Below are 72,089 nucleotides of genomic sequence, written 5' to 3'. Positions count from 1 at the left end.
TGCTTTCCCTCCCTTTCATACCTTCTGCGTATTTGTGGTGAACACGGTCGCTCGCTCCCATTCCTGGACACTTCCACCTCCGTTTTATCCCTTGCTCTTATAATCCGGGGATGCTGCTGGGCTTTTTTTTGTCTTTGGTTAATTAACAATTAGCTAGCACATTGTTTTCTTTGTGCGAGTCTTGTCTCGGCTTTCTCTTCTAACATTTTGTTTAATTATTTGAACCCTCATTACTACTTCATACCTCTCTCTCTCTCTCTCTGCCTCGACTTTGTTTTCAGTTGTGTAGTGAACTAGTGAGTCTCTTCTGTCCTCAGATGGATAATTAGAATTACACCGAGGCTCTGTACAGTGGTGGAAGTATTTAATAGGTAATTAACGGCCCGATGTGCTTATATCTATCTTTTGCCAAACTATGTAATTTCCTCTTTGTTGTATTACTTTTTGTAAAGTTCTTCTGTTTCTTGTTTCTTCTTTATTTAATTCCTCTCTAATTGTTCCAATTATCCTTTCTTGACTTTTCTTCTCCAATTGTATCAATAAATATCTTCACAGCAGACGATTAAAACAGACAATCCTAAATGCACATTCAAAAAACAAGCTTTCTTTTAGGTTTCTCAACTCTTTCTAACATCTTACCAGTTAAGCTGTCTGATCTTTTCACAAAGATTAAAGATTTATGAAGCATTGGTACAAATTAAATTCTGCTTTTCTGTTGATTATCTCTGGTTTTTAACCTATAAATTCCTTTTCCAATTCAGTCGCTTCAGTTTCTTTTGCTTCATGGATAGTGAAGACGCAGGGCATGTTTGTGCACCACAACAGCCTTGTGGTTTAGTTAAAACAGGACTTTTACTAAAGGAAGGCAGTAAAATCTCCCCTGACTGTGTGTTAAACCAGTGAACTCACTTTCTGATACTAACTGCATGGAACAAGGTGTTTCATTTGTCTTATTTTGAGAACATTTTATGTTCATTTTCTTGTTATTTCTCACTTCAGTCACACTATGGCCTGTTGCTTTGTGCGCTTTGAGTTTGTTACGGCAAAGGGAATGTAAAGTGATTTCTAAACACTGTGGAGGCATGTGATGTGTAAAAAATGTTTGCCAGTACAGCAGAAAGCAATATGTTTCTTTGCAGACGTCATTATTTGGATGAGCAGTTTTGTCTTAACACCAACTCTCATAAAAAAAAAAAAAATTCTCATAAAAAAATGGTAACACTTTATTTGACGGGGTGTGGACAAGACTGACATGACTGTCATAAACATGATATAATACCTGTTATAAACATGAAGGAGACTTTCTGGATGTTTATGATTGCTGTCATGACGTCTCATTCAGTAAATAATGACCTTACTGAATGAGACGTCGTGACGGCAAACTTTACACTTTAAAAGTGCAAAGTGTGCAAGTGTAAAGTATTCACACATCAAACCCAAAATGTAAGGAATACAATTTTGTTGTTGCACTGAGAAAATATCTGTTCACCCCTCGTCCCAATCTGGTTTGACCACAACTACCAATCAAATGAGAAGACTCAAATTTAATTTTAATACTTTCAAAAGAAAAAAAAAATTAATTCCATAGCATCAACATGTTCAGTTTTTAAAGTTTTATTCAAATTATTTAAATTAAGACAGGGGTAAAGGACAGAAGAAGTTCATTTCATGATGAGTAAATGATCTAGTCTCATTTTTCTTTCTGTCTCTGCTTCCCCTTGTAACCATGTTACACTACAGCCCAGGAAATCTCATTAGGAACATTTCAACAGGGCTGACAAACGACTCTTCACACAATCCCCTGCCCCATTTCCTCTGTGCGATGGCGCTCCTGTATGAGTGGATGGAAGAAGGAGCCGAGTTAGAAGCACATACTTTTCTTCTTAACTTACACATCCATGCATATGGAATTGAACGGGAACACCTAAAACCCGCATGATGGAGATAAAGTGGGAACAGAGATTGGCTGTAGTTGTGATTCTGGAATAATTATAAGAATGAAAACAAACACAAATCCACTTTTAAACAGCAGACTCATCTGTTTATTACTGGAAGCTGTGCAGTAATGAGGGTATGGCTAAAAATCAATTTTCCTAATATGAACTATTCTTTTTACATTATTGATTTTTTTTTTTTTTTGGTTTACAACTGCCGCATACGCTAGCAGTTCCAGCTACACACACAGAGTGCATCTTTCTATCTTTACAAGGACTTTGAATTGACTTCTTCATGTTTTCATTCATTCTATCGCTTAACCCTGATCCTTACCCTAACCACTGCAAACAAATACCTAACCCTGAACTCAATAAGCACCCTGGTACTAAACCTAACCCCTGACCCCAACACAGCATTTCTCCTGCTGCTAATGTAAGTCATTGATCGACAGAGAGAACTCTCTTTTCAATACAGGGGGATCAATGAAACTCTCCATACATAAACCATACTTCCAGCACTGGATGAACAATTCATGCAGTAACCTTGAGACAAAGCAGTGAGCTGGTGGTTTGGCTTTAACGAGACTGAAAAACACACATTTCAAGACCAGGGACCTCAAGACTTCCATGGCTTTCCTAACACATGGCTTAAAGACTATGAGACAAATTCAAATGTATGAAGTTGTGTAGACAGGGATACAAACACATAAACTTTGTGCATTGCAGTTAACGGTGAATTAATATTGGTATTTTTTCACCATGAAAGTATTATTTGGGAATAAAGCACAAATGAAGGGAATATGAGATTTATCTCTGGACACATCCCATTTAAGTCATGCAATATGCCCCACATGTTTAATTCTCCTTGTTGGTCGATCAACAATCATATCTCTATGTATGAAGATGTAGATAAATATTCACATAAGTAGTTTTATTTTATCAACAAGGTCAGATTTGGGTGTCTCTGGAGGGAGAAGTTAGTCTTGTGACCAGTGGGTTGCTGGTTTGAACCCCCTCCCTGTCTATGGCGTTTCCTTGGGTAAGGCATGTCACCTGCCCGACCTGCTGGTGGAGGTCAGAGGGCGCCACCAGCAGTAGTTTACCACCATCAGTGTATGAATGTAGGGTGACGGGCTTTGGAATCCTCTGGATTAGATAAAGTACTGGTGAACCAGTCGTAGCATAACAGAGAGAAAGGGGGAAGTGTGTGAGCAGTGTGTACATGAGCATGAGTGACAGCGCTAAGACTCTCCTCCTGGCTCTGATTGGTTGTTTCTGACTGAGTGGCGTATTTCTGCAGTTAGCACTGAGAGCACCAGGACAAGGCAGAGAAACTCGATTTTTTAAAAAGAATTTTCACAGATCATCCGTCTTATTCTGTCACCACTTAGTACTTTTAACAAATGTGAGCTTTGTAACGCGTTCTGAGGCTGCAGTTTATCCTGCAACCTCAGGATAACAGGAGGAACAGGAAGTCACTCACTTTATGACGTTTGCTAAATCATCTCATCTGGCTGATTCAACTGTTATCCTAATGTTAGGTTAAGGATGATATCTTTGGAATGCCTCTGATTGGTTAACTGAAGTGCACAATTTACATTTCTACATCTGTAGAGATGCATTAGTACAAATTCACATCATACAGAACTTTATCCACACAATAAATCAAATTTGGATGAAAAAATGAATGTTATTAATTGTATATAATTGGACTCCCACTCTGTCTGCATAATAAGAACTTAATTGGTGGGTTACTTCAGCTAATCTGACAGAGGTCAAAGAGTCTCCTCTTGGGCCACCGTTACAACCAAACACCAATTAGTCCTCCTGTCAGTGGCAGCTACAGGGAGGCCGATATCTGGAGATTATAAACAATGCATGAAGAATCTTTTAAACAGATTTACATCTGTACCGATGTCCATTTTCCAGTTTCTTTACCATGCGAGAATCTCATGTAATCTTTTTAAAGTGAACTATATCACTAAATGACATAAATAATAAAAAAGCATGGAGTTTGCTTGAATTACAATATTGATATGTTAATAAATACATAAGTCAAGAAACAAAACATAAACACAAAATTATAATATTATTACATTTTGCGGTCATTATTAAAAATGAATATTTTGCTTTTATGTGAAAAGTGGTGAAATGGCACATTAAACTATCTTAAGCCAGTCTTTGTGTTCATTCAATCAATGTGCTTCTAATAATGACTGTGATTTAGATCATACATTTTAAACTTTGATCAATAAATGCAAAACATTTGGTCATTTTTTTCATTGCAAAGTGTCGTTGAGGTTTCCTGAAATGAACAGTTCACATTCAAGACAAAACGCTCAGAACACGTTACTCTTTAGGACTGATTTATTTTTCTCTGGTGGATAAAAAATGCTTCTGTACAATTATAAATAAAGGATAAAATTGTTTTGCTGGACGAACTGGAACTGCCATGGTGACGGAGGATAAAACCATTTCCACTGTTGGAAATGTTTGAAGTATTGTTCACATTTCTTTTATTAGGCTTGAACAGGGTTCAATTTTATCAAACCCTATACTTTATGCTTCAGAGTAGGTTTGTGTGAAAGATAAGGTCACTGCTGGCACAAGCTTAGTTTTCCTCTTCAAAGCCTGAGAGTTTACTGCTGTGGAAAAAAAAACTATAATTAATTAAATTTAACACTTCAAAGGTTGTACCTGATCTTGAAATGTAATCTAGAGAAAATCTACACTTAATGGCCCAGAAAGAGATCAGAAAAATGTATTGTAGCCTCTAATGAACGGTTTTATTACACTTTAATGCATCCAGAGTCTGTTAATGTCTTTGGCAGCAGCTGGACAATGTGACCACAATCTGACCACAAGGCCTCAGGTGTTGATTCCAACTATAGTATCTTCCTAAATGTTTTCACTTTCATACATAATCTTGCACAGGAAATATAAAAACTAAAATTACCACATGTAAATGTAAAAAAAAAAAAAAAGCCCTGCATTGTGACAGAGGATGGCTTTAACCAGACAGATTCTTGCCAACTTCACAAGAGGATTCTGGAGCCACTTGACTTTCTGAGCACCGGCACATTTACAAGATGAGATGAGGGCAGAGCCGGGCAGAATAACAGACAGGAGAGGAAATTGTTGGTAAAGTGGAGTCAAAAGGAGACGGTGAAAGCTTTGAGAGGCCATTAAAATAAGAGCTGGATAAAAGAAATGGGAGAACTGTAAAAATGACATTTGGGATGTTATAAACAACAAAACAAGTCCTTAAATGTTACTCAGATTGTAGTTAAAATTTATAATACTGAAACAATATATTGTTGTTTTTTTTTTTTGCATTTTCTACTGAAAGTGTAAGTTTTACCAACTTGTAAAATAACAATTAAACGATCTCTAAAACGGCTTTTTGTTCATTTACTACTGGGAAACGTTTAAACCAGTAGAACTGTTGGCTATTCAGTAAATTAGAATATCCTTGAAGAGACACATTAACAAAATTGTTGATATTCCTCTGGTAGTAAACAAAAGTCCCACATATGGTCAATGAAATAACTCAAAACTGACAAAAGTAATAAGAAACAGAAAAATTACTCAAAATTATGTGGGAACACAGTAAAAACTGCTGGGTTAAAAATAACCCAATACGTAACCCAGCGCTGGGTCAAATATGGACCGACCCAACGCTGGGTTGTTTTAACCCAACTGGGTTGGGTTGAGGGTTTGACCCAGCACATTGGGTCATGGCAACTAACCAAACGTTGGGTTAAATTGACTTGTTTAAATTGGTTAAACTGACCCAAAATTGGGTTGAAATTCATAACCCAACACAAGGGTTATTATACCACTATAGTTGGGTTAAAAAAAATTATTTTAAATTTCACTATATAAAAACAGGATTAAAAGACATATGAATTTAAAGCTTCTTTTATTTCCACATGATACATATATAGAGCCAGCAATTTCATTTACAAAAGTTACAAAACATAAGTAGTTAAATCACTTCAATTCATTTGGCTACAACTCCAGAAGTATCTGTTACTCCATATTAGAAAACATTTAATGAAAAAAAGTCTGTTTTAAAGCAAACTACAAGTAAACCTTTCAGCCATTAAACAAGGAGCATTTTTAACGACACTTTAGCATTTTGCCTGTCTCCCTGCATGAGGACATACAGGTTGTCACATTTTGTAGATGCACCACCAGGTTTGTCCCAACCTGATGGAGAGAGAAGACAGAAAATAACAGGCCATTAGTGATGAACTTATATAAACAGCAAACAATTTGAGCATGATTCAGAGATGAATGTTGACTTACAGGCTGGATATCAATGAAACCTTCTGAACTTCCAGGTTGATGGATCTGAAACTCTACTCCCAAATGTGTAAGTAGGGAGGAGCACTGGCAGCAGCTGCAGGGCTACATCATCTTGTCTGCATGGGAAACATAAGCTTGTGTTAAAATGTTAAATGTTAACAGTTTATAAACATCTCTTGAGCTTCAATACCTTAAGGGAGAAAATTCATGTTGTTGAGAAGACGGCCGCTCCTTTCTCTTCTTGGCCATACAAAAGATCTTCGTTGAGAACAAGAGAGAGAAGCACAAAAACAGGCCTTTAGTGAATTTAAAGGTAAAGGGATACATTCTCAAAAACTAATTTCTGACTGATTCTAGTTTAACACAAAACCTCACTATTGAATGTGATGCACTTAAACGATCTGAGCATTATTCAGAGATGAAGGTTGACTTACAGGCTGGATATCAATGAAAACATCTGAATTTCCAGGTTGATGGATCTGAAACTTCTCCCAAATTAGTAAGGTGGAGCAGGAAGGGGTACTGGCAGCAGCTGCAGGACTACATCATCTTCTGTATCAAACATAAGTTAGTGTTAAAATGTTACAGTAACTAAAAAGCATGACATTTTAGAGAACATTTCTTCTGAGCTTCAATACCTTGAGGGAGCAGACTCATGTTCTTGGTCATGCAGAAGGTCTTCGTTGAGAACGAGGAGTTTGGGTTTCGCTTAATTCTCCTGAAGATCCTGGATGTAAAATTACAAAATCTATCAGAAAAGACAAAATCACAAATCAAACTTTAATGACTGAATTAAATCTTATAGCTGTCTCAACTGCAAATAACTTGTAATTAGCCAGCAATTTCAAATGTTCAGAGTAATTTTATGTTCCTAAAAATAAATATAGCACTTAATAAAATAAAATGACACATATAATTTAATTTAGAAGTAAAACTTAACACAAACTTAGTGCTGAATAACTTTCAGCACCAACTTTAAATAAATGTATTTGTAATTAATACCGTAGTAACAATAATAATAAAATGAGCAAACATTAACATTAGATATTGTCTTAGTTTTGCTTTTAATTCGTTGCCTAAAACCAGCGGGAGTTTGAAAGCAATGTGCCGGGAGACGGTCGTTCTCTCTCGGCTTAACAAGCCGCTCCGCCCGGTCAACTGACAGAGGGCGAGACGAGCCGGCGGCTGGAGGGGAGCGATAAGTGCGAACACGTCCGAGCATGTTTGTAATTAAGCTATATGTTAATAAACCGAGCGCATAATTCAGGTTTACACAACTAATTTATTGCCTAATAACTTTGCAAAAGTTATTTTATTTTCAAAAAGCATAATATACCCACATTATTAAAGCTCTGCTCGCTCTCCTCCGCCATTACTGCTGGTGTTCGAACACGTAGCCTCAGCCCGCTGAGGATGCGCGCGCATATTGCAAAAATCAGGGGACAAACCGTCAACTACCTTTCTTTTAAAACTAAATCGATTTTTAAAAATTTGACTATGTTAAGTTACGAACAAATATGATTGAGGTTATATTAAAAACTGAATTTAATTTACTTGACAAATTGTGCCCTTCCCCTTCATCTATTTTTTCCCCAACATCCGTATTGTAGCAACACCGAAGCTCTTTGTCAGAGGAACCTACCGTAATAAACATTTTAAATAACCATAAAAATAAATATCAAACATGTTTGAAATAAATTCAATTTATGTATAAAATTCTATAAACGTTGAAACTTTATCTTCTTTTTACTTACCATGTCTTATTTCAAAGTAGAGGAGAAGTCCGTTATGCAATGTTCACAGTCATGTTGAAAATGGAGGCTTGTGAAGAGGGGCGTGGCTTCTTCCAAGTTTCATCTTTAACCCAACCGTTTGGGTAAATCTACCCACCCAACTCCTGGCCCAACAGAAGTGTGCAAGATGTAGACTTCTGATAAATTTCTGACCCAACTCATGAGTTATGAATTTTGACCCAATATTTGGTCAAACTAACCCAACCTATGACCCAACAGCTTCAACCCAGAAATTGGGTTATGAAAATAACCCAGCATTTTTTACTGTGAACTATTATGCAAATTTCTCTTTTTGTTTTTGTTCTTCCTTTTGGGTCCCTAATATTTTTAGAAACATTTGAAGAGCTAAATAAACATCCAGCTGTTTTCTGGAAATAAGTTCATGTTTGGTTGGTATTTAGAAAGCAAGCTGTTTCTGTTATGGACGATAACCGATATAATTCATAATATAATAATATTATTATGATTATTTTACTATCCTTGAAAAGAACGACCACACCACTGACCTTCACCACTGACTCTCTGCAACCAGATGGAAATAAATATCGGTTGTCAATATTGGCCCAGTGTCATTCAGTAAACCAACATCGATATGTTAAAAGATGATTATTATCATCCGATACCGATATTAGTGCCGACTATATTGTCCCTAGAGATAGTGTTTTCACTAACAAGACATTTCCTGGAGTGTGTCGCTAAACACAAGGTCTTATTTTCAGAAATGAAAGAACAAACTTGACTTTAAAAACTGTACAACTGTGGTAATCATTACAAGACGGATTGACTTGTCGCCGTGAGCACTTTTTATGTTTTTTGTGATTATTTGAACTATTAGCCGTGAAGCAAGAAACAATGATAAAGATGAAGTATTTGTGAATGGTTTTTGTTGCTTTTAAGAATCGACTTAACTCCATTTAAAACAGCCCAGCCCTTAAATAACAACGTAACAGTTTGTTTTCCAGTTAGCAAAAAAATCAGAGGATGCTCTCCAAACTGGTTCCTCCTGATCGGTATGGCTCTCTCTCTCTCTCTCTCTGTATTCGTGTGGCATCTCGTTTCTTCTTGGATTCTTGGAATAAGAACAAACTTTGCATATTAATTAGATGATAAACAGGGAGAAAATACTGCCAGCTCAGCAATTAGCGTGTGGGTCAGAGTCTTGTGTAATCCCTGCTCCGTGGCAGTGGGCAGATCTGTTTAAGGGATTCTGTGCATGCAGCCTTTGTGAAGAAGTGCCAGCTGTGTGAAAAATTGATTGCGCCGCCATGTCAATAGCTGCACCAATAAATTATTATGCAGCATTTTCGTGGTGTGTCTGTTAGGACATTAAGGCCTTGTTATGCATGTCAAGCAGTGTGTGCTCTCTGTTTTAGAAAAGGATCGCATATTGTTGCGCTAAAGTAAGCACAAGAGCAGTGATTAATCTGCATAGTTTCAAATACAGTAGAATAATATCACTTTAGTTGCATAATTTGGCAGGTCCTGTAACTTATACAGTAACAACATGGTGATAATTTTAACAATATGTAAAAAATATGGTTTTTGTCATATATACATTTTGTAGCTCTAACTAAATTGTGATTCATACTCTGGAAAAAAATTAAAGACTGCTGCAAAAATGATCAGTTTCTCTGATTTTACTCTTTATAGGTTTATGTTTGAGTAAAGTCAACATTGTTCTTTTATTCTATAAACTACTGACGTCATGTCTCTGAAATTCCAAGCAAAAATGATGTATTTATTTGCAGAAAATGAGAAACGGTCAAAATGACAAAAGTTGCAGAGCTTTCAGATCTCAAATAACGCAAAGAAAACAAGTTCATATTCATTTAGAAACAACAATACTAATGTTTTAACTCAGAAAGAGTTCAGAAGATAATATTTGGTGGAATAACAAGGAGGTTTTCAATGGGGCTCAGTGCAGTGGTTTCTTTTTTTTTTGCAGAGCTGTATATGTTTTATCTTCTCTTCATTTCGCTTTTCTTGACTGATGCACTTATACTCCAGAGCGACTTACAGTCCAGGAAATAAGGTAACTATAAAGCATAAAAAAATTGATTTAGGAGAATAACTTAGTGCTATACAAATATATTTTTTGGAGCAGAATTTATTTTGAGTGAAAATTGACTCATTTGATTGGAATATGTAAAAATAACAGCAGATTAATTGCAAGCTGAGCACTTCAGTAGGTTTAGATTAAAAATAAGAAATAAAATGCCATTTTCAATATTATAGAGAATTTCAGTTTTTTTTATTTTTTATATTATTTATGGAGCACATAAGCGAGAAAGCAGCTTTTTCTCCCAGAGATGGATTTTGAAATGGCAGCCTCTGCATTTGCCTATTTTCACAGTGGAGGCAATTTTCCGAGCGCAGTCTTAGGGAAGCCTGGTCACTGTGGATGAATGGCCACATTAAATTTCTCAGTGTCTGACTTTATGGCTGCTGACACAGCACTGTAACCACACAGGTGTGTACATCTCGTAAAAGAAAAAAGAGAGAGACACACTTCACTTTTAACAGAGCCGAGCCAATAACACGTCTGTTTTTCACTGCGTAATGTTTGGCCTTTGGTGGAAGAAGTAATCAGCTTGTAATTGGACCCCACACACAATCATTCACAATCTGCAGCACGTTTACAGCCAATATTAAAATCCTAACAGAGCAATAACTGAAAGTTACAGTAAAAACAGGTTTTTACGAATAAAATCTTGATTATATCAGGCAGTAGAAATGGAGGGCTGTCTGACTTTTAACAGGAAATCACTTCCTGCTCAAGCTAGCTAAAACACATCATTATTGTTGTTGTTGTTATTTTTGTTATTTTGGAAAAATTTTATTTAGCAGTGAAACAGTGAAACACTTCAAGGTAATGGACAATAAAAAAGGAGACTGTAGCTTGCAATACAAAAAATAAAAAATAATAAAAAGGGAATGAATTCACTCAGGTTCTCTTTTTGAAGAACTGAATATAAGGTCATTTGGTCATTTGGCTTTTTTGTTTTTGATCAAGGAATACAAAGTTCAAAGTGCCAATAGAAGGATACGTTCCATTTTTATTTTTTACAGGTTGACTGTCAATAGGAGTTAAAAACAATTACATTGTGTTCTCAGTCCTTCCTCCAGCTCTTGCAGCTAGTCGGTTTTCTAAACGTGGCTTTCAGACCAATTTGTGCCGCCCAAACAGAAAATCCAGACACGGCAAAAAAAAAAAAAAAAAAACTACGGTCATTACAGATTGTTGACTGGAAAGTGTTTAGCCCCTTCAGGAGAAGGAGGCCAACAGCTTTGAGAAAAGCTGCAGACCTAAAGGTGTTAAAGTTTTTTTCATGTTGAAATACGGTGTTACAGTCTCTCTTTTAGGACGTTGGACACACAAAGAAGCGAACCGGCTGAAGTTTACCGGCTGTTACGATGTGTCAGCGCGCTCTGAAAGGAGTTCTTTATTTCTCCCTGTAAAGTTTGGGAATGTCCTTGCTGAGGGAATATTATACTGCACTGTAATAAGTTTAGCCACATATTGAAATGTCACATCTTCCTCAATGGCAGATGGCATTTTGCCAAGAGCCTGGATAAAAACTGAGGGAAGGAGTTTTTTTATTTTTTGTCAGGTTTTCTTTTAGTTGAGATGTCAGTTCATAACATCTCTCTCAAAGACATGCTAACATGTTGCGTAGCTCTTACATTGTTCAGTTTGTTGTACTGTTGATACTTGAACACAAAGATTAATGGATAAACTTGGATGTTGTCGTTAATCTTTTCTAACAGTGGCTAACAGCTATTTAGAGCCACCACTTTTCTCAAATTTCTGTACAAAATCATTTGCAAAGCATTGCAAAAAAAAAAAAAAAAAAATCATACTTTAGGTTAATAAATACAAATGCATAGGGCTAGAATTGAAAATGAGCATACCTTGTCATTACATTTAGAATTTAATAGACTGCCGTTATTAAAATGGTACCAGAAAAACTTCTTCTTGAAACAGATATTTGTATTATTACATAGAAAATAAGATAACTTGTGTAAAACTTTTATGTGAAACAAATAAAATGTCTCAAATTTCCATGGCGACATATTTCCTGAGCACAGCAAAGTAAAAGTAGAGTTCATGTCAACATGTGGGAAGTAATGCCAACATTTAGGAGCCACTCAACCAACGTTTCAGGTTGAATCTGAGAACTAAAGATTAGGGCGATGGTACGGATGCCTTCCAAACACAAAACGTTGGAGCTCAAACAACAAAAACAAATGAACAAAATACATGAAATCATTTAAAAAACTGGTCTGCAACCACAGAAATGGTTTGATAGCTCTAATACCAATAAGGAAATGATTGAGGTGGTAATAAATATTTGCTGTTTATATATATATATATATATATATATATATATATATATATATATATATATTTTTTTTAGAAAATGTAAATAGAAATTTTCATTTCTTAATCTTATATGATCTTTATCTCAAAATACTATGACTTTATCCTTATGCGACTTTATTGTTGTAATGTTATGATTTTATTCTCATATGATTTTATTCTGGTAATTTTTTCCTCAAAATTTTCTGACTTTATTCTCTTTTTTTTTTTAGCTTGGCCCTAATACTCTGTTCTTGTCTTCCTTCTTATCAAAAAGATAAAACTCAGTTTCTGTAAAGACTTGGTTTTTGCCTTATTAGGTTGATGTCATGTTGTGTTATGGCATTAACTGCTTTTAAATAATTTGCTGATTTGAATTTATTGAACCTATAACTCAAATATTCCCATGACGGGCAACATTTGCTTTACTTGCATTGCCATAAACACAAATCTCAACTGGGGACGGCAATATGGGCAATTTGTCCCGTTTTATCCCAATCCAGACTCGAGGGATGAACAAGGATCCCTCTGCTTATGGCTTGTAATTACCGCCTGCTACCATGGAGCTTAAACCACACATATGGAACAGATGGACAGAAAGAAAAAAAAACCTTAGAGCTCATTTGGTAGCTCTGTAAAGTTGACATTTTTGTGTAGGAATGGCAAAAAGCAACATGAGTCAATTTCTGATACAATCAAAAAACTACTTTTACTTAATTTATTATAAAATATGGAATAAAAGGGGAAAAAATTAGCACTGTACTTGGACGAAATTATATTTTTCTTACCTGAAGCAAACAAACGAAGTTCATGACTCACTGTTTACCTCACATCATGATGGCGGATGTGTGTTCACTTTTCCTGGTGCCCCAATTTTCATATTTAATTGTGCAGAGTGCAATTTTTATTCCTGCCCCGTTCATTTTTTACATTTTCAGTTGATTTTGTTTCAATATTACAAATGGCACTAAAATGTTTTCAATTCATGACACGTGTAGTGAAGAACTACGCGGTATCCACTAAAATCCAACACCACTCCGTTTTTGATGACATTTTGTGAAGAAGCGCTGAGTGTCTTCTTCAGACGTTCCCATGTCATTTCCTTCTGTAGTTATTGGTGTAGCGCCACCACAGGCGAGGAGAGGAACTGACTTTTAAAAGGTTTTGTTTGTTAGTGTGACAGAGAACAGCACCACCTGAAAATGTTGCAATTTTTGTCTCCAATTGAACCGAATCTATCAGACTCAGGTGTGGGAACACGTTTTGTGAACTCTATCATAAATAATTTTTAAGCTGTTCAGTTGTCTTCATTCTTTTTAAAACTCCTCTCAAACAGGAAATAGACAGTGACATTTAACTCTCACTTTCATTAAAGCCATGCGGATGGAGAACGGTTGGTGGAAGTTTAATAGACAGAGAGGCAGCGAGACAAACGATGCGAGAAGAGACGGAATCAGAGGCGAAAAGCGAAATGTTTTGCGGACGGGCACGGCAAAGTAAGGAAGACAGGAAAAGGGATGAAACTGTTAAAACATTGTTACCGCTGCTGCTGTGATTCAAACCAGTTGTCAAGTCGCCGGCCCTCACAGTGACAGGGCGCAGTGGGGGGGAAACGGTGGGAGAGCGAGAGACGGAGCCCAAAGAGGGGATGGAGGAGGATATTGAGAAAACTTAAAGGTCAAAACACAATACATTCCCATCAAGGAGGAGGGCGATGTCAAGTGCTCGCATCCACCAGCCAATCTAGCATGCTGAACGGAGCGGGCCACCAGCATCGCTTTCAAGGGCAGGAGCAAAACAAAACTCTTTAAAGTGCACGGCAGATTGTAGACGTCTGAGAGCCGCTGTGGACGAAACGAAGAGGAAGCAACAATGAAAGATCCAACTGCAGCCAAGTCAGCTGTGCGAAAAGGTATGAAAGATATATGTGTGTGTGTGTGTGTGCGTGTGTGTGTGTGTGTGTGTTTTTACTATCACAGAAGAAGGTGACAGTGGGTTTCTCAGTTTCATTTTCTTAATACAACACTTGTTAACCCAACACACATTATGACACACAAAAGTAAATATATGTTCGATGAAAATACAGAGTCATGCAAATATAACACTTTATTTCATTTATCATAAGAGGACATATTTTTTTTCCACTTTTATACTCTGAATACTCTTAATAAATACAGGTAGCCATTGCACAGTCCCAGACCGTTTACAGAAAAATCTCACTTCCACCCACGGCCTGGCCCGCCCCACCCCAACCCACTCTGCAGCTCAAACCTCCCTTGCCCCCCACCTCCCACCTCCACCCGTCACCAAGGAAACATGTAGAGATAACAGGTTCAGTAGAAAAAAAAACAATCCTACAGTTTGTACAAAATTCACAGATTTATCTTGTTTTCCTTCTGTGTATAGTTTATACACTCCATCATAAGGAGGCAACCAGACAGCTGTAAAAACACACACCGGGGAAAAAAATCAGGTTTAGAAATGAAAACAAAAATTTCATTGTTTTAACTCCAACTTGATAAATCTGGACATTTCTTATTTTAGATGAGCCCGTTAATCATTTTACGGCACACAGAAAATATGTAGCGACATTTCCATAGTCTGCATGAACGCCACCATGCAGTGCCAAAGTCAGCCTCTGATCTGTCACTGTTCGTCTCATAATAGTACAAAATGTCACAGCACAATGTTGAAAGGCTACATTAGCCTTGGCATTAACTACACTTTAAATTACACTTTAAAATAACAATTTACTGTGAATTTTGTTTCAAAGGTAAGGTAAGGTAATTTTATTTATATAGCACATTTTCAGCAACAAGGCAATTCAACATGCTTTCAAATCCAATGGAAAAGCATTAGGACCACCGGGGGAAAAACCCAACTAATTCTGACTTTAATATTAGAATTCTGACATTTTTTTCTCCAAATTTTGACTTTAATGTGAGAAAAAAAAAGTCAGAGTTTAAAGTCAGATTTTTGGCCCTAATCGTCTTCCATATTTGTGAGAATCAGAACAAATTTCTCTCAGATGTTTTTAAAGTTTCAATATTTACTCAGTTTTTGGGCAGGGAATACAAAAACAGGAAGATAGTAGGACATTTTTTAGCTGAGCACACATCCCTGAAGACCAGCTTATGATCGGCTTTTATCACAGTTTGAGTCTGGTAAAGTAGCTGCTGCAGATGGAGCAGGACCGACAATAAACTCACAGTTAAAAAGCCAAACATTGCACACTGCAACTTTTAAAAAAAGTTTTTGGAGGTGATAATATGTCAGAGGTTTATATGCAGGCTTTATTTTCACTAAACTTTCATCTTGAATCCAGAATATGGCAAAGGAGATCTTATTCTATATTAGCATTTTTTTTCTCCTCCTCAGTGGATTGAATCATCCATTAATAAAACACTCTGGGTCGAATTACTAATCACTAAAGGCTTCTCTCTAACAGAAACCCTATTTAAAACATTGAACACTTCTTTTTTTCCCCCCTTAAGGCGGGATTGTTGGGTGTAAAAATAAACAGGATCTGGCCGCTGGGACCTCAGTCAGTAATGAAACTGCAGCTCTGGTGAGTTCACTGGTCTTGTAGTGTGGGTGGCTGCTGTACAACCACAGATATGGGAAAAAAAAGGTCAAATCAATGAAAGGCAAAAGTTAACCAGCTAATTTTACAATGATTCATCTAAAACACAGCCCTCTGTTGGAGATAGAAATATATGGATTATGTAGGAGCAATAAAGAAACGTCCAGATTAGATCATGTAATAATAGTAATTAGCCTGTCTAAATTTATTTGTTATATATATCTCTTTATATTGTAAGCTAATATAAAGAGACAGTAAAGACCAGAAACTAAAATTGTATAGCATATTTCTTATCTATAAGGTCATAATTCCAAATAATTTTTCTGGCCTGTTTAGTTCAGGTGGTCAGTATCAGTATGTTTCAGTCATTCTAGAGCAAAATTAAGGCAAGACCTAACAAAGAATGCAAAAAAGAAAAAAAATGTTGCAGGGCTAAAAGCTAATGCTCAAATAATTCCTATAGCGTCTGCAGTCCATATAAAGTACAGAACTTCACTTTGTTACCGATCACTTCACTGCTTTTAATCAAGCAATCCCTGTTGCTCATATAAATTTCAGGTATATTTAACTTTTAGTTTAAGACTATTAAGTGAATTCTGGTAGCTACGTGTAGCTTTTCCTGAAAACGGCAGCCCTGTGCTGTGATTGTTCCTGTCCCACAGTGAGAGGAGATGCAGTCAAAAGGCAAAAGAGAACAAAATAGGGTTGGAAAGGAGTGATGACTGCTGGAGCGTAGCAGCTTCAGAGAACAGTGTGTGAGAGTGTGTGCGTCAGAGCTGGCCGGTTAAAAGGGCCAAAATACCTCAGAAGGCAAGAGAATTTTTAACTAAGATGAAGGGTGGAAAGTGTGTTAATTGGTTCATTCAGCAAACGATAATTGCAGAGAGACTATTGTTGGCCACTAATTGAGATAAGTTTGATAGCTCAGCACCGTGAGAAGTGCGGTGGATTCTGACGTCCACCAATCTGCCACCTGGGGCTGTCACCATGGCAACAGCTGGAGATCTGAGCTAAAGAAACTGATTAGGCCCATATGGTTAAAGACAGTCTATGAAGCAGGAATCTGTGACTATATTTATATATATATATATATATATATATATATATATATATATATATATATATATATATATATATATGTATATATATATATATATATGTATATGTATATATATATATATATATATATATATATATGTATATATATATATATATATATATATGTATATATATATATATATAAAGTATTTTTTTCAGAGATAAAAACATTGTGAAACATTATAAAACCAGTGGTTATTGACAGAGCAAGCGATGAGGGTCAGTTAATAGCTGTTTAGTTTTTTCTACATATCAGCAAATAACACAAAAATGGCACTTTCTTCTTCTGTGGTCTCTGCATTATGCGTCATATGGGCTTTGAAAGACGAGGCCTCTTCTGGGCATAACCTTTTGAAGGTTTAGTTGTCTAAAAGCTCTCTGGTCATATTATGAACCCATATAAAATGTTTTTATTGATACTGAGTTCTTCTTTACTGAAGGAGTAAAGAAAGAAATGAACCCGGCAGAGATGATTATGTCCATAAAAATACTTATTTTGGCGCTTCTTTACGTTGTGTTTCCATGGTTACTTTTTGAAGCTCTTGTACATCTCCTAATGTGGTTTGTGGTAAAAATAAGTTTTCCCTTAATGCTTAATGAGTTAATCTGCTGTAGATTGAATTTAATGATTAATTAATGATTGATTGACAAGTGTGCATTTCCTTAAAAACCTGAGATCTGTCCTTCATCAAGAGGGCCGAACGTCGATTCCATAACAAAGGGTTACATTTTATTATTATTCTTAATAAAAAAAAACATAGCTAAAGTTGAACAGTTGTTATCCCCTCCTCTCTTCCGTCTTTACAACCTCATCTTTGTAGAATTAGCATGCGAAACCTAAGGAGCTTGTCGCGTGTTTATATTTCAAAACAGCATCACCATTACCATGTCAACAATCAAAGTCACTAATCACCAAAAGCAAAACAAAAAAAATCAGTAACACCATAAAGCACCTGCTGGTTTTAGAAAATGTTTAAGCATTCATTAAAAACACCTTTGCTATCATAAAAACGGATTATTCATGCAGCGCCGTGCATCATGTTTACAGCCTCTGGGTTGAAGTTGTGAATTCGGGGCCTGGTCCATGTCTGGCGGACATAAGGGCGTGTATTTCACTTCCAGACTTCCTTCCTTTCTCTCTCTCCGCTCTGATAACCTCTAATGAAGGATCAGCCTGCAGTCCACCCAACGTCTCCCTGCTGTTTTATCTGCTCTGGATCACTGGACTCCTTCTGCCTCTGTTCATTTCGTCCAATGTGGGGAGGAGGGTCATTGATTGGCTGAATCTCTTGTCCACATCACTAAGAAAGAGGGGCTCTTTTCCATATCTCACACACAAACTGTTACATTCCACTGTATTGGTTTTCATTGGCCATATAATTGCACAAATTGGAATTACGAAATACAGCAATTTAGAAAAAAAACTCACGTTTTTGCGGCAGGATGCGGTGGTTTTATTTGACTGTATCGAAATTACTGTAATTAGTGTTTTGCAAAACTGAAATGGAAACACTTTTTTCCCCATCACACGAGTCACGTGATCAACAACCGGATGTTACTACAGCCGGAAAAGATGAAGAAGACGACAGGAAGTGGTAGGAGGATGAAGCCGTGGCGTGAACAGACTCATTAACGTGATTTTAATTGTGTTTCTTATTTAACGGAAGCGCTGTAATTGGAAAATTGTGTTTCTTTGACATTTGTGGAATACTGAAAGTTTTGCTAATGGATGAATACACTTTACTAATCCACAGGGGGGAAGTTAACGTGTCAGTGCGGCCCGTCCAATGAAAACGAACAAACAGAGGATGTGGGTAGACAGGTGAATCTCTGAGGCTGCAGCCCTGGGAGGCTCTGCTGTGTCTTTAGATGAGAATATCAGCATTACTAAAGGAAACACAGCTAGTGAAGAGCTCAAACACACAGCAGAAATAAGCAGCATGCTAACTTTATACAGTAAATAATAATAATAAAAAAGACTTCTATTTGTACACATGCATAGAGAAACTTGTGATGGTTGTTATGACTGCAGAGCACAGCATTTGTGCATCATGAGTCCTCATGTTTGAAGCATTGTGTTACGACAGAGCTTACGGCGAGGCCAGGAATCAGGCTGCTGGAGGTGTGGGCAGTCAAGGGTAAAGAAACGCCGGGATGGAGGCAGATTGATCGAGTGAAAGAGATAAACAGAAGGAGATAGGACAGGCTTTTAAAAAAGAGGCGGAGGTCAACGCTCGCCCATGCGGCGCTCGGAATCATTTCGGGGAAAGTCTCATTCCATCTGTGTCCAAGAAGCTCTCCGGTTCCCTCTGTCTGCCTTCACACCACCAACCTCCCTGCATGCAAATGCCGTTATTCTGCCTGGAGCTCAGCAAGCAGCTGCCGTCATGTGTCATAATGCAAAACCGGCTTGTTGGAATTATTAAGGGTTTGCTCACTTGTCTGGCCATCTCTTTCACTCCCCCTTTTTTGCTGACTTGTCCCCTTTCTGTGTTGCAGAACAGATTTGTTTGAGAAATCGCTGGCAGGTCTTAAATTCTGCCATCACTTGTCAACAGGAGTGTACAAATTCACCTGCCACTCACAGTGGCTGGTGAATTTGGGTATATTTGTATGACTTCCATCTGTTTCAGTCAGTTTTTCATGAATCTCTTCTCAACCCTACAAGTTTTCCCAAATACTTTAAGTCTAGTTGATGTTGTGACGTTTAAAGTTACAGTTGATTCTCTGAAACAAAATCTTTAACAGTAGAGTTTTGCATATAGCGCCGCTGTTCCCAAACCTTTCCACCTTAAAATGAACGCATTGGTGACAACACAGCCAAATTTACAGTACCGTATTTCTGTGACACTTTCTGGCCAATATCAGGTTATCGAGTTGTCGGGTTGCTGCGGTCATTTCACTCCCACTATAGCAGGCAGTGAAACGGTAAATTGCGAAAATAATTGCTACCTATTGAAAGTTCCAGTTGTTATGGATAAGTGGGCAAATATATTTACTCACAGGACATTTAAAGAACTTCACACGATTAAAATAAGCAAAAATATCCAGGAGGAAATTTGAAACTAGGGCTCAGAGGGTTAAACAGCTTTAGCTTCTGGCCAGGAACCCCTTTGTGAAAATCCACAGACAATGGTACAAAATACGTAAAGAAACATGAACTTTCAGACTGTTTTTTTTTCTTACACAGTAAAAATGCCAGTGTTAAAATCTCAGGTGTAGTGTTAAATAAAGAGTGTGAGTGTTGTTTTAACATCACACAGCTTTAAAATAACACTGCCGGTGTAACTTCCGTCATATTTGCGTTGTTAAATTGCAGTGTTAATTGGTTAGTGTTGCTTAAGCCCCGCCTCCGCGTAACGGCTGCAGAGTACGTTCTACTTTCTGTCGTCTCGCCACCAGTCACTCGATCTGTACGGCTTCTTTTCGCACATTAAAGGTAAGCTAAATATCCATACATGACTATTGTTTCGTTGGAAATGTGCTTTTTAGTTTGTGACTTAAACAAATGCACTATATTTAACCCATTTTGCATGGAAAATTAATCAAATTCAAGGTCCCGCCGTTTTGCCAAATCTAGGCGAACGGTAAATTTGAATTCTCTTATATTTGGTAAGTTATAGTTGTCATTGTAAACCATGAATAAGCGGTATTATTTGAAATATTGGCGATGTGTGCATAAAAAAAGTTAACATTGCAAACTGCTTGCCTCCGAGAGGATGTGGGGATTTTTTTTTATTCCCTCGCGAAGTTGTTCGTTACAATTTCGACGTAACGAAGTTGTTCGTTACGTCGAGCAATAAAGTGTTGCTAGGTAAGGGTAAAGCTAAACTTTTGAGAGCGGAAAAGAGATCCCCGTGTCTCCTTGAGGGCTCCTTAGACTATAGCAGTAGCAAAGCAAGAGTGTAAAAAGCCACGTTACGGCTAGCCGCTAGGGAAGCGGACTCTGGCTAGCTAACTAGCTCAAACACTCTAGCTAATTCTATATAGCGGACAGAGCTAACGTGTTCAAAGTGATAGTAGAAGTGATAAAGGGTTGGATTAAAATATCTGTAAGGTGTCAAAACTTCGACCGTGTCCTTTTTTTGTTATGCAGAAATGCTGGTTCAAGTGGAGTATCAGACAGTCCAAAAATGGGTTCGGGTTCCAGTGACAGATGACTGCTATGATTACTTGAAATTCATACAAGAGGGTAAGTTGAGTACTAATTATGTTGTTGTGGCAGCTGGCATTAAATGAAGTAAGCTTAAGGTAGTTTCTTTATCTGAAATCATGTCCAGAATGCTTATTATTTTCATAAAAATGGTCATGTCAAATTTTGGTAAACTGTCTGCCAACAATATGGGCAACATTAAAGATGTACAATTTCAACCACCAGTTCATTGTCTGAAAATATTATTTGAAATATTTTCTATTTATGAATTGGCCCTTACCAGTTCTAACCATATGCTATAAATTAGCATGTTAAAATGAGTATTTTTGTTTCCTTCCAGTTCATGCTAAATTCAATTTGGCAAGTGAAATCTGTGTAGACCTAAAGGACTCTTCTGGAGTTGATGTGGATGCTGATATTTTTGATGAACTCCTGAGGTCTGCTACAGTATCTTTCAAAGTAGTCACTAAGCACTTTGGTAAGATTTAAAAGCATTAAAACAAGTGTTCCTTCTAATGCATTTTAAAAACATATAAATCAAAAGTTCATTTTAAGTTGTTTTCTAATGAGTCTTCTAAACTTTATACAGTGGGCGTCGTTGACGAAAGTGAGGTAACAGATGCTTCCTTCAGTTCTGAAGATGGGTCAGCCTCGTCAGTTGAATCTCCAAGCTCAAGCTCATCTTCTACAGTGATCACAGAGAACACCAGAGCACAGAGAAGACGACTGGCTGAAGGACCACCTGACAGTAAGATGGCAAAAGATGTAAGTTGTGTCAAGGTGGGAAATGGAATGATGATCCATTTTAAAATTCATAGCAGGATGACATGTGAAATCTGTTGCAGATTGTCTATGTAGCTCTGCACCAAAAACCAGGGGGAGAACATGTATTAAAAGAATACAACAAGACCAAAAGTCTCTCTGATCCAACAAGAAGGAAACTTGTCAATATTGTAGTGGCTGATATGATCGAAAGTCATGGGTATGTACCAATAAACCTCAGCCTGCTGATTGGGGGCCAGAATTTAACCTTGATATTTTTGACTGATGGTACTTTTAAAAGTTAAACACATACATGTATGAAATCCATAGAAATTTTAGAATAATTTGAAAACACATAATGATTATTCAAATAATTTGTAATTACTGAGAATGAGTTTTCTATTCATAACCTTTGCTTAATTGGTGTGAGTTTGTTTAACCCCTATGTGAAACATGAATATTCTTATTGAATTGTTTTTTTAGGAGAGACCCTCCTGTCAATGTCCGCATTACCTATGCCCTGGGAATTGTCACTCTCTTTCCCAATTTGAAAGATAATTGCTCACCAACTGGCTACGTGAGTACCTGAAGATTCTCTTCTTGGGTCATAATCTATTTGGATTTCTATCTTTTTTTTTCTTTTTTTTCTACAATGTCAGTTACCTGTGTAATTGTCCTTTTGAACGCAATATAATCAACATTTTGTGTTTTCTGTTCTGTGATAGGAGCATTTCTACGATCCTCAAAGTGGACAGGGCTACCTGGCCTATCGATTGAAAACAGTTCAGCGAAGCACTGCAAGTGACTTCAAGAGGAGCTCCAGGTCTGCTCATGAAGGTGGCCCGAAAACTCAGAGGGAGACCTCAACATCTGAACAGCTGTTTGATGATGGATGTAAAGAAGCAATGTCCATAATGAAGCATGCATCAGACCAGGACGTTGTTAAGGAGAAAATGAAGGCAACATTTAAGCATAGACAGAACATGCTACATTATCTGGACCAGTCATCACTCATCTTGGATCACTTCCCAAGATTCTTGGATACACCAGGCTTGGTGAGAAAGTCTCAGATTTAATTAACTGAACTTTTGAATTGGGTTTTGATGGTATTTTTTCTTCTGCTAGATTGAGCAGGACTTCATCATGCTCTTTGGAGAAGACATCTCAGGGAAGTTCATTACAAGATGGCCAACGTTCTACAAACCGAAGGTCATCACTGTCAGCAAAAGCCTTCGACAGAGTGTTCACCTGGATGACCTTCTGTCTGCTCAGGAGGAATCAAGTGATTATGGTATGTATTAATAGATAAATATTTTCAACAGTGTGCATTTTCATACGGTAATTCTAAACATGGCTTGTGTTATGATTTTATCAGAATGGGATAGAGACGTGGCAGCCATTCTGCTGGTTCATCTCTTGCCTCCAACCGCCAAAGGGAAGAAACATGTAAAAATTGGTGCAACTGAGGCAGCTGATCGTGTTGTGAAGTTTATGAAGGTATGTTTTTGACATGAATTGTGCTTCACTTAAAGTAAATGTAATGTAAATAATGTAAAGTCATTATTTTTTATTTGTATTATGAATTTATAGCTATTTTTGGAGTGGGAGGGAGGGATCAGGGTTAATTTTATGACAAAATTGGTTGTGGGAACATAATGGCACAAAGAATTGTATGAGCCCATTAGAAGCAATCTTTTCACTTAAGCTCACAACAGTTTTCTTGCAAGTCACATCCCCTTTTGTGGCATGTTCACAGCTAAAGGAAGGTGGAAAGTGTTCTTAATTTGTTGCTTGTGAAGGGACTAAAACCATTTTTTCTAATGTGTCTCTCAATCTTAGGTGGGGACAAGCATGGCGACATTCCTTGGCAAAGTTGGATCTGCACAGCCGTTCCTCCTCTGTGTTGGAGAAAAGAAGAGCAGTATTCAGAAGTTCTACATCATCCTGGATCAGAAGCCCATTCCTTGTGTGGCACAGACTGCAGTGGCTGCCTTCGATGAACTGTTTAAGGCGCACTTTGTGTTTGCTATGTCCTACGATGCAGCCCTCCTCAACTTCTACACATTCATCCAAACAACAGTTTATGGGATTGATGTGACAACAAAGGAGAGCCCCAGAGTCAAGGAAATCAGAGTGAGAATTAACAACACTTAAGTATACCAATATGTTACATTTGTAAGGTTCAGCACAGAAATTCTTCTAATCTTTTTCAGCATTTGAAATTTAGTCATTCTTTGTATCCACGGCACAAATTGCATTTGAAATGTGGGGAACATAGTTGTTCATCTGTTTTTTACACATATTCTGGGTTCAAGTAGCACTTGATGAAAGCACATGGAGAAACTATTGCCATAGATTCTGTTTATGTGGACAATGTTGGTACAGAGAGTGTTGAGACCGATGATCATCTGAATGCTTTCAGAATAGAGATGATGTGTTTGCTGTTATTTGTGTCTTTGATCTGATAGATTATCAGACTTATGACAGGCAGTTTTCAGCTGATGAAAGAACATATATTGTGCCCCACTGCTGTTTTGTATAAGCTCTGCATTGAAGGTCTGTAATATTGAAATGGGTTTAATAAAAGGTAAACTTTCCATTTCTGTGTATTGTTTTGAATATTTTTCTACTGGATTTGGTTGATATTGACACCTTGTGGGGTCAATTATTTACCTTTTTAACACCACATTATGTTTTGCGATCAACACTACACTGGTGTTACTTTTAACATTATATTTTAACACTAACACCGTTGTAATGTTAATGTGACACTCGCTATTGTTGAATATTAACAATGTCTGGTGTTAATTTAACAAAAAAATGGGTGTCAATCTTTTAACACTTTCAAAAGTGTTACTTTAACACCAGCTGACTTGGACACATATACACACTTTGTTGGTGTTAAAATTAACACTGTGGGTGTTAATTCAACACCGGCATTTTTACTGTGTACTTTTGTTCACTATTCCATAATTATTACTTTCTTTTATCATAAGTGTTGCCTCATACATTTTAGTTTTGATTTAGTTTCCCATTAGAGTTCAGTGCAGCAGTGTCAGATGGACTGCTGGTTGGTTCCTTTGTGTTTTTCTTGTTAGAAACGAGGCCATTTTATGCTTGCTATGCAAATAACATTTCAATAAATCATTTTAACTTGTATTTTGTATCAATGATTGAAAAACACATTACATTTCATGATAAAAAAAACAATGAAAATTCATGATTAAAAAAAACTTGTCAACATTTTTATTTGTTGCTCGTTTTTTTCTCTTCTTCTAGTGCCCACTTGCCAACACTTTGAAAAATACTGGTGTACACAGATTGTGTAGACTCTAAATTTCATCTTACACTGCTACATTTCCTCTTGCGCAGCAGGAAGTCTTTGGGGATTAACTTCCTCCCTCTACGCTAAGGCTCAAAGGTTTTGTTGAGTCTTTAAACTGTTATTCAGGGACAACGTGTAACTTGAACAAAACAATGATACATTTTCAAGATGTGAAAACTAAAGAAGCTTAAGATTATTATTATTTTTTACCATACAGCTATAATTCATGATGAACGATGGCATTAAAAGTTTTTGATGGTTATAGGTAGATAAGACAAAATTGCTTGTACGATGCTTTCACTTAATCCTGCTTAAATATACGATCTCGGATTGTTCAATCAAGCTTTCTCACCCAGTATACGACATCCTAAGGAAACTTAAGCATCCTGATGTTTATTTAATGAAGTAACTCCTCCTTTGAAGAGAGTGTCACAGAAACACGAGGGCTGTCTCATCAAACTGAACAATTGAGCCAAGCTTGCTTGTCAAAGATGCGAGCGCGTTACGACCAAGGCAGATGGGGATCATCAGCCTGGAAGAAACCACTTTTAATAAGCTGTCCACGTTACCCCTCAGCCGCTACGATAATGATGTTTACACTTCCAGCAGGTTTCAAGAGAAAGCTTTTTAAGGCGTCGCCTCTCCTTTCAAACTGAGTAGTTTTCTTGGCCTTGCTTAGATTAACTGGCAGGTGGAAAATAGTTTTAATGAAGCATTTTTCCTTGTGCTTTTTTTTTTTTTGTCTACCTACATCAGTTTCAGGCCCACTGAGCATTTGATTATGCTGGAAATTGTCATTCATTTATTTTAATTCAATAGTTTTTTTTTCAGTCTTCACTTTTACTTTCATTATTTCACTAAACCCAGTTTGGACCAACGGACTCGTCATATAGGAAATATAATAACATTGTATCAAAGCAAAGTTAACTACAGACAACCTCTTGGTACAAAATGAGAGGAATAAAGTTACTTTGTTTAAATCATTTGCATGTATAAATGGCTATCGATGGAATAAGCCTTATTTTTGACCCATCAGAAGCTGCTTTCCATTACAATTGCGCACAAATCTTTGTCCACATTCTGCTAATATCAAAAGAGCCACAATTTTTCAGGCGCTGGAGCGTCAAGCCCCGCCTACTTGGGAGCGGCTCCATATGTGATGTTTTCAGATGGAGAGTTCACAGCGTTGTGATGAAAAAAGAGAATTTCCATGGCAGTTTTACAAAATAAATCTATTTTTATACGGCCAAAAAAACCACCTCATCCTAGCTCAGAAAGTTTTTATTGAAAAATTTATTTTCTTTTTAAATTGCTACGTTTCCATTAAGCAAATTTATTTTCGGAATTTCGAACTGCACAATTTTAATTGCTAATGGAAAAAACACCTAGTTACTTTTTTTTAATCATCAGATGATAAATAAATGAAAATCAATAAGTGTTTTTATTGTTTCTACTTCTCTTGCTTCACACTGCTTTCTGTGCTGAAATTTTCTTACTTTTTCAAACGATCTGTAGCTTAATACACATTTTGAGCGTTTGAAAGTGGGCCTGTGTGGCTGCATATCTTCAGCAAATACATCCTGGAACTTCTCTACGACTGAGGCAGGAGGCAATTAATGAGAGCCAGTGTTCCTATCAGCAACCTTGACTGTTCCGCCCGTCGCCCACAGCAACCAGTCTAGCAGTCAGTAATCGATTCCCGGGCTTGACATCTCAGCGAGGCACAGGCCTACAGAACGGTAAGGTATGGGGAAGGATTATAATTAAAAGTATGCTTTGAATTACAGGAGGAAAGGAAAGGTTTGACCTCCTCTAATTAGGGGTAGGACACTCCTGAAACAACTAGAACCAACAGGTTGGGGAGCAATAAAATATTCAATAAATTGACTACAAAGATCACTGTGTAGTTCATAAACTACTCAACCCGCTGTAGTACGTCTGTAATGGTACATATATTCACACTGAATATGCCAGTCAAAAGTGATTATCATTCAGCGGAGGGCAGCCGATGTCTCACACCCAATATGTTAGCATGTTTAAGGCAAGCTTGCACTGTAGAGCACGGTTTAGTTTAAATGTGATTATTTTCGTTGACGTGTTCATTAACCAGATCCTCCTGCTCTCCGTGGCTTCACGTGTTTTCATGTTGCTTCTTTCAGTAGTTGTTGGTACAGCGCCACCACAGGTGAGGAGACAACTGACTTTGCAAAAGGTTTGGTTTGTCGATACCGCTGTGTTCTGCACTTCGGTTCGTGGAGGGTTTGGACACTCAGCTTTAAAGAGACGACTGCTCCCTGTAGACGTCGACTCCAGCAATGTTTGCCTGTGACGTATGTAATGTGCCAATCCGACACTACGATGCTCACCGGAAATTGCCCACGCTGTGAACAACCATCCTCTACTGTGAAGAGAGAAATGCTGTGAACCCAACAAGGTGGCTATCAACGTTAGTCCAGTGGCCAACACGGACTGGACGGCTTTGTTCTCTTCCTCTGCTGCTACTACAATTTAAAACAGCGCAAAAAAATAGACAATTACTTCTGTTCACTGATTGGCTCGGCTGAAATTCTACTGGACAAATCCAAGTCAATGGGAGAAAGCCTAGATGGAGCTGTGAAGTCAAATTAGTATCAAACAGAATTGCGTATGAATGTAATATACATTACCATATACAGGTAATACATGCAAAAGGAGGCCAATTAAATGCTGAGTGCATAGAATTGAACATACTTTCCAAAATTTTAACATTTCTTCTTAAAATTTCATATTTTAATGGATTTAAGGATTTTATGTAATATTCTAATTTCCTGAGATACTGAATTTTGGGTTTTCTCTAGGAATCGATTATCAGAACTACACGGCTTGATACGTTTCCCTCCAAGTGTAACAAATCTCAGCGTTTTGCTTTCCGAAATGGATGACAGAAAATATTTAACTTTTTTCATAATATTCAGTTTTTATGAAATTCTTTAGAAACTATGACAATAAATCAGCTCTCAGGTGACAGTAAACTGGAATCCAACAGAATGAAAACACATCTTGAAACACATTTCCCAGGTGAAATCCTAAACAGCTCCATCTGAATCCATAACACACACATAAACACACACACACATCACTCGGACCAATACAGAGTCCATGTTTTACAAACCACACTTTCTCTCATGTTGATTGTCCGTTATTAGACATATAGTTACAATGCAGTTCATTGATGTTGGGAAAACATTTTCTCTAACTCTCTAAAAACTCTGCAGCAGCTCTCTGTTCCCCAGCTCTGTATTTAGATGAAGTGTATTAAATTTATAGGCTTCGTTTGCCCCGGGGAGTGCTGCTGGGAGACTTGGAAGCATTTCCCTCAGATCATGTTCTGGAGTTAGTAATTGCCCAGGCAATTGTTACTTAAGTGAGAAGATGGAGGACGGCTGCATGCAGCTGCTGGTTTCTAGTAATATTTTAATGTGCTTTATGCTTCACTCTACAGGGACCGAGTTATTTCGGATAGCTGACTAATTATTTCACTTATAGACGGTTTAGGTGATTCTTTTAGATTTACATATCATTTATTTGAGCATGTGTCAAAATAACTGTTATTTGGGTCTTTTTTATTTTATTTTTTTAAATGGGATGGGTGATATGCTGTAGGGCAATATTTGGTCATGGGGTGGCGACACTCAAAAAGAAAAACTGCCAGGTGTGCCATCAGCCGCTTTTTACTCCTCATTTGCATTTTTTTTTTCAAAGGGGATTTGGAAGCACCAACATGTGGCGTACAATGCAGGCAATACACAGAAATCTGGCTGTGTGTCACAACTGGCTAACAACACTAAAGATGCTATCTAACTCCCAGCTTTTCATTTGGAGCAGTGCAAAACATTTCCCTTTCGCTATCTTTTAAGACGAGCGGATTGCATTTAATAATCTCTAGCGAAACCTCAACTTTACGTGTATGGTGTAGAAATTCATAAAAAATCTGTTTGAGAGTTTTAACATTTTTTTGGCATTAGTATCTCTTTACATTGAGAGATGATTAAAGTCTGGGGGCCAAACGAAGGAGTTTACCAAAGACAGCCCATGATGTACCAGACAACACAGACAGAAGGAGAGCACCAAAACTTAACGCAGAATGCTTCACTAAACTCTCCCTATGTTTGGCTAATCTTTTATTTTAGTAATTTTAAAATTTGAAGACATACTGTTAAGTTCAAATATTATCTTGGCATGTTTTTGGAACACCTTCTATGATTAGGAATAATATTTATAATCAATCAATAAATGAATCTTTGCAATACGGAAGGTGTAAGGTACCAGATTAGGTGGGATGATCATCCTATACATCAACATTCAACTTAAAATGAGTTCTTGGCTTTTTTTTCTGCTGTGTGTAGATACAAGCCTGGTTCATGTCTTGAATTAAGCACCGCTGTTAATAATTGAAACGTTACAGATATGTGATTAACAGAAATAGTTTAAATTTGAAAGTGAGTCAGACCTGAATAAAAAATGGATGGGGTTAAACGATGATTAAACGAAAAGCTGAGGACACCTTAAGAACTATTTCTGGACACAGCGTAGAGACGAGGCCTGTGTCATTTGAACAGATTGAAGGGATTTGACTCAGACTCCTCGCCTCTGAAATGCCAGACGAGCTTCATTTTTCAACAGTTTATTCGTGGTTTTTGTTTGCTCCAATCAGATGTAAAACGGGTATCGACGCAAGAATTGAAAGAAATTCAAACCATCCCTTACAGTCGATATATCTCTAAGCAAATTGTTATATTTACTGTATATTTTCTTTGTTTTCTGCTCATAGACGCTAGTCTGGTTAAAGTCCAGCCACTTGTTCCACGTTTCGCCTCGTACAGAAGGTCTGGACTCTTGGCTGTTGAGAAACGATTCATTCATAGAGGCGTGCAATCTGAGGTTTTAAATTTTACCCGTGATGCATGTAATGCACGTGTTCAATGCAATGGAGCTTAATAGCATTCTGGGTAAATACAGTGAAAACAAACGTGTCTGAATTGGTTCACTGTCTTTTAACAAAAAAACAGAAGAGAAATCCTGCTGCTACTGAAATCGGATGCCTCTCCATTGTTGTTTACATTTTGTGAAGAAGGAAGTTAGTAGAGAGACATGCTGAGCCGAACCAGGCGACTGTTAACGTTGAAGCGTGGCTAACACGGACTGAGCGGCTTCGTTCATTTCCTCCACTTTCCTGAAGCTATCAACAGACTACAATTAGAGGCAGCGGGGAAAATTAACGTTAGCATTTTTGAACTTCTTCTGTTTGTTGATTGGCCCAGTTAAGATTCTGCCTGTAGAAATCCAGGTCAATGGGAGAAATTCCAAATGGATCACTGAAGAGAGATTTGAGTCAAGTGTAATAGTGTAGGAAGGCAATGGCCCGGCTACATGAGAATCAGTGGTTTGGCTAAAAGAGTGCTAACAAGGTTTATTGTTATGATGCTAATCTGGTGTAGCACTCTGGTCTGGAAGGTAAGGAGTGAAGGAAAGCAGTTGTCTCAACCAGAAAAATGAAGAACATTTTGTGGATAACAATGTCAGAATTAGAATTGTCACGTATTTATTCCAATGAACACATTTCAGTGTTTTTGTGTCAGCCATTAGTTTTTGGGCAATCGTTCACATTCACACTGCAAACTTACGAATGATACGTCTGACAAACACGTTCCCGTGTTTCAGAGCAAGCGAGTGTCGCTGTGTGTGAGTGACGGCAAGCAAATGAATGAGTGCAGCCTGACTGGAGGGCCCTGGAGACAGAAAGGCAGATTAATTAAAAATGCTTCAGATACCCTCTCTCTGCTGCCGACCCTCCAGCCTCGGAACGGAGCTTCATGACAAAATCCCTCAGTAATATTCACTCAGATACACACATGCTCACATCATCATGTTCTTACCCAGCAAAACGCTCAGAGTGTATTCATGCATTACAAGCACGTAGAGGGCACACACACACACACACACACACACACACACGCATATAACCCAGAAGGACACAGAACATATGGAAAAAATTAAGGCAGAGTTCAGACTTTTAAACACCTTGATTCAGCTGCTTTGCAAATGAAGTACCTCGAACATATCGCTCCTGGTTTTTTTAAAGCTTGTTTGGCACCCCCACCCAATAAATGCGGTGAATTTTAAATTTCTTTTGGGGTTGATCTTTTTTGATGCGAGCATAACACAAGCCTGGCTCTGGATTCTGTGCAGATGTGTGTGTCAGCCTGAATCGTTTCAGAGAAGCTGCGGCAAGAAATTACTAGCCCATGCTAATGCTAAATGATGTGCAGCACAGGGTTCAAATAATAGGGAAATATTTGACAAGTGTTTTTTTTTTCTTGATCTCTTTTTTTTTTATATCACCGAGCCTGATTTAAAAAAAAAAAATCTGCAATAAATTATGCAAAGAGATTTATTCAGAAAATATTCTAATTTTACCTTTTCCTACTTATTTGACTGATAACGAAAATGAAAATTAGTGTGACTGAATTCAGGATTTAGGAAAATGGCTGTTTTAATTTTACAGTATAAATCTCTACTGTGTATTTATATTGTTTACAGTTGACATATGTTACATATTCCAAGATCATGTCCAGCCCACTATTAGATTTAATCAGTCTCTCTGCTCCTGATGTTTCATGGCCTGTTGGATACGGGAGAAGAGGCTGATTCTGGTAGCGTAGATTTGTTTTCTGCAGAATGGAGTAGCTACAAAGTCAATTTGATCTTCTAACCTGTCTAAACTTTTTGGATATGGGGACATTTCAGCCAGAAATCAGGAACGATCACATTTAAACACCAGCTGTAGTGGATCGCTGGTGTTTTAAAGTGATGTTGTCACTTAAAATCTCAGAATATTTCTCTTTTTTTTTGTTTGTTTAACTGTATTTTCATGAACAGTGTTACATATTTTGTGCCCAAAACCACCCAAAATGAAGAAAACAAACAAACAAAAAAAGAATAAAGAGTTTTTCATGGAGATTGCTGTTTCCAACACCCAATAATTAGCATGCTGGACCCACAGATCACAGGTAAAACGTGACCAGATCTTCACCAGTTTCTGCTAAATGAGGCCCTCAGAGTTCAAACCTGGCAGAACCACAGGCCTGATTTTAAAACATGGAGCCAGCCTCGGTTCACTACAAGACACTCGTCACATACTTGGGTGGGAAAAAAACCTTCAAGTGTGTGAGGAGAAGAAAAGCAATGCATATTTAAGAAAGAAGGTAGCAGAGAAACACACAAGGACTAGGGTTTCTTTTGACAGTTTTGAAGGTGTCTTTACTTTAAGTAAAGGGGCTTAAACCCTGTGTGGCAGTACAGTCTGCAGCACTCTTCCTCCTGAAGCAGCACTGAGAGGGAAAAACACTTTGAGAGGCTTTGGTAGAAGCAGCTTCAGTGACAGTTCAGATATTGTGCTCAGCTCTCCAGGTGTGGAGCTGAGCTTGGATGTGGCTTTACCTTTAAAACAGACACCAAACAAATCTGTGTCATCTCAAAAGTACAAGCTGCCCAAAAACTAAATTTAATCAGTGAAGTTGCTGTAAATTGTGCTTTCAATTAACCCGAGGATCTAATTTGGGGGGTTGGGGGGATAGGGTATTTTGATTTGAAGAGACGGAGCAGAGGGACGAGAACAGAGGCGACGTTTTCAATCCATTTCTTCCATTGTAACAGCACAAGACAAAATGTCCAAGCTTTGGTTGGAAAAACAGGATAAACAGACTCAGGAGAATTAGTTAATAACACTGAAACAAAAAATGTGACACTTAGCTTGTTAAAAAACAGTTATTGTTTCTACAGCTGTTTGGTTGCATTGCACCTTCACATTAACCTTGCCGTTTTTTGGCACTTTTAAGACTATTTGTGTCTGTAAACGTTGATTTAAATATTCAGTTCATATCATATAGGCATTTGCTTGTTCATGTCTGTGTACAAAAAAGTGCGTGTGTGTGTCGTTTGAAAATGTACATGTGTGTGTTAATACATTTCATGTCCATAAAGTGTGTATCTAAGCTATTCAAACACGTACAGTATATTCATTGATTCTCTACATTAGAATGTGTGTGTGTGCGTGTGTGTGTGTGTGTGTGTGTGTGTAGGTTTGTGTTGGTCACAGTTGCCCACCGGTAGAAACTCCTCTGCATTGTGTTTGTGTTTCCTTCGCTCTCGGTTGTTCTCATTAGGTCGACGTGCGAGTCACAAAGGTCAGGCCAAGCAACAGATTAATCGACAAACTTCTGACCTCAACAGCAGACAGATCACTGTACACTGTGTGCATTGAAATCACAGTCCTGCTTCCTCTTCAGAGCAAATGAAAGGATCCAGGGTCTCCAGTCAGACAGAGTTAATGGTCAAAACTGGGTAGCTTTCAGTGAGACCTAAATGGTGTCTCTTTAAATGAATGCTTCATTTTCACAGTGATTACGTCAAAGCAAGCGTCACTGTGGAGCTCGCTTTTCTCTAGGGTTGTGCATTACGTAACACATGCCGCCTGATGGCAATGAGTATATGATACAAAATAGTGAAGAATTTTAAAATTCTTCAAATATCAAAATTTTACAAAAAATGCTGCTCTTTGCGCACCACGTCCCCTAACTTATTCGTTTGTTGGGATTTTTTTTATCTACATTTCTGGAAAAAAAAAAACTCACCATGTTGTTAATTTATTTATATAAGTCACAGTTTCAAACTGAATATTTAGCTAGTAGCTTATTAGCTAAACATTTAGTTAGCAAGGTAAACATTTAATTTGAAAAAACATTTATCTTCAAAATAACTATTTAGCTTACTAACTAAATATTAAGTTAGCAAGCTAAATAGATTTTAGTTTGCTAAAATCTATTTAGCTTGAAGCCAAATAGTTAGCTTGCTAACTAAATATTTAGCTTGGAGCTAAATAATTAGCTTGCTAACTAAATATTTAGCTTGGAGCTAAATGATTAGGTTTCTAACTAAATATTTAACTTGAAGCTAAGTATTTAGCCTGGTAACTAAATATTTAGCTTGTAGCTAAATAATTAGTTCACTAGCTAAATATTTAGTTTAGAGATAAAACTTACGGCTATGTTGCCAGCTAAGTATTTTGCTTTACAGCTAAATATTTATTTGGTCTGTGATATCAGTTCCTCAGTGGCCTTCTGATTACATAAAAACAAAGAATATTATGCAAGGCTTAAAATATAGATACAAAAGAGTAAAAATAAATTGTTAATTTACCATTAGAAATACATTTAGTTAGAAAAAAACATGATTACCTTTGTTCTTTGTACTGATTTTGATCCTTGATGTAGCGATATTTGACAACGGATTCAGAGGGGGGCCTGTTAAGAGGTTTAGCTCTTTAGCTGGAAGCAGGACTGTTCAACCATTTTCAACGTTATCACATGATCTCCAAACTGCATCAAGCAGCTTTCTCTGAGATATCTTGATTGTAAAAAAAAATATATAATAATAAATTATAATTATGTTCTTATTATTATACATGTTCACAACATAAATATAATATTTTGTCCAGTAAAATGCACAGAAGATAAACATTGTTATGGTATGGTCAAGCGTGAAAAACCCTTAGCAAAATAATTTTTAACAGCAAAATTTCTGCCAAACTTTATCTACTGATATTTGCCACCAGTAATAAGAGGCATGTTCTCTGCAGCTTAGGTTCTTGGGGTCCATTATGTGTTTATTAATGTTAAACACAGAAGTGGTCTATAGGGCAGTGGGGAGAGGAGCCTCTTGGTATTAACCGGTAAATATGAGTTTTTTTTATGTTTACAGCATTAGAGTCCATGACTTCCACTGCAAAAATGTAAAGCATGGACTCAGAGATTTCATCAGAAAAGGCAGAAAAGACCTTGCAGCCATCCCCAGTAAGGCTGTGCAAGTTTTCAGGTTCTTTGATAGAGGTCCACATTAAGGGCAAGGACAACTCTACAGGGAGGTGATTTGGAGTGCTGTTCCCACAATTTTCAGATTATTGATTTGTTATGTTTGAAGAAACCTGAGCCTAAAAAAGATTGCAAAACTTAAAAAGAGCAAAAACCCAAACTGTGCCGCGACAAATCCCCAAGGCAGCTAGTAAAACAGTTTAAGTAGCAACTGAGAGGATTTGTTTCAGATTGGTAGAAGCTATATATTCGATTACCAAAACACCAGAACTGTTTCTATTAAAATGCCTTTTGATCACAGTGACAATAATGGTAATATCGATTGAAATTTTCATTCAAGACAATTGTTTAAATGGTTCTCTGAAATCAAACAGCCGATCTGTTCATTTGTCAATGTACCGTTGGGTTTCACAGCTGTGAGCGGAGAGGATTTGACTAATTCCCCAAGAGACCAGCACAAGTCAAACAGTTTCTGCTGCTTCCTCTCCATGTTTACCTCTGGAGCCCCGACACTGACAGTAAATCCTTTAGATTTAGACTCAAGAGAGAAATTACACATTGGTAATCTGACTGGTACGACAGCTAACACACTGGTCAGTTTGGACTTCTGGGTTCTGGTCCTTTGGGGTTGAAGGCAAATGCCCTTTGTTCTCAGAGAGTGGCATAAAAATAAAACTTTGATATCCTGAAATATATTGAAGGGAACACAGGAGCATGGCTTGATCACCACAGGTAGACGTCAAATTAAGTTGCTTACTATTCCTTAATAGGGCCTATGAACAAAGCTGGATGCATATCATTTCTGTCAAGAAGTTCATACGACCTTTAATGGATAGTGGACCTGTTGTTAGCAACTGATTGAATTCACTGAACTGTTGAGTAACTCGGATAATGTTATGTTACATCTGACAAAAACTCTTTAAGTGAATATGCAGCTCAATTCTCCCCAGTCTTTCAAATGCAGTCATTATTTTAAAAAGGTTCCCACACTGGATAATCTCAGACTAACCGATTGGTCATCCCTTGCACCTAATGTAGCGAAAGCTCCCAGCAGAAAGTGAAGATGAGGCAAAACGAGTACATTTTGCTCTCTCAAAAGAAAAATGGAGACTGAGACTTTGAGCTCAAGGGAGTTTGCTGTATGCATTTATTGTTGTTCCTTTTACTCAGATTAAGTCGTATTGATCTGATGCTACAGTGATGATGAGGCTGTGATATTCTCTTTGTGGATGCTACCAGCTCTGTTGGGTCGGAACACAACGGAGGTTTAAAAAGCACAGAAACACTTGAAAAACAAGCAATACAAGACAACAACTCATCATTTCTTGGAGTTAGAAATGGTGAGTCTTGCAGTTTTTGGAAGAACTATTCTGCTTAAAAAGAGAAGAAAAATAGAGTGTATTGAACAATTGCTTTACACATGATTATTTTCCTTTCTTCCAACAAATTAATTCTATATCTGCCAGCCTTTTGAATGACAGCAAACAAACAACCACAACAAAAAAACAATGTTTTTGAACAGATTTAACTTGGCCAAAAAGTGAATCTCATTTTTTTTTTCTTGGTCAAACTCTTAACACTGACCAGACAAATCGTTTCTATAACTTTCATAAAAAGCTCTTTGGGTTAATTTGGTACAAATGTAATCAGTGGACATCCTGTACTCACATGATACTCAACAATTCTGAAAAAAAAAGAAAACTAAGATAAAAACAAATATCCAGGAGGTTAAAAAATAGACACTAATTGTCTCCTTGGTAGTTGGCAAGCCTTGCTCCGTTTTCCCTCAACCAGCTATAACAGCATCACATTAAATAATAATAATTAAAAAAACATAAAAACACACACGCGCACACACACACACCCACACACACACACACAGGAAGATAGGCAAGTGTAATTAAAATCCTTTAAATCTCACCTCCTAAGGGCACTTTGGTCCATAGCAAGCTACCAGTTTTTGTTTTACCAGAACAGAGAACTGTCAAGCACAGGGAGATGTCAGCTTTATCGAGGCAGAGGCAAAAAAATAAATAAATACCATGTGGATCTTCAGCTCTTTTTCCAGTGTCCACTGTGCATTGGAGAGAGCGTTATGATGGAATGCAGCCACAGCTAGAAAAGCGCTGAATCTTGCCTCTCCTCTTTAGCACTGGGCTGTTCACAGGAAACCTCTAACCTGCTCTCAGTCTGCTGCTGTTCCAAAATGTGATTAGTTGATTCTTTACTACACGAGCTTGCACCTGCACTTCCAGCCCACCCCTCAAGTAATTTCGGCATGACTCAGCCTATTGAAATGTAAATGCTCCAGCTCCAAAGTAGTGCCTGTAAATAGGCCAAAAAGGCCTGGAAGTTTTCACAGGGTTTGCTTCGCGACATCTAGATATGCCAAATGAGCAAAACTCTTACTCATTCACAAGTACACTCACAGACCTTCCCAGCTACTGTAGGTTGTTATCTAATCTGTCTATCACAAAACCTTTTGCTCTCATACAGAAGCCTGAGATAAAGAATGACTCAGCCCCTACTTCCCTCTTCAACTAAAATGGGATTTCTCACATTAAAACTCACAACCTGTATGTACACACACCACTGAATATGCGTAGTTGGGTGTTTTACATCAATAAGCATGCTCAACAAACACTGTCCCTGACCTTCTGTTACACTGGCTAATTGCTAGGGAGAACAATAAGCCAGATTAGTATCGCTTAATGTCTTCCCCAAAGACAGGTATTCTAATACAACAAATAATAAATCTTCAATTTAGTTTCTCATTAGTGCTCTAAATGATGTTTTATAGAAACCCAGGTGGAAGCAGTGCCGTGGAATTAATGTCCTTTGAATGGTTGTTTGATAGAAATAGAAAAAAAAACAAAAAAACAGATGGACAGAGCTTAAATTATAAATGCTGCTGTTTCTACTGAGATAGTTGAGCTACAGTGATGAGGTGTACCAGTGATGAGGTAGAAGACGCTTGTCACCAAGTTAACTTTGCTCATCAGAATGTACTTAGCATTTCTGCGAAGCCTGCAAGGACCAAAGTGCCCAGTACGAGGCCGTCCGGGAAACAGACCACTCAGGGTTGTGGCGACACATGTCATCCTCTGGAACCATTTAAAATGTCAATGAACTGTCACCAAAAACATGTTCCAAACTCATCTTGAGATTAGTCAACTCTGGATCTGCCAGATGAATGACCCAAGTCACTCTGCAGAAAGATTCTCATCCTACCTCTGTATTAGTCCGCTGTTGGTGTTCAGCTTAAAATCTCCCACGTAGCATTTGACTCTTTCTCCCCCACCAAACTCACAGCTTTTGTTGGGCAGAAACGCCCTTCCAATAATCCAAAATATCATGAAGATCCTCATCCTTGGCAAACTGCACCTTCTTACGCAATGCGTGGCCCGCGGCTATGTAGGAGGCTTCCTCGCGTGGGTTTTTCTTGTACGGTCGAAATCTCTCCCAGATGCGTAGCGTGCTCTCTGATGAGTACTCCGGACTGGAGGAGTACCCGGAGTTGTAGTTATGGTGACGAGCAGGAGAGAGCTGGGAGTAGGTGGCTGTGGCCTCCCTTTTGGTGCGTCCCAGTGGCTTGAGGAATGAAGCTTTTTGGGCTGGTAAGGGAGATTCGTTGCCATCTTCGTAGTAGAGCGCAGGAAAGGAGTGTCGGTGCTCTGAGCTGTGGTAGTCTGGCTGAACCTCTAAGTGATGCTGCTGCTGTCCAGGCCCAACAACCCCACATCCACTTCCATTCCCATTATTACATCCCATTCCGCCTCCATTTAAACTCACCCCACCACCATTTAGGTTCCCCTTGCCATTTCCACCACAGCCTCCTACTCCACCATGTCCCCCGCTTCCACCCATCCCACCACAAACCGCAGGACTCCCTTTCTCAGTTGGATACTTGGGTGGATCACTCCGCTGCTCCGGTATATCCACACTGTACACCCTTGCGTTCTTGACGGATACTGCAGCAGGAGTACCACAACGATTCTTGACTGCAGTGGTGTCGGCACTCTGCTGCCTCTGAAGGGGCCGTACCGCATTAGCTGGGGGTGGGTCACGGTAAGGTGGGGAAAGGAACCCACCTCCGCTGATGCCAGGTCGCTCCGACAGGGGCATGACCAGGGGCACCGGGGCCATAGAAGGGGGATGAGGCTGTTGATGTAGCTGTGGGTGAGACTGAGGATGGGACTGAGGTTGTGGCTGAGGATGAGGCTGAGGGTGTGGCTGAGACTTTGGATGCACCTTTGGAGAAGAGGCCATGATCTGATCTCCAGAGGAGGCAGTGGAGAGAGGCAGGAGATTGCGGGAAAGAGGTGCCATGCAAGGTGGCTGGGAGGAGGACAGAGAGTTACCGTCGTCAGCTGTCGACACAATATTGGCAGAGGCGTCCAGCTTGAGGGCGTCGATGCAGTTGTTAATGATCTGGTTCACTTTGTCCACCTCCTTAGCAATGGTGGAAATCTCCGATGCAGAGCCACGACCATCATCATCCGAGTCTTCCCCAGCCTCTGTCCCATTTTCAGCCACACCACGCATATCAACAACTACTTCACCTCCTACTCCTCCAGCAACCAGTACTCCGTCTCTGCTCTCCCCAACCATTCCCGTTGTCCTCACATCCATGTAATTGCTCTTGCTGCCCATTGCCTCGGAGAAGGCAGAGGCCATTTTTTCTACCTGGGGCAAGGTGGAGAGGCGGGAAGAGCTTGTGTTTGCTGATCCATGGAGCATCCCGGTGCTAGAAGAGGCAGATGGTGGAAGCTTCCCTCCCGCTCCTCCTGAATGGTGGTGATGAGTCTGCTCCTGAAGACGCTGAATGGCCCCTGGGTCATTGGCCACTGCTGCAGCTGCCTCTGGACCGTACCTAAGCAAATATTGACATTAAAAAAGGCATTCTTTGTGATAAAACAGAATGACAGAAACTTTGTCTCACTGTTGATTCAAGTAGGGAGAAATCACGCGTAGTAGTATGATATAAAATCTTAAGGATAATGGAGTAAAATTTCTTCTAAAGACGCCCATTACACAAATTAAACTGCTACAATATCTAAGAGTAGAAAAAAAGCAAAGCACCCTCTTAAGATTAAAATTAACTGTGTTTAAACAATCCTCCCACCTCATCTCCAGAATTGTTTTCTTTACACTTATAGCCTTCTCCTTCTCTTCTTGGATGCGTCGCCGCCTGAGGCAGTAGTAGACAAATCCGAGCACAATCACCATACCAAACAGACATCCCAGGATTGTCATAATGTAGTGGGTAGTTGTGGATGGATTAGAACGGAGGTCCTCCGGGCCCACAGCCCGCGTTGTGAAAGACAGGCAAGTATGGTTGTATCGTTGAGTTTTACTTCCGGACGCCACGCAGTAGGTGTAGTTGGTGTGTGGTTTCAGCTTATCTATGGGGATCTTCTCCTTCTTCTTTGTGAGGGACATAATTTCTGTTGCAAAGGTATCATTATACTGGGAGAGGATGTACATCTTAGTGTACGGTTTTGGAATCTGCACAAGAAGAGATGCCGTGTAGAGGGAGACCGACTCCAGCTTAATGGAAATCTGAGGAACGTAGTTGGGATCGGCGGTAGCTGTGGTTGGCTGAGGGTACAGACCTGGGTCAGAATTGTCTAAACCCATCCCTGAGCCATCTGGATCTGGCATCTGGGAGGTCATCCCTGGAATAATCACACCATCCCGACAGGCAGACAGGAGAATATTCCGAGCATTCCTTCCCTGCCCAGGCGCTTGGCCCAGGAGGGGATACCCTGTCAGTTCTGGTGGAGTTTCACATTGGAGCCGGTCGTAAGTGTGGGTGACATTGTTGAACTCCTCTAGCCAAGTCAGAAAACTGTAGAGCTCGCACCCACAATGGAACGGGTTCGCTGCTAGTTCACAGACCATTAGCCTGTTGAGGGAAGTGAAGGTAGAGGGGTCAAGACGGGCCAATTTATTTGAAGATAGATCCAGGCTGCTCAGGTTGGGGCACTCCCAGAAGGCATTGGTGGCAATGACCTCAATGAGGTTGTGTTGTAAAAAGAGGCACTGCATTCGGCCCAGGCCTCTCAACATTCCTTCAGTCAGATTGGTCAGTTTGTTGTAGCCCAGTTGTAGAACCTGACAAGGAAAGACGGAGTAGGTACTTCAAACATTTTAGAAAAGTGCAACCGAAATAATTTCCATAGTATTTATTTAATTTTGTTAACAGCATCTACACATATTACATTTCTTAAAGAAATATGTGAAATAGTGCAATATGCTATATCACATAGTGCATGTGTGGTGTAGTTTATCACATTTAACATGTGAGTCAACTTGGGGGAAAGGCACTTAACCCCAAGTAGTATGAATGTGAGAATGTGGCTCTAGTGTAAAGCTTTGTGACTGACTGGAAAAGCGCTGAATAAGTTCAGTCCATATTCTACAAGTTTACCAGCTATTGTAACTATTGTAATGATGAATGAAGCTGGAGACTTTGTATCACCACAAACACCTGAAGAGAAAACTTTGCAAAAACGATGATATATGCACTGTAATATTTCTTTATTATTTAAGAAGATTTTTAATAGTAACTTAAAGACTGTGTATCTTTTAAGATATGTAAATTCCAACAGAACAGCCCAACTCTACCTTCTTTTCCCAAGCATGTGAATGAACATTGGGTGATCACAAAAGAATGTCAATTGATAAACCAAGAGTGCTATTGCATCTCGTGTTCAGTGTTTGCTGCAGAACAAGCATACAAGTGTAACATTGATAAGCAAAACCTTTGCTTCCTGCCTATAGGTTTCTAGTTTCAGCTGTTTGACAAGCGCCAAATATTCAAAAGTGAAATTAAAGTGACGCAAACAATCACAAAAAAATCAGAGCTCTGTCTATGACTACCGACCTGAAGGTTTGCCTGTCCAGCGAAGGCCCCATCCTCAATGTAGCTGATCTCATTCTTGGTTAGATTGAGATCTGTTAGGTTTGTGAAGCGGTACATGGAGGTAAAGAGCACAGCCTTGAGTTTGTTCTCATTCAGCCTCAGGTCATGAACCTGAAGGGGACAAAAAATGTATTTAAGATATTTAAGATATGTACTGCAGTGACAGATAAACATTCTCTACCAATAGTAAACCAAAGTTCTTTTTGCAGATAACCAGGCATTTTATTTCAACATAAACACAAATATAGAAGTATTGCTACTTGTATGCACTTATTTCCCTCTTATATACTCAGTTGAGTTATTGTTATAATGAAAGTGAAAAGAAGTGGCATGTAGTTCCAATGAGGTGACCTATTGAAGCCGCCTTATACCAGGTTTAGCATTTTTGTTATGTGGAAAATGCTATCAGTTTTTGCCAGATGATGTATTCTGCTTCTTTAATCGCTGAGTACATGAATAGAAAAAAATCAATGCGTAAGCCATAACTTTATTCTGCTGAATAGAAGCAGTACAGAGCAGAACTATTTTTGGACCAAAAGAGTAACGATCAAAAGTCAGCAAATGTCTTCAGCTATTACAGCTAGAGGCGACTGACCAGGCAGGCGCAGAGTCTGGGAGTAACAACAGACTCAGACCTGAACCTTCGGAGCCACACAGAGAGAGTTACAACGTCGGCCTTCTGTCACCTGAAGAACATTCCAGAATTAAAGGACTAATGTCCCAGCTAGATCAAGGGAAACTCATCTGTCTTTAGTTGAACTGATAACTACAACAGTGTCTTCAAAATCAGACAACTCCAGAACGCTGCTGCTGCTGTTCTCACTAAAACCAGGAGCACATCACTCCAGGTCTAAAGTCACTACACTGGATCCCCGTAGCTCAGAGAATAAACTTTAAAATAATGTTAGTTTAAACAACACTGAATGGCTAAGCACCAAAACACATTAAAGATATATTGTATCAACTTTCCAAACCTCTCAGGCCTTCTGATTCTAGTCTGCTCCACATCCCCAGAACCAGAACCAAACACGGAGAAGCAGCATTAAGTTTTCCTCTAATCTTGAACAAACTTCTAGAAAACTGCCGAAACACAGAGTTCCTCTGAATCACAGCTAAAAAAAACCCCATTTGTTTAGAGTGGCTTTTGATGAGTAACAGCTGGAACATCACAAATTGTAATCTGTTTCTCATTGTCTCATCATTTTCCTCTATTTTGCCACTGCAATGTGATGTTTTTCTCCTTTGTTTTTCATTTCCTTTTTAATCATGTGAAGCACTTTGAATCGCCCTGTTGCTGAAATGTGTTAAGCCACTGCAGTTCAGTTGCCTATTGCCTCACCTTGCCGGCCTTTGTAGAAAGTCATTCAAAAGCTTTTTTTTTTTTTTTTTTTTTTTTTTACAATGATTTACTGATTTTGTGAATTAGTAACTTTGCAAATTTTCTTAACTTGACAGTTTATTATTTAACAGAAAAGAGGAATGTGAGACAATTGCACAATGAATAAAATGTGCTGATCCTAATGTAACTAACCCTGCCAGCATTCCTAGGTGGGCCCCATATGGGGGAAACGAAGGCTGACATATGGGTCCCATAGGTCCCATAATCATGAGTTTGCCCATGTAGGGCCACCGCCCACATGGGCCCTACATGGTGGTGGGCCCACATGGGTTTGCCCATTTAGGTAATCTTTAAAAAGCATAACGACTTTATAAAAGTGTCTGTTTTTTGAACAGGAACATTTAGAGATGTTTCATCAGGATTTCAGAGGAAAATGTTAGAATAATCTGTGTTTGGGGGGGAGGTGTTCTACAGTTTATGGACATTTATTTAGGTCAAAATAATTTGGAATATAATGGAAAAGAAAAATGTGTTGAATGTGCTGAATAATTCTCTACATTCACTGACACAATCATGAATTTCTTGATATGAAGCCTCATGACACAGGGATCCTCAGCACAGTGGAAACACAAAGACTGAATCATTCAAAAGAAACAATTAAGATGCTGTAATGGACTAGTCAAAGTCTAGACCAGGGGCTTCTAAACCAAAGGTCACAATCGAATGTCTAGATAAGGTCAGATTATTATTACATTGGACTATAGCTAACGAGCAAAATAAATTACCCTTCACATGAGCTTACAGGTTCTTGTATATTTATATGTATTAAAAATATAGAGCGTGTTCCAATTTCATTTTCCTGCCCTTCACCTAAAACACACCTTACTTTTCCATTCCTTTATAAAGGGCTCCTTTACACATCTGTATCTTGATTCACTGAGAATTTTTCATCTCACCAAATCTCAATTTATTCGACTTTTTAGTCTATTTTGTAACAGATCAGCATTTTTAGCTGCTAAGCCTTGTTAAATGGCACACTGGCTGCCTTTTTTTTTTTTTAAGCGTAAAGTCATCAAGTTATCAAATGAAATCAACAGAATATTAAAACAACAAAGTGAGAAAAAGCAGCATTATCAGCAGCTTTCTGTGTGTCAGGGAGGAACGTTGTTCATTCTGGGCGGAAGAAGTTCACCGATAACCTGGAACTGACCGTGCTGTTGATGTGCTGGGGGATGGTCTCGTACGGAGGCTGGTTCTGACTGCAGATAGCCAGCCAAACGTAACCTTTGTCCCCCTCTATCAGCCAGCAGTCCCCTGTCACCGCAGCAGGCAGGTGCAGGAGCAGCAGTGCAGGAAGGAGGACGGGAAGGAGCAGGGAGGGAGACGGGGAGGACGAACGCTGTCTGGCGGCCATGGTTTGAATTCAGAGTGTTTGATGTCGCCTCCCTTGAAAGGAGTAGGGAGAAGAATAAAAAAAAACAGAAAAGAAAAGGAGCTGACGGGGAAGGGTGAGGAATGGGGGAGCAAGGGGAGGAAAGGTAGAGAGCAGCAGTTCAAATTCAAAACTGGGAGCGGTTCAGGTCGGGGCGAGGAGCGCGGAGGAAGGTCGGAACGGAACGGGACGAGGTCTAGTTGACGATTAAAGCAGGAGTTGGAGCATGGCAGTCAGTCCCGTTTCCATTTTAGGTGTTCCATGTCAGCGGGTTTGGCAGGACGTCACCCCAGCAGCAGCTCATGGCGCTCGACGACGGCGGTTTTAATTGAATGGATCAGGCGGGAGTGTCTCTCCTAGAAAGGTTCCGGGTCTGCAAAAACAGAGAGAGACAAAAAAAAATGGAGAGAATCTATTATTGATCGTAACGTTTAGAAAATCATTAGCAGTTTGTTGTGATCTCGGCTGAACCACTTTGCGACTGTACAGCCGTAATGAATTCAGAAACTTTAGATGCATTTTTAATATTAATAAAGCTCAGAAGTGTTCTGACTTTTGCAATGTAATTAGATGTTAATTGCTCTGTAATTACTCGTTTGTTGATCTGATTAGTGAAGAAGTTACAAATCTTCATTTACATTTGTTAGTATACGAAGCAGGAACAAACACTCTGATATTATAATCAGTTCTGTCATCATTTACAAGATTTGCTATTTTGAAATTCTCTCACTACTGGATAGATGAACAACATGGAACAATGTGAGGGGAATCAGTGAGACGGGTTAAGATGAAGACAGAAGGGCTGCTGTAATTTGCATGTTTGACAGGAGACCAGCTGACATTTAGCTATTTACCTTTCCTCAGGGATTAACCATGGATTAGCGTCTAATCCAGCGTAAAATATTATGTATCTCATCACGGCAGCATCCGGTCTTTTAATTTGTTACTAAAGTTTTGATTCCCTCCGAGGAAAAAAAAGTCTCAAGAAGAAGACATGAATGAAAAGGACGTTATAGTAAATGTAAGAAAGAAAATTACTTTTCTTCGATTTTGGGAATTTTAAACTATTTTTCACTATTAGATTTTTTTTTCTCCCTCACAGAATAAAAGAAAAAAAAGATGGAAACCCAAAAGTACACAGTGTGTGATCTGGAAGCACATGATGATTATAGATCATATTTGGGCAGATCAAAAGAATCTTAACATCTGACTTCTTACGTGTCACAGCGAGCCAGTAGCTGTCATGCTAATTAAAATTTCATCAGATGTTGAAGCTACGCTGTAAAAAAAAAACCCTGGCATCTCTGAAAAATAGAGAGAGTCCTCACCTCCAAGATGGAGGTTAGAATGTAGGAATTTGTCTGTTTCGTGCCTCTGGTACGGTCAGCGGATGGAAAAGTTAGCTACGTCAGAATTTATTCGCTGCCCTTTAATAAGTTAAATCTTTTTCGGAAAAGCCAAAATACACCTCAAGTGAAAGTGAAAACTTTTTTATTTTCACAAAATTGAAGATTTTGCCATTTCCATTAACTGTTTCTAAGGTGATACAGATCAAAATTGCTTTTGTTTTCCTCCTGGTAACTATTACACCTCAATGTAGACCTGCACTGGGTCAGCGTCTTACAAACACTCTGCACAGTTTGTTTTTCCACATTTACTTAGTGAGTTAAGCTTTTCATGACTTTTAGAGGAGTTAACTTACATCTGTTGAAAACAAGGATTTTAATCAAATTAAAGATGTTTCAAACCGTTTTGGTGGCAGTGCCAAACGATGGAGCGGTTCTGGTTCTGTAAGCTCACTGATAAATTAGCCTCCGGTGTTCTTTCCTACAGCTGTGCTATACAGTAGCTAACATGTGGCCTCTAATAAAAACAGCCCTCTGTCCTGTGGCTTCAGCTCTCAGGCTGACTGATTTCACTATTTAGAAGCAGCAGATGGAGAACAGTGTTGACAATAATTGTTAACTTGAAAGTTTAACATTTATTCTCTCTTTTTTTTTTGTCTGAATTATGTTGACTCGGGTTGAACTCAAGCGAAAGCCGCACATCTCAGAATTGCTGAACCGTCTCCCTCACCTCCCAATTATGCACTACTTTGCGCTGGTCTATTAAATAAAATCCCAATAAAACAAAATGAAGCAGGTGGTTGCAAAGAGATAAAATGTGAAAACGTTTAAGGGGCAGGAATTATGATTTTTTTTTTTTAATGGTTTTTATGAAAACTTCCAAATCAGATGAGATTTTAAAGAGCGTAAAAACAGGCACGGCGTGTTTCTACGCTCTCCTTTTGGGAGTTCATATTCACAGCACATCCAATGCAAACCGACTGCTGGCCTGACATGGTGTTTACTGCGCTCTGCAGACATGAAAGACGAGTCAGTCATGATTCACTTGAAAGCCAGCTGTTTACTGCGCAGTCCAGTCACAAATGCTTAGATCAGCATCGGGTTTTTTTTTTCCTCCTTATGATGCCGTAATAATCCTGACCGCGCCGCTCCCGTCTTATCCCATCATCTGGGTCAGCCCGCTGTCACTCACTGCAGTCGTCTGCTGCTGTATTTCATTTTATCTGACAGTCTGCCTCCTTATTCCTTCCCTTCTCCATCCGTCTCTTCCTCCTATCTGTATTGTTCTCAGCCCGCTTATCTCGCTCGCCTTTCAATTCGAAACACAAATGAATATGCTTCATCACCAAAAACACACCGCTGACGGCTTTGTGTGTTCTCCGGCGTCGCCACCACGCCGCTCTCATGTGATTCACGCCGCCAGTTCTAAGGAATCCAAAAAAAAGAGAGACCGTCCTATTTCTTTTTTTTCTTCTAATTCTTTTACCCTTTTGTATTGTCAACTTTCATAACTTAAAATTTAAGGAGATTATCGCACCTGACAAAAATAAAAAACAAACAAACAAAAAAAACAGTGATTATGTCAGGTCACCTAGCAAATGGAACCCACCGAACTATAACTATTGGCTGTTATCATTTGTGACAGATTAATGTGGGATTTCCCAGAAGGGGTCAGCTGACGGTGTGACGGTTGTCTGGCTTCGCTCCATGTGTTCCAGCCTCTTCCTGCTCTCTAAAAACTCACATTTTACACTGATTATTGGTTCCAGAGAGGCTCTCTGGGTAAACGAGGACATGAGTGGGAGCCTTTGTGTGGTCTACAGTGGGAATCTAACTGGGTGAGGTTTTAAAATATAAAATACAAAGGAAACAAATGAAAACACACACAGTCTTCTTTAGTTACTCTCAATACATGCAATCTTTGGGCATTACGTTAATTGGAGCAGTGTGCTGTCGTTCCTTTTCATTAAAATGATTCCCGATTTATGGTTTTCCACAACATTTTTCCTGATATGTCTCGTGTTGTTTGCTCACTGATCCTGTCTAACAAACTGCTGAGACCTTCACAGAGCAGTTCTGTTCATACTGAAATGAGATTATACACAGGTGGACTCTGCTGACTAGCCAGGTGACTTGTGAAGGCAAATGGTTCAGTGCACTGGATTTTAAAAAATGGGGCTGAATACAAATGTATGTCTCACTACTCAGTTTCTATTTGTAACAGGGCAGCATTATGTATGTTCCAGGCATGTAGTGGCATTTTATAGCACAATCATATAACTAGGTTACCTTCAGTTGTTATAAACATGTTGTATATATCAGCCTGCATTTAAGTACAAAGTCAGGACTTTGTAATTTAAGATCTCTGTTTTTTTAAAAACTCCTGCTTTTTCTGAAACTCCGCCTTCAGGAAGTCATCACAACATGGCTCCTCAATTAACCCTTTAACAACATTTTTACCAGCTTTGCATTGAGCAGTGGCTCCTATAATGAGCTCAGGAGATGCTCAGTTCCACCAGGTGTTTGCTAATTGCTGCTGTCTAGTCTGAAGGAGCCGAGGGGGGCAGGGGGTCTCTGTGAGGCAGTTCCAAGGAGGAGCTGCACCTGGAAGGCGGGGCTAGGTCCGCCCAGGCGTTTTGCACAGCTGAATGGTTGCCATGGAGATTTAAAAAATTCTCAAACATGCATGAAAGAATTGATGTAACACAGATCGATTCTTTCGTTTCACATTCCCTCTTGAAATTTCAACTCAACCTCAAATAAAATTTTGCTTTGATTTACTCTCCAAATATTTTTTGTACAGAGATTTATTGTTTCTGTGTATTAATACATTATTAAGGTATTTTGTAGACACCCAAAGGTGAAACTTTAGGTGTTTTTGTAACGTTTACCTAAAGGTAAGCAGTTTGACGATATATCAAAACATAAAAACATATATGTTAAAGTTTATATTAAATGTATTGAAGTGTGTTGTTATAACGCGAGAAAATATGAGAGAAAATAAAATCAATGGGTATCAATACATTTGCAAGGCAGTGCAAAAAATATTAGCTGAGAACTGTTCACTACTTTATTTCTGATTTACAGAAAACAGTAGAAAAAAGAAGAGACTTAATTAAGTCTCAAGGAAAAATTTAACATAAAAAATAAAACTCTAAAGCTCCAGTGGAATATCTGTGCTTTGAATATTAAGTGATTTTTCTGGACTCCACATGAGAATCAGGGGAGAAAAGGGTCAAATTCTTGGCACTTGGAAGTTGAATGTCTATTTCACAGACAGTAACTTTGGTGGATTAGTTTACAAAAAAATAAGTAAAGATTAAAACTGCATATGGGACCAGAGAGGCCAAGTCGATATGGCATTTCAGAAAAAACATTTTTTGTTTTTTAAAGTATTACAAGAGACCCAACACACACAAGATTAGAGTAACATGGCAGCAGGCAGAACAGGAAACAGTCGAGAGTGACACGCTGCTATTTCTCTTATTTTTTTATCACAACTTGCTCAGTGAAGCAGTCAAGTGCTCACCCAGTGATTCAGAAATCAAACGCTCATCCAATCTTCAAGTCAGACAGGCATAACAGCCGCTATACTTTTGTCAGCCGGCCAAATCACAGCGTTCCGCCGATCCGACGGCGAATGAGTCAAACACCAAACCTCACATCAAGCCAACATGTCCAACCAACACTCAGCCGGCGATCCGGTCACTTATCCCTGCCAGGTGAAGTACGGAGAGAAATGAAGTGGAAGAAGCAAAACTCCTGTCTGCCCACGTTCTCTCTTTTCTTTCAGTTTTCATAAAGCTGGTGGACATTTAGTTCAAAACCGACATAATTTCTGCCTTTTTTGTTGTCGTTTTATTGTTGCTCTGTTTGGTTTTCAACGTCTCTGTAGGTTTCTTACATTTTACAGTAACAGATATCCAGGCCTTATTCTTGTAACTCCCTCACTTAGTCTGCTGTTGTTGTTCTGATCTCTGCTCACTTTAGTTTAGGGTGTGTGTGTGCGCGTGTGTGTGTGTGTAACATTTGTTGCTGTCTAACACACACTCTCCCACAGGCACAGCTGACCAGAGAGGAAGCTCTCAGGTTGTGTGTGTGTGCAGCAGCTTGCAGCGCTGTGTGAATGCTAGCTGTCGCACGCTGTGAAGAAAGTGCTACATCAGTGGGTTATTATTTGGATTTTATGTAATATTCCAGGAAACCTGAGGTGTCTTAAATCAGTCACTATAGTGGATATATTTTCATGGAGCATGTAGACTATTTGATCTTTATAGAAAAGTACCGGTCCTGACATTATGTCACAGTTTTTGTAAGCTTTGTAGGTTTTCTTTTTTTTTAGCTAATCATTACTCAGTATACTTAAAGTGCCAATTCATATGTTTTCTCAAAAATTAGCACAAAATTCAACTTTTAATGCCAGCATTATTCTGAGTCCACTCCTTGGAGACAAATGACTTTAGTTCATTAATATTCTTAAAACTGGGGAATTAAACTTTTATAATTATTTTATAAGTTTTTTTTTGTTTTGTTTTTTTTTACGTATTTGTTAAAACTGTCACTACGTCATGACAGTACACTATGGAAAAAAAACAACAACCTTCTTTCAGTGCTAAATACAGAAATACACCACTCAGTCAGGAACAACCAAACAGAGCCAGGAGGCGGGTCTTGGCGTTTTCAATCATTCTTATGTATGGGCTGCTCACACCCTCCATACTCTATTGCTTGTTCCTGATAACATGAATGCTCAGGCTAGTAAGCATAGCCACCAATGACAGCTTTCCTGGAACGTCAAGTTGTTTTTCCACCATTAGCACATTAAGGAGCGTGCACACAAGTATGATTGACAGCGTGAAGACTGGTCTGGTCCACACAAAGGTAAAGTTTTATGGCAAAAAACTGTCTTGACATTTTACTGCTTTGAGAAGGTTTGAGAGTCGGTGCAGCCTGTTCCAAGGACTCTCATCAGACAGACCGCCACCATCTTAAATAAGTTTATTTACCTTTTTAGGTTCTGATTCTAAGATTTGGTCCTAAATTATTCAAACAATATTGAGTGCAAATCTGTAAGCCATAACATTCCTCTTAAATAGTGTATTTTCTTTAAGTTCATAATTCCTCAAACTAAATCAGAAAATGACATTTTCCTAATAAGTCATTTTATTCATGTCCACTGATATAAAAAACTGTGAATTCATTCCTTAATTTAATATTCAAGGTTAATTAAATTGCATTCTCAAACGGCAGCCAGGAATCAGCATTCATCAGGACTGGATTTCATTCAAAGAATTTCTCTCCCTTTTTGAACCGAACCCTTTGATGGAATATTAAACATCGCCGGCTCCTGAATAAAGTTTCATTTGGCTCGCCGACTTCTCAAACTTCACCTCCCGGCTTTTGAGCAGCGCCGCCGTGTTCTACGTCTCCCCAAGAGAAACTTTTCTGTTGCAAGTAAGAAGAGGCCAATAAAAGATTGAATGCAGCCAGATGAGGGTCAGTGTATCGGAGCTGGGATCACAGGACCTGCTCACATCACATCGGAGGCAGCCTGCATTGATGTAAAGCGATTTTCTCAGTCTTAGTTACAGACATTGATGTTATGGACTCTGACTAACAACAACCCAACAGTCTGTTTGGTTGTGACGGATCTCTGAACAAAGGTCTTCCATGTTTAACTGGCTTTTCATAAACTGTACCTACAGGCACACATTATGCCAATCTCCTTAAAAAATATATAATTATACCAATATGGGCATCCTATTATTGTCCTTTTTTTGTCTTAGTTTTGGACCCAAAGGGTGGAAGTAATTCTAGGACAGTAATGTTCTACAATTAGGACATTACGGTGGTAATTGTACAGTACTCATCTACTGTAAATTTATTTGGCATTAACAAATCTTGACTTTGTCACAACTGATAAGTGACAACAAACATTTTTTTTTTTTTATCAGATACTCATCCAACATCAAACAGCAGTTCCAAGATTTCAGGATTGTTTTTGTGATTGTTTTTTATTATTTTTTTGCAGTCAGAATCAGCGATTTCGAAATATTTTCACAATATTTTTAAACTCTCTCCAAAAAACCACATATAAAAAGAGAAAAGGTTAGGAAAAAATATCAAGCAGAACTTAAAAACTTGAAAAGCTCTCTCTATATTTAGTTCTTGATCACTAACTTCAAAGTGCAGCAGAGCAGTAGAAGAAAAGAAATACCGCCACCTGCAGGTGGGAGTTAGCCGTCACTTAAAAAGAATATTTCTGATCATGTTTGTGGAAAAGCAGGAATAAATTCACAACTATGTATTAGTGTAAAAAAAAAAATGCAGGGATCTGTTGATTTTTGTGCAGATTTCTCCGATCACCAAATCGCAAAAAAAAAAAAAAAATAAATAAATAAATAGAAAAACCAGAAGAACCTGATCAATAAAATACACATTTTATGAAATGATTGCTTTCTCAATGAGAAGTTAAACAAGCCTTTAAACATGTTCACTTAACTGTTACCAAGCAACAAAAGTACACACACACACACATATATATATATATATATATATATATTAGGGATGTGCCGATCAGGTTTTTTCCTCCCGATACCGATACCGATCACCCATGAGGGCCGATACACCGATACCGATCACCGATACCAATCACGTAATTATTATTATCATAAACACTACTGGTTACATTATGTGGAAAAAAGAACCATGAATTCACCTTAGTTTAGACAAAAACTTGTTTTTAATAACTTTTTCCAAGAAGAAAACTAAACAAAACAGGCATTGTGCAAATTGTACTGCTATTGATAATACTATCTTTAACAGACTGATAACATATGAAGGCTCTGAAGAGGCTAAATAATGCAAAGAGCCAAAATAAAACCTCTCAATATTGCCAAGAAGTTCAAGTATAAAACTTAACATTCAAAGGCAAAAACAGGTTCCATTACAATAAACAATCCAGAGTTACTGAATGAAAACTTCCTGTTAGCATGGCGGCTAGCTGATTACTGCTAGTTCTGATTGGCTGTTTCTGACTGAGCGGAGTAATTATGCAGAACAGGGAGGAGATCGATTATTTTTTTTAGAGATTATCTGTCTCATGTTAGGACAGCGAAAGTTTTAATACATATGTAAAATTTATTTTTTAAGTTAGATGTTGCAGCTTTAAGCAGAGGTTTGGTGTGAGAGTCACTACCAGGTGGAGCAGAAGCGGCGCTCCGTCTGTCAAATTTACTACCTGTAGCGTAGCAGCGGTTCAACAGCGAGATCAGAACCAGCATCTTACATCGCAGCTCGAAGACTTAAATAATTTCGCGGGTTATTTGTTTAGCTTTCTGACCGTCATGCTAATCCGGGTGAGTGTTTGTAGCTGTGCGCTGCTTTACCTGCTATCTGATCCTCCGTATGTCTTTTTTACTGCAGTGAGCCTCGATGTAGCCAAACTCCGTCAAGTATGGCTTTGTTTTTATTCCATACTAGATTCGTCGTGTTGATGCTTTTGACCTGCTTCAATTTTCCGCCGCAACACGCAAACTTCCCCATTCATTCAGTGCGTTATAGTTCCACATCGCTTAGGATTTGTTGCTGCGCGTTTGCGCAGAGTGAAGGAAAGAGGAGACCAGCTGCACAGGCAGGTTGGAAATGAGATGATCAGTATCGGTAAAAGAGACAATGATCGCCGATCACCGATCATGCACTTTTTCACGAAAATCGGCCCGATTGTGATCGGTGACCGATCGATCGGCACACCTCTAATATATATATATATATATATATATATATATATATATATATATATATATATATACACATATAGCTGTAGTGTTATGTTGTTTATAGATTTAGCTGGAGTAAAATACTTTATAATCCATCTCTCTTAGGAACCAGCCTTATGATTGTCTCCTTGGTAACGTGACCATTAGTAACCTTTGAGACGTTTTGACAATTTCTATGTCAAGTTTTGTTAATAAAACCACAGCACTGACTGTTCAACATGTATAAGAATAATACTTTACAGCCCAAAATGAGCTAATACATAACGGTAATATGTGGGCTGTAATGATCTAATTGGAAGCATAAAACTAAAACTGTCTTATCATGAAATGTCTGTTGTGTTCAGGTAACTTTTACTGATTGTAGCCCCCAAACTTAATGTAAAATATAAAATATAAATGAAGCGTCTGACAGCACAGGGAAACATATTCAACTGTAAACATGTCTTCTCTCAAACACCCGCCTGCTTTCTATTACGAGTCCCAGAGTTTCCTGGGGGCTGATTTCTATCTGCTTCTCTGATTCCTGTACTTGCTCTGCCTGAAAGGCATCCGCTTGCATTCGGACACGTAGAGTTATTCATCTTCTCCAGGAAACACATTAGAAACTGAACATACAGAGTCACGCTGCAAATATTACAGCTATTATCCCACTAAGGTTTCCATGGTGTGTGGACGATATGAGTTCCAGCTATACCTCTGTGTCTTAATTATTTCATAACTCATGAAAGAACCCTGTCCCCCGTGAGCGCAGCTCCGGAGGAAAAACCCACAGAACGGACATGAGAAAGAAGGAAGGAGGAAAGAAAGGAAGAGATAAGGAAGAATAGAAAGAAAGAAAGAAAGAAAGAAAGAAAGAAAGAAAGAAAGAAAGAAAGAAAGAAAGAAAGAAAGAAAGAAAGAAAGAAAGAAAGAAAGAAAGAAAGATGAGGCGGGTAACAGATGGGAGAGAGAGGGGAAGTGCTGCAGCAGAAATTAATCCCACTTCTCCCTCTTTCTTTCTCTCTTTCTTTCTCTCTTTTTCCATCATCCCGTCAGGTTAACCCAACTGGGATTCGAATCTCTTTTCAAGTTTGACCTTTACGTGAAATTGAGAGACGAGGATTAGGTGTGGTCGGAATATTAGACGAGAATATGAGCAAATGCTTTATTAAAAAAAAAAAAAAAAGATTAACTAAATTAGAAAGAAACCAGAGCTGGGAAGGGGGCTGGAAGATGAAACCCCGCCGCTCGGTGATGTTTGTTATAATCGTAAAGAAAAATCCTCATGAAAAGCGACGCCAACGCCAGCGTCGGCTTCAGCCGCGGAAGCAGCAGGAGAAATTGCTGCACATATGCAGGCATTAACACATGGAGGCCGTCCAGCTCTGAGCCGCTCCTGCTCTGCTGGCAGGCCAGTGTGAGGCTCAACGCCTGCCTGAGGACTCCTCTGTATTGTAGTTTCTCACAAGCTGCTATCAAAATATGCACAGTGGAAAACTTATATCTTGGAAATTAATATTTCTCCCCCCAAAACGCACCAGAAGAAGGATGGGAAGCAAAGGAAATAGATTTACTCATGTTCCTGTAACGGACAGCTGTTTTGTGCATTTGAAGAAGCTAAATAAAATTTGTTTTTGTGTCAAAATGATAATTACAGATGGGGAATCAGATCAAGAGGACAGATTGAAGCATATCATGAGGCTTTTATTTTGAAAATGAAATAACATAAAAGCTTCCATTTTGACTGTAACTGATTTTTTTTCTCACTTTCTATTCTGAAAAAAACAAAACAACAAAAAAAAAACTAATGACAGAAAATGTTTTCCAGAAGTGGCTTTTACTTCAAGCATCCATTCTGTGGGTTGTGTGACACTTGGCTGTGAGAAATTTCTGTTTTGATTACATGAATAAAATCACCATATTGGTCCAATAAAGAAGTCATTTTATCAGTAGAACATCTTTTTTTTAAAAATATGACAAGAAAGTTGTTTTAATGAGAGTAAAATTGGATCAGGAGCTTCAGTTCTTTTGTCCAGACAGTCATTCAGTCAGTCAGTTCAAAGTTCAGCTACTGATAATTTATTTATCTGTAAAACCCAGTTCCAAAGCACAACTTCACAAGATGCTCAGTAGTTTTTCATAAAATTACTACTTAGTTCTGCTAACATTACATCATCATTCTTGAATTATTTTGACTTTATTCTGGTATTAGAACAAGTTTTTATTGGCAATATTACGACCTTATTCTTGTAATTTAAAATATACAGTATATATATTTGTCCTAATATTTTGTTGTAGAGTTGATCTGAATTCAGATTTCCAGACAAACAGAAGCTTGTCAAACCAGATGAGAAATATCTTGAACTATGGAGACCCAGACAGTGTGATGGTAAAGGAAAAAAAAAAAAAAAAAAAAATTTTTTTTCCAAAATTTAAATCTTCGAAAAGCAGATGTAAATTGGTAAAATCGGTTCATCGTCTACCTCGCAGACGGTCGCGCTCTACATAACCACATCTGCTGCTTTTGGCTCAACGATGGAAACTACTGCTGCTGTCCAGGACGGGCCTCACTGAGAAACCAGCAAAATGTTCTGCAGCTAAACTAAAAACAGATCATTCCGCCTCCCAGTTGAAAAAAACAATAGTTTGGTGCTTTATTATGCAGTGAATAGTGTGGAGGAAAGATAGGATGAAATATTAAAGACTTCATTGTAGTTTCCTCCATTGTCATCTGACTTCCTGCTGGGTAAAAAAAAAAAAAAAATTGTCACTCATACAAACACCTGTCAGAGAAACGGTGAACAGAAAGGATCTTTGCGCAGCGCAGACGCTCCTAAATCTCTGGAAACACAATAATCAAAGGGGTTTCTTTGAAATGTCATGCGACCACAGATAAGAGTGGAAATCATTGGATGAACAGAGCGCGCGTACAATCGGATCAGGATCCACATGCTGAAGAGGATGCACCGTTCAGCTCTCTGCTCGCAGACAGAGGAGAGATGGGATGCATGCAGAGAGACGTCGGTCTGGGATTGAATTTGAAGAGTGTTTTGTTCTACTAAATGCCCCGGTGCAAACAAGATATAGAATATGACTCCTGTCTGATCGAGAGAGAGAGAGAGAGAGAGAGATAATCTATAGAGAAAATAAATGTGCAATGATTTCCTTTCTTCACGTATTTACTGTTGTGTTCAACACAAACAGAGTTACAGCAAATAAAACTATTCCTCTATTTTAATCGCTTTATCTCTCCAGATGGAAACATTTCTGTGCTGTTTGTGTCAGATCCTTAAATCTCTGGAAGGTAATTTAGCTGAGGAACGTTTTCATTTCCATGTGGGTTTTTACCGTATTGACAGCACAGAATCAGCCTCAAGTAAAGTCATTTATGCTTCATTTGTTCATGCTTCATACATGTTGATGCTCATTTGTTCACATGTGTATTCATGTAGCTCTCAAGCAATATTCTTTTTTTTTTTATGTGAATATGTGATTAATTTACTGCAGCTTCTCACTATATAGGATTTTAAAAGGGACCTGTGATGTAAAGTTTACTTTTTGCACAATTTTGTACTCTCATTTGAGTCTCTACTGCTAATAGAAACAATACAAACACTTTAAAACAAACACCTGGCTATTTTTTTAGTGACAAATTCTTGTTTTTTTCAATGTCTGGAAAACGAGCCATTACAAAAACGTCCCAATTATCCTGTCACAGTGAGCCCCTCACCAGTAAGAGGTGAGCTACTAAAAGAATTGTTTCTGGTAGAATTACTATTCAGAAAGTGCTCGCTACATCCCTGATGGTTTTCCAGGAGGCTCCACTTCTGCTTGTCTTCTGTTAAAGATGGATGGTTGTAAAATTGCACATCCGTTTGGAGCCAGTTTGATGTAAGTGCAACTTTCTACTCTTCAAAATGGCTCCAGGCCAAACAGATGGACAGTTTTAAACTCTAAACTCTGAGTTGCTAACAGCCTGTTTGCATAAAAGTGACCTAAACATCTCATACTGAAACCAGATCAACATAATCAGAACGTAGGAGGTGAATTCTTGTCATCTACGAAAGATTTTGTTCAAAAGTGAGATGAACATTTTGATTTTTGTTTCTTGTTCAAAAGAAAACATACTCTTTACTCAAGTTTCTCCCTTTGTTGTGTTTGCTGTAGAAAGGGATCGATCCAACATAATTTCTCAAGATGCTAATTCAGTTTTGTTTTTTGGGGTTTTTTTTTTTATGAATAATTTCGGCAAAATTCAAATCCAGACACCTATTATCGGCCTAAGCCTAACACAAAGACAGGCTGTGCGCTTCAACAAACTGCTCAGCATGTAAACATCGTCAGCAGGTTTATTTATCCAGTCGGATTAATATCTTTAGAGTCTTGATAAGTGGACTTGTAAACTTTTAGTAAATGTTTAAGTTCTTTTTTTTTGACTTTTTATTCTTTGGTCTTTTTTTCTACATTATTGTGTGTATGACAGGACCTGAAATAACTAATATTAAATATGTAAATAAATAAATAAGACTAAATGATGGAAGAAAACAGCAGCACAGGATGCTGAAGCAGAGGTTGTGGTTTTATCAGATTGAAACTCACGCTGGAATCTCATTGATGTCAGCAGGCACGTCTGGCTTGTGAAAAACAGATAAGCAGAAAAACAGAGTAAACAAGTCAAAGTGTGTTTAATATCAGCTGTGAACTTTGTAGGGACTTTAAGGTGCCTTTGTAGAAAAATAGGAGAGATAAATGTGAAGAGGCGAAATAAGAACTGAAGTGCATCTGGCAGACGACGGCAGCTGTGATGTTTGTTGGTGTGTTTATAATATCAAGTGTAATAATAGATGAAGATATAGTTTTAGATTGACTTTCATAGTTAGTTGAGTTCTTATAAAACTTGGAAAAGTGTTTGCGTATACAACACACCATCACAGCCAAACAGCCACAGGGGCATCTGCAAGAAAAAAATGTACGGTATATATTAAAATGTTTCTTTTTTATTTAAAAACAGACAAAGAGTAAATATAGTTTGTGCAAGGCAAGGATTTTTTTTGTATGCTTTTCCTCTCACAGGAACTCTTTTCTTGTTCTCTCTTGGCGAAAAACATTGATTCAGAGGGCAAAGCTCTCTTTTTCGGAGCCCAAATAACTTCTGTGTGTTTTATAACTGTGCCAAACTGATCAGAGCTCCTCCATATCTAAAGACGAAGCCAACAGAAGGAGGAAGTGCGTGAGAGATTTTTTAACTCACCCTTTCTAAACAGCTTCCTGACATCTTTCTCGCAGTAAAAGGAGGAAAAGAGAAAAAGAAAACCATGGCAAGATTCGGATTTGACAGAAAGGCAGAAGCATCCGCTTTTTTTTCCCTCTTCTCTAACTCGGTCGCACCAAACGGGGCCACTACTGGCTTCATCTTTCACCAACTTAGCAACTTTGATGCTAAATTTAGTTACTATTCAGACCTCTCTAGTAGCTGTCTGTCAAAAACCACTTTTCTGGTGTTGATGAAGACTCAGACACGAAGGTGCGTCCAGGATTCCTCCAAGCAGCAGAAGACGACGAAATGAGCAGCGCATGATTGAAACCACCACCTGAATGTGAATGTAAATTTTCTACCATCATTTTTAAAAACCTTAAGGTTAGAAACACATGAAAAAAGGCATGTTTTTTATTTTTCTCGATGTGTATATTTATGACTCAATGACATGACCTCCAACAAGGGTAAAAATAATTAGAACCGTTTTCTTTTTTCAGATTGCTAACATTTATTATACACACCTAAACTGTTATAAGAAAACCTTAAATGGTTTTATTTAGTGCCAATAAAGTAACTTTGAAGTGGATAATTTAGATTGGCACGCGGCGGAGGCAAAGAAGGTACGGCAAGAGGCATTTCAGCTGAGACTCTGCATAATGATGAAAGCCATGCTGAATGCCAACACAAACAGGCTTAAAGACCACTGCGAACGCCAAATAAAGAAAAGCTGCAGGCAAAAGATTACTTTTGTTTGAGCAGTGGTAATTAAAGTGTTAAAACAGCAGATGGCCTATACAAGATAAAGAAAGAAAGAAGCCTGAGGCGACAAACAGATGTCATATATTTATATTTAAAAGCATGTTTACTTATTGTTCGTGAGTTTACTGTTTAATTTAGTCTTGGGTGAGGGTAAGAACTCGTTCCAAGAAATAATGCTACATTTAATCTCAAAAACCTTGAATAGTTAGACTTTCTTTGAGTGGGGATATGAGTAGAAACCCTTTAGCGCTTGTATGAGTCGAGGTTCAGATATTAACAGAGAAACTTCCTAGACTAGAACTGCAAGCAGTTTAATCGGGTTCCAAGCCCGCGCTTTGGCCCGCCCGTCTCCACACACTCTGCTCCCCGCAGCCAGCCAGCCAGGCGTCACTGGGACTCTGGGCGACGTTTTCAGGACATATAAGTGTTTCCATTACAATGCTTTCACCTTACTTGGGAATAGTGAAGAAGGAACTCTGCCTCTTGTGCCTCTCCTCCCATCAGTCCCAGTGACCACAGACCACTTCTGACTGGCTAACAGCTAGCCATAAAGCTAGCTGTTAGCTTTATGGCTAACAGCTAGCTTCAGTCCTTATTGCTACCACCTGCCTCACATCTAATTAGATACTTGGTTAACTGCTAGCGCCAACCCACCATCTAAGTGTTGGATGAAAGATCAATAAAGTGTCATTTCTGCTTCTTTTCTTTGCTCAAAGCTCCTGAAAAAGTTTTAATCTCATACACAAAGTCGGTAACTATTACAGTCCTCTTTAAGGTCTATACCAGTCTACTTCCCCCTCCAGTCCTCAAATCCACTCCTCCAGATTTACTTAGCCTACTTTCTTTTCCCTTGACGTTGCCTTCACGACTCCAGTGCGCCCATGAAAATCTGTCCTCTTGCTTTCTTGGCACCCTGATTCCTGACACCGCCTTGTACTGCTGTCCCTTTGAACAGTTTCCTTTTTTATGTGTTTTTTTAAAGAACTTTCTCACCTCTTCCTTCCTGTCAGTATTCAGTTTTTTTCTACTCCCATTTCACTGAAAATATCTGACCTGCTATGCAGTCCCACAGCTGCTCATATTTTAGTTTCCTCTCTTTTCTTGTCCTCTCTTGATTAACTTTTGAAGTTCATTAAATAAAAAAAAACCAAAAAAAAAACAACCTTTGTGCACTTAAAATGCCTTTGCTGATGGATGGACACAATGCTGGGATGGAAAGGTGAACCCCATGTGAAGTGTTTGGTTGTTCTTGGTGATTGTTAGGTTTTCCAAAATAATCAGTTTCTTGCTTTTTTCAAGAAACTCAAAAGCCACTTTTATAAAACACTGTCTATGTGTTTCGTGAAACGACGAACACACTTGGCTGACTTCAACTCGAGATAGTCAAAGCCTCCCATCAGCTGACTTGTCTGGAACAAGCCAACGTGATATAGTGATGATGTACAGTTTGTGTAACCACCTACCCACAAGATTTTCATGTATAAAAAAGGAAAAGAAAAGAAGTGAGACATATAACAAAAAATGTAAGCATTTGCTTAGCCAACAACACGATCGCCACGGAGAGTTTGTCGACCATTACTGTTTTGAAAAGACTGGTTTGACAACATATCCGACAAAAGGTCTGATGTGTAGAGCTGATGTTAACGCGTCACCACATCGCAGGTGACATTTCCCGCATAACTACATGTATGGGAAATGTCACCTAGCGGCCTCTCTGTTTGTGATTGCCCAGAGTCAAACCATATTTTTGGCTTTGTGACGTAAATGTTTTGTAAAAGAGGAGTTTACAAAGTTTCAAATTAAAGAATCAGCAATGTAAAAAAGATTTATGTATTACAACAATTGGCTTTTTTGAAAGATGACGATTTGGGAAGATTTGGTACAATGATGGTAATACGCCTAACTGATAACAGCTTTATTTTTTTTTTATTTCTGCATGATTACAGTCTAAGTATTTAAGATTTTACTGTTTCAGTTTGTTGATGGAGTATTTGCAGGTCATTACAGATGTCAGCTGATTTCAATCAGATATGAAAAAGACAAAATGTGGGGCGCTCAGACCCTTGGCTCGCATGTCTGTCTACCTAAACTCGTCAGATCTTACAATGTTCCCATTCGGATCCTCAAAAACAAAGATCAAGCATAGTTTGGGTTGAATGTTGTTTAATTAGACACAACTTGATCAAAGGTGTTGGTGTGTGCGGCTTAAAGTGGAACATGCTTATTATTAACTGTTTGCTGACTTGGTTGGAGTGTCTTTGAGGAACAGATGAATTGCTGGATCTTAACCCCTCTCTTACTGCCTGATTGGCTCATTACCTGTAAATGGATTAAGAGCCAGAAGCCTCTCAGAAAAAGCGTTGTAAAGTAAATTTAACCAATTCAACCTTTAGGCATTGCTTATGAAAATTCAACACAACACTAAGCATTGATTCAGTCTTAGTCTTCTAAAACTTGATGGTACCCTAACATAACCCTAACTCTTCCAGTAGTTCTGGCAGCTGATGTCTTTCTATCTACGCAGACAACGACACCTAGCACTTAATACATACATTTACATCACTTTTTTCTCCCTCTTCTGTCTTTATGATGCTTCAGTCACTCTCTCCGACCTCCGGCATTTTAAGCAGTATCATCTATGAGCACCTCTTCTGCTGTAATGGCAAACGGCCTGATCTTGTACAGCATTTATCTAGTCTAGAGAAACCCAAAGCGCTTTACACTACAGTCAGTCATTCACCCGTTCTCACGCTGATGGTTGGTAAGCTACTACATTGCAGCCACAGCCTCCCTGCAGGCAGGCAGACAGAAGACTACATCGTAGTAAGACTGTCAAACCGGCTGGATGTGTAGCTGATTTGAAAAGCATGAATTTCTGACACATGGGATAGAATGCAATCAATATTGCATTCCAAACTATTTTTTTCTCACAATGATTTTGTTGATGTTGTGTAGCTCTGTTCTGAACACACAACATCTCCAACTTTGAAGCCAGTGCAGCTGTCAGGAAGCTGAGGCTACAATTGGGCCAAAAACAGATTTGAAGAACTTCACCTGTTATGATGGGTTTCAATTTCAGCTGCAGTATTCAGAAGGTAGGGTCAGAATCTGGCGTAAACAATGAGAAAGTGAAGATCAATCAATCAACGATCCAGGCTGCTGGGTTTTTTCTCAGCACACGTGGGACCTTTGTTTAGAGGGGAAGTATTGTGTAAAATAAAGTCTTTTGAGCTTTACATTATGTTGTAACATTATTCCATCATCATAAACATACTTGGAGTATTGTCTTGATTCTTTCTTGCATGTTTGAAAAAAAATCCTTTAATCTCCATGGCAACCATTCAGCTGTGCAAAACGCCTGGGTGGACCAAGCTCCGCCTTCGAGAAGGAAGCTCCTCCTCTGAGCTGCAGTTTCCAAACTTCCCAGCTTTCACCTCACAGAACACCACTCCCTCTGGACTCCCACACTCAGCTCCTTCAGACTAGCCAACAGGTATTAGCAAACACCTGGTGGAACTACTGAGCTCATTATGCTAGAGTTTTTAAAGAGACAGAGACCCAAATTCCAGGTATTAAATTAGGAAGTCAAACTTCTTTTAAGTCATTTTTTATAACAACTGAAGTTAATGTAGTTACTTCATTGTGCTATAAAATGCCACTGTGTGCCTGGAAAACACATAATACTGGCCCTTTAAGCAGCACAGCCCAGTGCCAGAGGTATTGTTGGTGGCCATGTCAGTCCCTCTATGGCTGCAGTGTATTTGTCATTTGATGGCTACTTCCACCAATTAATGCACCAAGTGACAAAGCTCAAATTATCTCATATTGGTTTCTTATTCATGACAATGAGCTCACTGCTGTCCAGTAGCCTCCACTGTCACCTTATCTCAGTCCAATAGAGTAGCTTTCATATGTGATGGAAAAGGTCAATAGAAACCATAAATTCAAATAATTAAGGATGTTGTGAAACAAAAAGGGCTCACAGAAAATTTCCAATGGTATGATGTAGAAAGGTGTATCAAATAAAGTGACTGTTTATTTTATATATGTACCTGTTATTAAGATTTTTTTTGTCTTTTATTATTTCTCTGCAGGGCTTGAAACAGAAAATAACTTTTATTAGAACTTTTAAGAAAAATGCCCAGATTTATTTGCATCACCTCTGAAATGCGCGTGTCACAATATAATGGTAATGGTGTAATAATGCAAAAACACATCCTAAAATATCAATAAACTTTAAATTCTAATCAGCATTTAACACTGGAACTAGAAGACATTTTAAATATCCAATAATAATTAAACAAGGGAAAGAATGAATAAAAAAATGAATTATGTAAGTTTCTGTAAACAAAACTGTGCTTCACAAAAATGGGCTAGTTGAGACCAAAACACCAGACTGAAGACTTTTATCATACAGTTTCTGGTAGAAAGAGAGAAAAGAGAAAAGTAATAAATCATGCAAATGGAAATTACTGAGCTCGCTTTAATTTATCAAGCGACTAATTGATTTATTCAGGCCTTCTCTGAAACGGTCAGAAGCAGAAAACATTTTTTCTCCTCTCGTCTTACACACACACACACACACACACACACACACACACACACACACACACACACACACACACCCACACACACACACACACACACAGTGGCCTGAGCAGTGTCAAGTATAGCATTAACAAGACACTGAGAAAAGAAGTAGGACACAGACTTAGCAGCAGAGACAGGACACTGAGTGAGAAACGCCTGAGACAAGAACTGAGTGACAGAAGGAATTGACAGCTAACAAGTAGAACTGGAAAGCTGTGAAATGATCTGGAAGACGACTGGCTGACGGTTTTTTTCTCCCCAACATCATTTAAATTCGTTATTTCTTTCTACAGCCATCCTTGAGTTTCAAGAATAATTTATTCCCTGTGACAAAAAGAAAAAAAAGAAAAAAGAAAAAGTGGGTTATATTGTATTCAATATTCTATCCGGCGTATGAGTTGAAATAATAAGTGATATGTATAATAAATAAAGCAACCATTTATGAAGTTTGTTTTAGACTTCGTGAAGTCCAGAACCATCTTTCTACCTAGGAGGGACAGGCATCGGAGCACTCATTAAACTAATGTTTCTCTGTTTGGGAGCCATGTTGCTTTCTGGGTTTTAATAAATAACCTCAATCAAAGAGGAGCGGAGAGCTCAAGTAGCTATCCAGATTATCATGTTGATTATCTACTTAATCTGGAGACCAAAATATTAAAACGCTTCTGGATATCTCACCTCAACACAGTTACTTGTTTCTTTTTCATTACATCCTTTAAACTCTGTAAGGGCAGCGGAACGTCCAGCAGATGTTGCATCATGAATAGATTTGTCATTTTAAATGCTTGCATATAGTTTCTGAAGGTGGTTTAGTGTTTGGATGATACTGATTTATCATGAACTTCGCCTAAGCTCACTTGTCCGAGCCTTTTTCCTGTGGTTGTCCTGAATGAGGAGAGACACGCGCTGAGGGGCATGTGTGTCAGTGATGGGAAGTTCGGCTCTTTTCAGAGAGACGGATCTTGAGGCGCGGCTCCCAAAAAGAGAGCCGGTTCTTTCAGCTCCCAAAACGGCTCTCGATTTATTATCATCTAGAGCTGTATTTTGGCTTAACTGGGCAAACATGAATATTTTGCATATCAATAAATTCTTTTGTATTAACTGTTTCTGTGAGAAGACTTGTACTTTTCTAGTTTTATGCATTTGTTAAGAAAGCAAGCTAAAATACTTTTGTGTAATATTTTAATCAAACTTTAATTTTTTATTTGACACAAAAACAAATGTACAAAACACTCCAAAAACAAGGACAGGCTGTTTACCATGGCAACTGAGAGTGAGAGCTGAACAGCTAAAGGGAAAAAAGAGCAGATGCCTTTGAGCATGACCCATCACTAATATACGATGGTGAATTAGGGCCATTGTAGATGGGGGAAAAAAGAAAGAGGAAATTTACATCAAAAGAAAAAAATCTGAAATTTTCTACAAAAAAAGTGGACATTGAAAAGTCAAAAAATTGCTAGAAGAAACTCAGAAATATTGAGATTAATCTTATAAATTTTCTACAAAAAAGTCAGAAATTCTGCACACAGTGTGCATATGTCTGTGCCAGTATAATCCTCTCACTCCGCTACTTTATCTTTGTTCCTTATTGGCAGGTTTGCGGCATATGAAAACCATTCCCCATATAATTTTTACTGTATATTTTAAAAATAAAACAATACCTCAGCTATGAAACTGGAAGAAATAGTTTAATCTGAACTTATAGGACCTTCTATGCGTTTTTATATTTATATCAATGGGATCCGATGTATACATGAATGAGTTTGCAATTTGTGTGAGTATGTATTTTGGTACGCATCAGCTGAATGGCTGACGCCTGAATAGCCTGCAGTGATCTTTCTCTGCAGCAAGCAGCCATTCAAATGTCAGAGCACTGGGGGAAGTTTTCCACCACACATTTAATGGCTGAAAATATCACTGCTGAGAAGTGAGCAGGCCACACACTGTGACAGAGAAGCCAAAAGCACTTCGTTCGCTCTAATTACATCAACCTGTTACTTACGTGTAATTATGTTTTGTGTTGGTGTTCGAATCCATACACAGCTTAAATATGTATTTTTTGTTTTTGTTCTTTTATTTTAACAAAGAAAAACACCAGTCACACACTTTAGATTCCTTAGTGTTGGTCCCCATGTAAATAAAAAAGGCTTTCAGCCTACGTAAATAGATTTTTTTTTAATTAATTAAATATTTGTTGCAACATTAATGATGGGATAAGTCCCTGCTACTTTGTGCTTTTACATTTTGATTATGTTAGCATGTACTATACCAAAACTTCATTTCATGAAGGATAAAATTAGTCAAATAAAAGTCTCAACGATTTGTTTAATCTTTTTTTGTCATTTATTATGAATCTTGTGGAAAAATCAACGAGCAAAATCATTTCTTATTTTTGGTTAAATATTTATCCTCAGTCTGTTTCCCCTTTAACACTGATAAAATGAGAAACATACAGGAACAAAATAAAACACGAGAGAACAAGATATAAACATAAATACGATATCTAAGGGCATCATAAAACATGTAAATAATATCAAAATTAAATTGGTGCTTGAGGGTTGTACAGTCTTTCAAGAGAAGATAAAATTTGAATTGACGTAATGTCGTTAGCATTAGCTCCGGCTAAATACCGTGTTTTAAAGCGATTTAGCGTTAGCAGAGCTAATGTTTATGATTAGTGCTTTAAGGTTAGCGCAACTAGCTTTTTAGATATCAGTGTCCACCACTGAATCTCAGCATAAATCAAGCCGTTATATGAAAGCTTCACCGAACAGCTAGCTAACATTATCATAGCTAATAACGTTTATTTTTGAGCTAAAAGCAGTATGAAAAGCAGGACACAAATCAAGGAATTTGAAGCAGGTCTTGAGCTGCTTCACAGACAGGTGGGACTCTAAGGATTTCCTGTCTCCTCTCACTGTTTTACTCTTCTAAAAAGAGCTGATTTGTAACATTTTGATGTGAGTTTATGAAAGCAGAGCCGTTAGCATGCCGACTTGCTAAAATGATTCTCAGGCATTAGTCCTTTTGCTTTTCTGCTATTTTGGACTGTAGTTTCGTGTACAACTTTTCTAGTCACTGTAGCCTAACGTGTGTCAGCTGGTTTCCACTTTGAATTAATTTTCTCCAATAATTGCAAATAATGATTTCAAATACTTTTCTGTATTTTCCATGTTTCCTGTTAGAACATATGGTTCAGTAACTCCAATACATTCTGTACAGTTGAGTGCAAAATTATTCAGACCTCAGGCTGATTTGGGTTTAATGTCATCTTTTAATTTTATCAACATGTTTGTTCTGACTGAAGGTAATTGTTTTAGAACGGCCCAGGCAGAGTCATGATCTGATTAGGACAACCGCCGTCCAACCTCAAATACTTGGTAGAAATTGTAAAACTAACAGCTGAAACATGTAAAAAGGTGGCCAGCAGTTTAAAGATGAGTTTCACTTATGTAATGCTAATTAGAAATAATGTCACAATTTGCTCTTTTTAAACAAACCAAGCCATCAAAGCAAGCGGCATCGTGGTGACAGCAGCGATTAACAGCTTGTCATCACCCCCCAATAATACCTGCTGAATATCCTGTTCAGATCAACAGCAACACATCCACACAAATGTGCACATGCATCACAACGATTGGTTACGAGCGCTGGCATGACTTACCAAAAGTGCGGATGTATGACAAGCACACGCATACACCCACCCACACACACACGTACGCACACACACATACACTCTTGCCCTGGAGATCTAAAAGTGAATCACGGATGGAGCCGTCACAAATTGAAAATCTAATCCAGCCAGCATGAAATCTTCAAAGCCCGCCGCCAACAGAAAGTACGAGCCATTCTCTCGTGTGAGGAAAAGGTGCCCCGAAGCAACGGCTGGACAATTCTGCAAATCCATTCATATTGGCAGTGAATGAGAATCATTTTGACACCTATAACATTTCTTTACACTGTATGAGGTCATTTCAGTCAGCTGATTTCAGCTTTTCTCATATGAACTAGATATGATGGATGAAACAAAATTAAACCCAGGAGTTTATTCTACTATATATCGGGCATCACTAATGTGCTGCTTAACCATTTCTGAGAGCATAATTTTATAATGGTGACCATGAGGTGGCCATATTTTGATTTCCAAAAGAGCAAACACTTAGTCCAGTTCTGAAACACTTTAATAAGTCTAACTAAAGAAGACTTTTGTTCTTAGTGTATTAAAGTGTGCCCTGTAATAAATTAATATACTTCAGAGAGGGTTTCAAAAGTCAACAGGTACAAAAAATGGGGGTATAAATAAATTTAAACTTAACATTTTGGGCAAAACCTTTATGCGGAATAGTTTTTGAAAGATCAAAAATTTAAAGGCACGTGGAGCCTTTGTTTACAGAGCGAGCCGAGGTTGTGGCAGCTGGACCCACCAGTGGGTCCGTCGGGTTCTAGGGGTTAAAGTCTATGGAAATAAAAGAGAATGGAAATAATTAGAAGGGATGCACAAAATATCGGTATCAACATCGGTATTGGCCGGTGTTAGTCATTTTTAAGATATTGTTCTGATAAATAAAACAGCAACCTATGTTCACTTCCAAAACATGCTTTTTGTGTGTGTGTGTGTGTGTGTGTGTGTGTGTGTGTGTGTGTGTGTCTTTTTCAAATAGACAACTCCACATGTCAATATAAATTACAGACCAAACAACCATTTGACTGAACAAGCTGATTATCATCTTTAGAATTTGAATTTGGGTTCTTTCCTAAAAACAATGCAACCGTCATTCAAACAGAACATAATTGTTAGGTTTGCAGTCAGTTCCTTCCTCTTCTTTGTTGTTTTCTTTCTTTTTTTTTCTTAAGTGTGGCGTTCAACAGATGATTGACAGAGGTCTAAACAGGGTGGCTCAGTTTGAGTTCATTCTTCATTGATCAACAATATGAAACTGTTCAAATTATTTTGACCCATCTCCATTGAGAGGTTGGTGTTTTTATTGTAAAGCAGATTAGAGCTGTGTTAAAATATGAAATTTGCAAAGAAAGAAGAAATGTAATGCCCATATTTCCTATGATCTATAGAAAATAGACCTATTCTAACATGTCACCATTAAGACGCTAAACATGGTGCACAAAATAATGCCATTGAAATAGACTGTTTTGTATTGAGCTCTGTTTATTCTTTAATTAAGTTTTAGTTTCTGAGCTTTGTAGGTAGGTTCCTGGTAGTTTATATTTCCGATGGCCTGATCTGTTCTGTTCTGTGTTTTGTTCTCTTCCTGTTTTTTCTCCGTTCCTGAGTTCTCCAGTCTCCTGCTGGTTTTGAGCGTTTCCCATGTCTGTGTGCGTTCTGGTTTCCAGCTTCTGGTCTCTGTGTTTAGTTCCAGTTCTGGCATTCTTCCTAATTGAATCTTTCTTGTTTGCTCTTTGTTCTCTGGTTTCACCCTCAGCTTCTCCCACGCTGCTAATTAGTCTCATCTGTTTTTTGTTCCACTGATCACTTCTCCTCAGTTCCATTTTCTTCTTCAGTCACTGCAGCTTCGGCTGCTCGGTCACGCTTTGCCTCATGGTTTGATCAGTCGTCTTCTGCTTATGTTCCTGTTATTTTAGGATTTACTTAGTATCTCACTTCTTTGCTTCATAGTTTTGGACTTTTTGTGTAAAATACACAGGTGTAAAACGCTATGCCAAGAAACTTTGGAAATTTACAGCAACGGTTTTTTTGAGCTAATGTTCTCGGACTTGAAGCAAAAACAACTTTAGATCATATTCCTATTTACAGCACAATCAGACTGGCAAAATGTTATTTGGGTGATAGATGAACCATCCTCCCAGTTATTTCAGTTTTTCTTAGTATGGTCCTAACACTCCGTCATATCAAAGAATTATTATCATAAAATAAAATTTTATATTTTCTATATTTTTCAAGTCTAACCCTATGAAATGAAACTAACTTACCTCTATGTTCAGCATTCTGCTTCCTGTGAGTTCTCAGCCTGTCGGCTGATGTGTGTCGGAGTCAAATGACGAGTGTTTTCAGACCAGGGTTAATGTGTTCAGAGGTATTTACTATGGAGCTATGTGAATGTTAACCGTTTCTTGTTTCTTTTCATGAACACAGCATGTCTACAATCAATTTATGTGCAAGAAAAATGTGTCACTTTGAAAAACAAGCAGCACAGAAGAATAAGAAGCTTAATTCAAAAGATTGTCAAAGAACAGTCTCCAGCTGGGTAAGCCTTAATGTATGGACGTTGGCCTTTTTATCTTTGCCTGCATGGGGTTTGTGTGTGTGTATGTGTGTTTTTTTTTCTTTTGTAAAACTCCCATTTACATTCATAAACTATCTGAATGTGTGTTTCAAATCCTCCTGTGGGCTGTTGAATGTGGAGTCCCTAGTTGGGTTTGAGGTTCAATTTTACAGACTAAAGTTCACAGTTTGATACTTTGGTGCCGCATCAAGCTCTCCTTTTGTATTCACTAATTTGTTTTAAATTATTACATTATTATTTCCACAACACAAAGGATCGTTCAAGATTAACATGTAAGTCTGAGTTTTATCTAAAGTCAGATAAGCAACACAGAAACCTCTGAAGAAGACACTGAGCACAATTTCTTTCTTCTCAAAATGTGAACGAAAATGGGTTGACATCAGATTTTAGCCGTTGTAGGATTTCTCTTTTGTCTTTTGGAACTGTGCCAAAAAAACCCTCATCAACATTGGGCTCAGCATGAACCATTTCTCCCGCTAACACAAGACAAGCTTATTTGTTTTGGTTATATTTACCCAGAATGCCCTGCACTTTAGTCCACTTCCTGCTTTCAGAGCCGTCTCGGGTCCGTTTGGGATTCACATACGCATACGAACCGCGCCAAGATCCCGGTTTGTAGGCGGACCAGAGTCCGCTCTTTTGGACCGCATCAGAGTCTGACTGGTGCATTCACACCTCCCCAAACGAACCGGACTTTCTACACTAGATTCTGATTAAAGCAAACAGGACTGGTGTGATTCCACCCTTAAATCCAGTTTTTAGCAGCGTATCCTAACCCCAAAAAAACATAAAATTAGGGCCTTCGAACTTTGAGGATAATACTTTCATAGACTTTCCAACTGCTCTCTAGAGATTTCGTGAACAAGTGTTATTCTGATGAAACAAGGTCTTCACCCTGCATGTGAAAATGGATCTGAGTTCAGCCGTGTTGTTTGATGCCATGCTGACCATTTAGGCACATGGCCTTCACTGTCCCTGCTTGGTTTGAAATATTTCATTTCTCAATCCATTTTCACTCTCTTTCTCACTCTCTCTTTTTTTTCTCTCTCTCTCACCTAAGACAAAGTGACAGCTGTGTGAAAAGCTTTTGTGAGACACACTTGTCTTTAAATTTGACTGTGTGCCATCTGGAGGATACACACCATGGATGACAAGGCAGCCAAACACTTTAGCAGCATGCACTACATGTGTCTT

At 38.4% G+C, this 72,089-nt stretch overlaps 2 protein-coding genes and 1 long non-coding RNA gene across 5 annotated transcripts; 1 reads left to right on the top strand and 2 right to left on the bottom strand.

The window, feature by feature from the left end:
- Positions 1-5,839: 5,839 nt before the first annotated feature.
- On the bottom strand, positions 5,840-7,649 carry LOC148160333 (uncharacterized). Of its 2 annotated transcripts, none has more exons than XR_015764302.1 (6): positions 7,586-7,649; positions 6,884-6,972; positions 6,680-6,797; positions 6,436-6,503; positions 6,246-6,361; positions 5,840-6,146 (listed from the first exon to the last, which is right to left on the bottom strand). It is a non-coding gene; the product is annotated as an uncharacterized LOC148160333 (long non-coding RNA). The 2 variants fall into 2 exon arrangements; XR_015764301.1 differs by having other exon boundaries at positions 6,884-6,993; positions 7,586-7,646.
- Positions 7,650-20,870: 13,221 nt separating this feature from the next.
- Positions 20,871-24,591, top strand: LOC106918878 (uncharacterized). The gene is made up of 9 exons (XM_088009113.1): positions 20,871-21,271; positions 21,573-21,710; positions 21,822-21,997; positions 22,078-22,214; positions 22,478-22,571; positions 22,720-23,049; positions 23,120-23,285; positions 23,370-23,491; positions 23,834-24,591. Exons 1-9 carry the CDS (start codon positions 21,178-21,180, stop codon positions 24,146-24,148), a joined length of 1,572 nt encoding a protein of 523 aa, XP_087865239.1. The 5' UTR covers positions 20,871-21,177; the 3' UTR covers positions 24,149-24,591.
- An 11,760-nt stretch (positions 24,592-36,351) lies between these two features.
- elfn2a (extracellular leucine-rich repeat and fibronectin type III domain containing 2a) lies at positions 36,352-45,278 on the bottom strand. 2 transcript variants are annotated; one of them, XM_088009106.1, is made up of 5 exons: positions 44,705-45,278; positions 42,117-42,266; positions 40,353-41,344; positions 39,479-40,100; positions 36,352-39,388 (listed from the first exon to the last, which is right to left on the bottom strand). In XM_088009106.1, exons 1-5 carry the CDS (start codon positions 44,906-44,908, stop codon positions 38,534-38,536), a joined length of 2,823 nt encoding a protein of 940 aa, XP_087865232.1. In that variant the 5' UTR covers positions 44,909-45,278; the 3' UTR covers positions 36,352-38,533. The 2 variants fall into 2 exon arrangements, with proteins under 2 accessions (XP_087865232.1, XP_014850742.1); XM_014995256.2 differs by having other exon boundaries at positions 36,352-40,100.
- Positions 45,279-72,089: the final 26,811 nt, after the last annotated feature.

This window comes from Poecilia mexicana, unplaced genomic scaffold, assembly GCF_051168715.1.
Source record: "Poecilia mexicana isolate PSO_F unplaced genomic scaffold, ASM5116871v1 scaffold_2, whole genome shotgun sequence".
Lineage (NCBI taxonomy): Eukaryota > Metazoa > Chordata > Actinopteri > Cyprinodontiformes > Poeciliidae > Poecilia > Poecilia mexicana.
The sequence above is the reverse complement of the archived record's forward strand: the minus strand, read 5'-3'. Positions and strand labels throughout refer to the sequence as shown.

Coding starts and splice junctions, on each gene's coding strand:
- elfn2a (XM_014995256.2), bottom strand. CDS start 44,908: ATGGCCGCCAGACAGCGTTCGTCCTCCCCGTCTCCCTCCCTGCTCCTT. Junction 42,267..44,704: donor CCCAGCACATCAACAGCACG/GTCAGTTCCAGG, acceptor TGTCCCCTTCAG/GTTCATGACCTGAGGCTGAA. Junction 40,101..40,352: donor AAAACAATTCTGGAGATGAG/GTGGGAGGATTG, acceptor ATATTTGCTTAG/GTACGGTCCAGAGGCAGCTG.
- LOC106918878 (XM_088009113.1), top strand. CDS start 21,178: ATGCTGGTTCAAGTGGAGTATCAGACAGTCCAAAAATGGGTTCGGGTT. Junction 21,711..21,821: donor AGTAGTCACTAAGCACTTTG/GTAAGATTTAAA, acceptor AACTTTATACAG/TGGGCGTCGTTGACGAAAGT. Junction 22,215..22,477: donor GATATGATCGAAAGTCATGG/GTATGTACCAAT, acceptor TTGTTTTTTTAG/GAGAGACCCTCCTGTCAATG.